Raw genomic sequence first — 72,089 nt, forward strand, 5'->3', positions numbered from 1 at the left:
ATTTTTGAACGTCAGTTCACATTTGTAGGTGGATTATTAGTTTTAGAGCTAAAATTAGCATATTTAAAGTGATTTTCATGCTTCCAGGGGCTCTAAACACAAGATTTGTGGAATGGTTAAAAGTGCATGAAAATGGCCAATTTGCTCACTCTGAGGTCTCAAAAAGTGTTTCTTAACCCCGGGAAGTGAATTAAATACCATTTGGAGGCATTTAATGTTCAAGCAAAAACGGCTGATTTTTGACAAAAGAGATAACACCCCCCATTACGTCATTCTTCAGAAAGGTGAAAAATTGTCTGTTTTCAAATGTTTTATTTTTGAATGTCAGTTCACATTTGTAGGTGCATTATTAGTTTTAGAGCTAAAATTAGCATATTTAAAGTGATTTTCATGCTTCCAGGGGCTCTAAACAAAAGATTTGTGGAATGGTTAAAAGTGCATGAAAATGGCCAATTTGCTCACTCTGAGGTCTCAAAAAGTGTTTCTTCACCCCGGGAAGTGAATTAAATACCATTTGGAGGCATTTAATGTTCAAGCAAAAACGGCTGATTTTTGACAAAAGAGATAACACCCCCCCCATTCCGTCATTCTTCAGAAAGGTGAAAAATGGTCCGTTTTCAAATGTTTTATTTTTGAACGTCAGTTCACATTTGTAGGTGGATTATTAGTTTTAGAGCTAAAATTAGCATGTTTAAAGTGATTTTCATGCTTCCAGGGGCTCTAAACACAAGATTTGTGGAATGGTTAAAAGTGCATGAAAATGGCCAATTTGCTCACTCTGAGGTCTCAAAAAGTGTTTCTTCACCCCGGGAAGTGAATTAAATACCATTTGGAGGCATTTAATGTTCAAGCAAAAACAGCTGATTTTTGATAAAAGAGATAACACCCCCCCATTACGTAATTCTTCAGAAAGGTGAAAAATGGTCCGTTTTCAAATGTTTTATTTTTGAACGTCAGTTCACATTTGTAGGTGGATTATTAGTTTTAGAGCTAAAATTAGCATGTTTAAAGTGATTTTCATGCTTCCAGGGGCCCGGGAAGTGAATTAAAAACCATTTGGAGACATTTAATGTTCAAGCAAAAACGGCTGATTTTTGACAAAAGAGATAACACCCCCCCATTACGTAATGCTTCAGAAAGGTGAAAAATTGTCCGTTTTCAAATGTTTTATTTTTGAATGTCAGTTCACATTTGTAGGTGAATTATTAGTTTTAGAGCTAAAATTAGCATGTTTAAAGTGATTTTCATGCTTCCTGTGGCCCTAAACACAAAGTTTGTGGAATGGTTAAAAGTGCATGAAAATGGCCAGTTTGCTCACTCTGAGGTCTCAAAAAGTGTTTCTTCACCCCGGGAAGTGAATTAAATACCATTTGGAGGCATTTAATGTTCAACCAAAAACAGCTGATTTTTGACAAAAGAGAAAACACCCCCCCATTACGTAATTCTTCAGAAAGGTGAAAAATGGTCCGTTTTCAAATGTTTTATTTTTGAACGTCAGTTCACATTTGTAGGTGGATTATTAGTTTTAGAGCTAAAATTAGCATGTTTAAAGTGATTTTCATGCTTCCAGGGGCCCGGGAAGTGAATTAAATACCATTTGGAGGCATTTAATGTTCAAGCAAAAACAGCTGATTTTTGACAAAAGAGATAACACCCCCCATTACGTCATTCTTCAGAAAGGTAAAAAATGGTCCGTTTTCAAATGTTTTATTTTTGAACGTCAGTTCACATTTGTAGGTGGATTATTAGTTTTAGAGCTAAAATTAGCATGTTTAAAGTGATTTTCATGCTTCCAGGGGCTCTAAACACAAGATTTGTGGAATGGTTAAAAGTGCATGAAAATGGCCAATTTGCTCACTCTGAGGTCTCAAAAAGTGTTTCTTCACCCCGGGAAGTGAATTAAATACAATTTGGAGGCATTTAATGTTCAAGCAAAAACTGCGGATTTTTGACAAAAGAGATAACACCCCCCCATTACGTGATGCTTCAGAAAGGTGAAAAATTGTCCGTTTTCAAATGTTTTATTTTTGAATGTTAGTTCACATTTGTAGGTAGATCATCAGTTTTAGAGCTAAAAAAAATAGCATGTTTAAAGTGATTTTCATGCTTCCATGGGCTCTAAACACAAGATTTGTGGAATGGTTAAAAGTGGATGAAAATGGCCAATTTGCTCACTCTGAGGTCTCAAAAAGTGTTTCTTCACCCCGGGAAGTGAATTAAATACCATTTGGAGGCATTTAATGTTCAAGCAAAAACGGCTGATTTTTGACAAAAGAGATAACACCCCCCATTACGTCATTCTTCAGAAAGGTGAAAAATGGTCCATTTTCAAATGTTTTATTTTTGAACGTCAGTTCACATTTGTAGGTGGATTATTAGTTTTAGAGCTAAAATTAGCATGTTTAAAGTGATTTTCATGCTTCCAGGGGCCCGGGAAGTGAATTAAATACCATTTGGAGGCATTTAATGTTCAAGCAAAAACAGCTGATTTTTGACAAAAGAGATAACACCCCCCATTACGTGATGCTTCAGAAAGGTGAAAAATTGTCCGTTTTCAAATGTTTTATTTTTGAATGTTAGTTCACATTTGTAGGTGGATCATCAGTTTTAGAGCTAAAAAAATTAGCATGTTTAAAGTGATTTTCATGCTTCCATGGGCTCTAAACACAAGATTTGTGGAATGGTTAAAAGTGCATGAAAATGGCCAATTTGCTCACTCTCAGGTCTCAAAAAGTGTTTCTTCACCCCGGGAAGTGAATTAAATACCATTTGGAGGCATTTAATGTTCAAGCAAAAACAGCTGATTTTTGACAAAAGTGATAACACCACCCATTACGTAATTCTTCAGAAAGGTGAAAAATTGTCTGTTTTCAAATGTTTTATTTTAGAAAGTCAGTTCACATTTGTAGGTGGATTATTAGTTTTAGAGCTAAAATTAGCATATTTAAAGTGATTTTCATGCTTCCAGGGGCTCTAAACAAAAGATTTGTGGAATGGTTAAAAGTGCATGAAAATGGCCAATTTGCTCACTCTGAGGTCTCAAAAAGTGTTTCTTCACCCCGGGAAGTGAATTAAATGCCATTTGGAGGCATTTAATGTTCAAGCAAAAACGGCTGATTTTTGACAAAAGAGATAACACCGCCCCATTACGTCATTCTTCAGAAAGGTGAAAAATGGTCCATTTTCAAATGTTTTATTTTTGAACGTCAGTTCACATTTGTAGGTGGATTATTAGTTTTAGAGCTAAAATTAGCATGTTTAAAATGATTTTCATGCTTCCAGGGGCTCTAAACACAAGATTTGTGGAATGGGTAAAAGTGCATGAAAATGGCCAATTTGCTCACTCTGAGGTCTCAAAAAGTGTTTCTTCACCCCGGGAAGTGAATTAAATACCATTTGGAGGCATTTAATGTTCAAGCAAAAACAGCTGATTTTTGATAAAAGAGATAACACCCCCCCATTACGTAATTCTTCAGAAAGGTGAAAAATGGTCCGTTTTCAAATGTTTTATTTTTGAACGTCAGTTCACATTTGTAGGTGGATTATTAGTTTTAGAGCTAAAATTAGCATGTTTAAAGTGATTTTCATGCTTCCAGGGGCCCGGGAAGTGAATTAAAAACCATTTGGAGGCATTTAATGTTCAAGCAAAAACGGCTGATTTTTGACAAAAGAGATAACACCCCCCCCATTACGTAATGCTTCAGAAAGGTGAAAAATTGTCCATTTTCAAATGTTTTATTTTTGAATGTCAGTTCACATTTGTAGGTGAATTATTAGTCTTAGAGCTAAAATTAGCATGTTTAAAGTGATTTTCATGCTTCCTGTGGCCCTAAACACAAAGTTTGTGGAATGGTTAAAAGTGCATGAAAATGGCCAGTTTGCTCACTCTGAGGTCTCAAAAAGTGTTTCTTCACCCCGGGAAGTGAATTAAATACCATTTGGAGGCATTTAATGTTCAAGCAAAAACAGCTGATTTTTGACAAAAGAGAAAACACCCCCCCATTACGTAATTCTTCAGAAAGGTGAAAAATGGTCCGTTTTCAAATGTTTTATTTTTGAACGTCAGTTCACATTTGTAGGTGGATTATTAGTTTTAGAGCTAAAATTAGCATATTTAAAGTGATTTTCATGCTTCCAGGGGCTCTAAACACAAGATTTGTGGAATGGTTAAAAGTGCATGAAAATGGCCAATTTGCTCACTCTGAGGTCTCAAAAAGTGTTTCTTCACCCCGGGAAGTGAATTAAATACCATTTGGAGGCATTTAATGTTCAAGCAAAAACGGCTGATTTTTGACAAAAGAGATAACACCCCCCATTACGTCATTCTTCAGAAAGGCTGAAAAATGGTCCGTTTTCAAATGTTTTATTTTTGAACGTCAGTTCACATTTGTAGGTGGATTATTAGTTTTAGAGCTAAAATTAGCATGTTTAAAGTGATTTTCATGCTTCCAGGGGCCCGGGAAGTGAATTAAATACCATTTGGAGGCATTAAATGTTCAAGCAAAAACGGCTGATTTTTGACAAAAGAGATAACACCCCCCATTACGTCATTCTTCAGAAAGGTAAAAAATGGTCCGTTTTCAAATGTTTTATTTTTGAACGTCAGTTCACATTTGTAGGTGGATTATTAGTTTTAGAGCTAAAATTAGCATGTTTAAAGTGATTTTCATGCTTCCAGGGGCTCTAAACACAAGATTTGTGGAATGGTTAAAAGTGCATGAAAATGGCCAATTTGCTCACTCTGAGGTCTCAAAAAGTGTTTCTTCACCCCGGGAAGTGAATTAAATACAATTTGGAGGCATTTAATGTTCGAGCAAAAACGGCAGATGTTTGACAAAAGAGATAACACCCCCCCATTACGTGATGCTTCAGAAAGGTGAAAAATTGTCAGTTTTCAAATGTTTTATTTTTGAATGTCAGTTCACATTTGTAGGTGGATCATCAGTTTTAGAGCTAAAAAAATTTGCATGTTTAAAGTGATTTTCATGCTTCCATGGGCTCTAAACACAAGATTTGTGGAATGGTTAAAAGTGCATGAAAATGGCCACTTTGCTCACTCTGAGGTCTCAAAAAGTGTTTCTTCACCCCGGGAAGTGAATTAAATACCATTTGGAGGCATTTAATGTTCAATCAAAAACAGCTGATTTTTGACAAAAAAGATAACACCTCCCATTACGTCATGCTTCAGAAAGGTGAAAAATTGTCCGTTTTCAAATGTTTTATTTTTGAATGTCAGTTCACATTTGTAGGTGGATTATTAGTTTTAGAGCTAAAATTAGCATGTTTAAAGTGATTTTCATGCTTCCTGTGGCCCTAAACACAAGGTTTGTGGAATGGTTAAAAGTGCATGAAAATGGCCAATTTGCTCACTCTGAGGTCTCAAAAAGTGTTTCTTCACCCCGGGAAGTGAATTAAATACCATTTGGAGGCATTTAATGTTCAAGCAAAAACAGCTGATTTTTGACAAAAGAGATAACACCTCCCATTACGTCATGCTTCAGAAAGGTGAAAAATTGTCCGTTTTCAAATGTTTTATTTTTGAATGTCAGTTCACATTTGTAGGTGGATTATTAGTTTTAGAGCTAAAATTAGCATGTTTAAAGTGATTTTCATGCTTCATGTGGCCCTAAACACAAGGTTTGTGGAATGGTTAAAAGTGCATGAAAATGGCCAATTTGCTCACTCTGAGGTCTCAAAAAGTGTTTCTTCACCCCGGGAAGTGAATTAAATACCATTTGGAGGCATTTAATGTTCAAGCAAAAACAGCTGATTTTTGACAAAAGAGATAACACCACCCATTACGTAATTCTTCAGAAAGGTGAAAAATTGTCTGTTTTCAAATGTTTTATTTTTGAATGTCAGTTCACATTTGTAGGTGGATTATTAGTTTTAGAGCTAAAATTAGCATATTTAAAGTGCTTTTCATGCTTCCAGGGGCTCTAAACAAAAGATTTGTGGAATGGTTAAAAGTGCATGAAAATGGCCAATTTGCTCACTCTGAGGTCTCAAAAAGTGTTTCTTCACCCCGGGAAGTGAATTAAATACCATTTGGAGGCATTTAATGTTCAAGCAAAAACGGCTGATTTTTGACAAAAGAGATAACACCCCCCCATTACGTAATGCTTCAGAAAGGTGAAAAATTGTCCGTTTTCAAATGTTTTATTTTTGAATGTCAGTTCACATTTGTAGGTGAATTATTAGTTTTAGAGCTAAAATTAGCATGTTTAAAGTGATTTTCATGCTTCCTGTGGCCCTAGACACAAAGTTTGTGGAATGGTTAAAAGTGCATGCAAATGGCCAGTTTGCTCACTCTGAGGTCTCAAAAAGTGTTTCTTCACCCCGGGAAGTGAATTAAATACCATTTGGAGGCATTTAATGTTCAAGCAAAAACAGCTGATTTTTGACAAAAGAGAAAACACCCCCCCATTACGTAATTCTTCAGAAAGGTGAAAAATGGTCCGTTTTCAAATGTTTTATTTTTGAACGTCAGTTCACATTTGTAGGTGGATTATTAGTTTTAGAGCTAAAATTCGCATATTTAAAGTGATTTTCATGCTTCCAGGGGCTCTAAACACAAGATTTGTGGAATGGTTAAAAGTGCATGAAAATGGCCAATTTGCTCACTCTGAGGTCTCAAAAAGTGTTTCTTCACCCCGGGAAGTGAATTAAATACCATTTGGAGGCATTTAATGTTCAAGCAAAAACGGCTGATTTTTGACAAAAGAGATAACACCCCCCATTACGTCATTCTTCAGAAAGGTGAAAAATGGTCCGTTTTCAAATGTTTTATTTTTGAACGTCAGTTCACATTTGTAGGTGGATTATTAGTTTTAGAGCTAAATTTAGCATGTTTAAAGTGATTTTCATGCTTCCAGGGGCCCGGGAAGTGAATTAAATACCATTTGGAGGCATTTAATGTTCAAGCAAAAACAGCTGATTTTTGACAAAAGAGATAACACCCCCCATTACGTCATTCTTCAGAAAGGTAAAAAATGGTCCGTTTTCAAATGTTTTATTTTTGAACGTCAGTTCACATTTGTAGGTCGATTATTAGTTTTAGAGCTAAAATTAGCATGTTTAAAGTGATTTTCATGCTTCCAGGGGCTCTAAACACAAGATTTGTGGAATGGTTAAAAGTGCATGAAAATGGCCAATTTGCTCACTCTGAGGTCTCAAAAAGTGTTTCTTCACCCCGGGAAGTGAATTAAATACAATTTGGAGGCATTTAATGTTCAAGCAAAAACGGCAGATTTTTGACAAAAGAGATAACACCCCCCCATTACGTGATGCTTCAGAAAGGTGAAAAATTGTCCGTTTTCAAATGTTTTATTTTTGAATGTTAGTTCACATTTGTAGGTAGATCATCAGTTTTAGAGCTAAAAAAAATAGCATGTTTAAAGTGATTTTCATGCTTCCATGGGCTCTAAACACAAGATTTGTGGAATGGTTAAAAGTGGATGAAAATGGCCAATTTGCTCACTCTGAGGTCTCAAAAAGTGTTTCTTCACCCCGGGAAGTGAATTAAATACCATTTGGAGGCATTTAATGTTCAAGCAAAAACGGCTGATTTTTGACAAAAGAGATAACACCCCCCATTACGTCATTCTTCAGAAAGGTGAAAAATGGTCCATTTTCAAATGTTTTATTTTTGTACGTCAGTTCACATTTGTAGGTGGATTATTAGTTTTAGAGCTAAAATTAGCATGTTTAAAGTGATTTTCATGCTTCCAGGGGCCCGGGAAGTGAATTAAATACCATTTGGAGGCATTTAATGTTCAAGCAAAAACAGCTGATTTTTGACAAAAGAGATAACACCCCCCATTACGTGATGCTTCAGAAAGGTGAAAAATTGTCCGTTTTCAAATGTTTTATTTTTGAATGTTAGTTCACATTTGTAGGTGGATCATCAGTTTTAGAGCTAAAAAAATTAGCATGTTTAAAGTGATTTTCATGCTTCCATGGGCTCTAAACACAAGATTTGTGGAATGGTTAAAAGTGCATGAAAATGGCCAATTTGCTCACTCTGAGGTCTCAAAAAGTGTTTCTTCACCCCGGGAAGTGAATTAAATACCATTTGGAGGCATTTAATGTTCAAGCAAAAACAGCTGATTTTTGACAAAAGAGATAACACCACCCATTACGTAATTCTTCAGAAAGGTGAAAAATTGTCTGTTTTCAAATGTTTTATTTTTTAATGTCAGTTCACATTTGTAGGTGGATTATTAGTTTTAGAGCTAAAATTAGCATATTTAAAGTGATTTTCATGCTTCCAGGGGCTCTAAACAAAAGATTTGTGGAATGGTTAAAAGTGCATGAAAATGGCCAATTTGCTCACTCTGAGGTCTCAAAAAGTGTTTCTTCACCCCGGGAAGTGAATCAAATACCATTTGGAGGCATTTAATGTTCAAGCAAAAACAGCTGATTTTTTATAAAAGAGATAACACCCCCCCATTACGTAATTCTTCAGAAAGGTGAAAAATGGTCAGTTTTCAAATGTTTTATTTTTGAACGTCAGTTCACATTTGTAGGTGGATTATTAGTTTTAGAGCTAAAATTAGCATGTTTAAAGTGATTTTTATGCTTCCAGGGGCTCAAAACACAAGATTTGTGGAATGGTTAAAAGTGCATGAAAATGGCCAATTTGCTCACTCTGAGGTCTGAAAAAGTGTTTCTTCACCCCGGGAAGTGAATTAAATACCATTTGGAGGCATTTAATTTTCAAGCAAAAACAGCTGATTTTTGACAAAAGGGATAACACCCCCCCATTACGTAATGCTTCAGAAAGGTGAAAAATGGTCCGTTTTCAAATGTTTTATTTTTGAAGGTCAGTTCACATTTGTAGGTGGATTATTAGTTTTAGAGCTAAAATTAGCATGTTTAAAGTGATTTTCATGCTTCCAGGGGCCCGGGAAGTGAATTAAATACCATTTGGAGGCATTTAATGTTCAAGCAAAAACGGCTGATTTTTGACAAAAGAGATAACACCCCCCCATTACGTCATGCTTCAGAAAGGTGAAAAATGCTCCGTTTTCAAATGTTTTATTTTTGAATGTCAATTCACATTTGTAGGTGGATTATTAGTTTTAGAGCTAAAATTAGCATGTTTAAAGTGATTTTCATGCTTCCAGGGGCCCGGGAAGTGAATTAAATACCATTTGGAGGCATTTAATGTTCAAGCAAAAACAGCTGATTTTTGACAAAAGAGATAACACCCCCCATTACGTCATTCTTCAGAAAGGTAAAAAATGGTCCGTTTTCAAATGTTTAATTTTTGAACGTCAGTTCACATTTGTAGGTGGATTATTAGTTTTAGAGCTAAAATTAGCATGTTTAAAGTGATTTTCATGCTTCCAGGGGCTCTAAACACAAGATTTGTGGAATGGTTAAAAGTGCATGAAAATGGCCAATTTGCTCACTCTGAGGTCTCAAAAAGTGTTTCTTCACCCCGGGAAGTGAATTAAATACCATTTGGAGGCATTTAATGTTCAAGCAAAAACAGCTGATTTTTGACAAAAGAGATAACACCCCCCATTACGTAATTCTTCAGAAAGGTGAAACATTTTCCGTTTCAAATGTTTTATTTTTGAATGTCAGTTCACATTTGTAGGTGGATTATTAGTTTTAGAGCTAAAATTAGCATATTTAAAGTGATTTTCATGCTTCCAGGGGCTCTAAACACAAGATTTGTGGAATGGTTAAAAGTGCATGAAAATGGCCAATTTGCTTACTCTGAGGTCTCAAAAAGTGTTTATTCACCCCGGGAAGTGAATTAAATACCATTTGGAGGCATTTAATGTTCAAGCAAAAACGGCTGATTTTTGACAAAAGAGATAACACCCCCCCATTACGTCATGCTTCAGAAAGGTGAAAAATGGTCAGTTTTCAAATGTTTTATTTTTGAATGTCAATTCACATTTGTAGGTGGATTATTAGTTTTAGAGCTAAAATTAGCATGTTTAAAGTGATTTTCATGCTTCCAGGGGCCCGGGAAGTGAATTAAATACCATTTGGAGGCATTTAATGTTCAAGCAAAAACAGCTGATTTTTGACAAAAGAGATAACACCCCCCCATTACGTCATTCTTCAGAAAGGTAAAAAATGGTCCGTTTTCAAATGTTTTATTTGTGAACGTCAGTTCACATTTGTAGGTGGATTATTAGTTTTAGAGCTAAAATTAGCATGTTTAAAGTGATTTTCATGCTTCCAGGGGCTCTAAACACAAGATTTGTGGAATGGTTAAAAGTGCATGAAAATGGCCAATTTGCTCACTCTGAGGTCTCAAAAAGTGTTTCTTCACCCCGGGAAGTGAATTAAATACAATTTGGAGGCATTTAATGTTCAAGCAAAAACGGCGAATTTTTGACAAAAGAGATAACACCCCCCCATTACGTGATGCTTCAGAAAGGTGAAAAATTGTCCGTTTTCAAATGTTTTATTTTTGAATGTCAGTTCACATTTGTAGGTGGATCATCAGTTTTAGAGCTAAAAAAATTAGCATGTTTAAAGTGATTTTCATGCTTCCAGGGGGTCTAAACACAAGATTTGTGGAATGGTTAAAAGTGCATGAAAATGGCCAATTTGCTCACTCTGAGGTCTCAAAAAGTGTTTCTTCACCCCGGGAAGTGAATTAAATACCATTTGGAGGCATTTAATGTTCAATCAAAAACAGCTGATTTTTGACAAAAGAGATAACACCTCCCATTACGTCATGCTTCAGAAAGGTGAAAAATTGTCCATTTTCAAATGTTTTATTTTTGAATGTCAGTTCACATTTGTAGGTGGATTATTAGTTTTAGAGCTAAAATTAGCATGTTTAAAGTGATTTTCATGCTTCCTGTGGCCCTAAACACAAGGTTTGTGGAATGGTTAAAAGTGCATGAAAATGGCCAATTTGCTCACTCTGAGGTCTCCAAAAGTGTTTCTTCACCCCGGGAAGTGAATTAAATACCATTTGGAGGCATTTAATGTTCAAGCAAAAACAGCTGATTTTTGACAAAAGAGATAACACCCCCCATTACGTAATTCTTCAGAAAGGTGAAAAATTGTCTGTTTTCAAATGTTTTATTTTTGAATGTCAGTTCACATTTGTAGGTGGATTCTTAGTTTTAGAGCTAAAATTAGCATATTTAAAGTGATTTTCATGCTTCCAGGGGCTCTAAACACAAGATTTGTGGAATGGTTAAAAGTGCATGAAAATGGCCAATTTGCTCACTCTGAGGTCTCAAAAAGTGTTTCTTCACCCCGGGAAGTGAATTAAATACCATTTGGAGGCATTTAATGTTCAAGCAAAAACGGCTGATTTTTGACAAAAGAGATAACACCCCCCCATTACGTCATTCTTCAGAAAGGTGAAAAATGGTCCGTTTTCAAATGTTTTATTTTTGAACGTCAGTTCACATTTGTAGGTGGATTATTAGTTTTAGAGCTAAAATTAGCATGTTTAAAGTGATTTTCATGCTTCCAGGGGCCCGGGAAGTGAATTAAATACCATTTGGAGGCATTTAATGTTCAAGCAAAAACAGCTGATTTTTGACAAAAGAGATAACACCCCCCATTATGTCATTCTTCAGAAAGGTAAAAAATGGTCCGTTTTCAAATGTTTTATTTTTGAACGTCAGTTCACATTTGTAGGTGGATTATTAGTTTTAGAGCTAAAATTAGCATGTTTAAAGTGATTTTCATGCTTCCAGGGGCTCTAAACACAAGATTTGTGGAATGGTTAAAAGTGCATGAAAATGGCCAATTTGCTCACTCTGAGGTCTCAAAAAGTGTTTCTTCACCCCGGGAAGTGAATTAAATACAATTTGGAGGCATTTAATGTTCAAGCAAAAACGGCGGATTTTTGACAAAAGAGATAACACCCCCCCATTACGTGATGCTTCAGAAAGGTGAAAAATTGTCCGTTTTCAAATGTTTTATTTTTGAATGTTAGTTCACATTTGTAGGTAGATCATCAGTTTTAGAGCTAAAAAAAATAGCATGTTTAAAGTGATTTTCATGCTTCCATGGGCTCTAAACACAAGATTTGTGGAATGGTTAAAAGTGGATGAAAATGGCCAATTTGCTCACTCTGAGGTCTCAAAAAGTGTTTCTTCACCCCGGGAAGTGAATTAAATACCATTTGGAGGCATTTAATGTTCAAGCAAAAACGGCTGATTTTTGACAAAAGAGATAACACCCCCATTACGTCATTCTTCAGAAAGGTGAAAAATGGTCCATTTTCAAATGTTTTATTTTTGAACGTCAGTTCACATTTGTAGGTGGATTATTAGTTTTAGAGCTAAAATTAGCATGTTTAAAGTGATTTTCATGCTTCCAGGGGCCCGGGAAGTGAATTAAATACCATTTGGAGGCATTTAATGTTCAAGCAAAAACAGCTGATTTTTGACAAAAGAGATAACACCCCCCATTACGTGATGCTTCAGAAAGGTGAAAAATTGTCCGTTTTCAAATGTTTTAGTTTTGAATGTTAGTTCACATTTGTAGGTGGATCATCAGTTTTAGAGCTAAAAAAATTAGCATGTTTAAAGTGATTTTCATGCTTCCATGGGCTCTAAACACAAGATTTGTGGAATGGTTAAAAGTGCATGAAAATGGCCAATTTGCTCACTCTGAGGTCTCAAAAAGTGTTTCTTCACCCCGGGAAGTGAATTAAATACCATTTGGAGGCATTTAATGTTCAATCAAAAACAGCTGATTTTTGACAAAAGAGATAACACCTCCCATTACGTCATGCTTCAGAAAGGTGAAAAATTGTCCGTTTTCAAATGTTTTATTTTTGAATGTCAGTTCACATTTGTAGGTGGATTATTAGTTTTAGAGCTAAAATTAGCATGTTTAAAGTGATTTTCATGCTTCCTGTGGCCCTAAACACAAGGTTTGTGGAATGGTTAAAAGTGCATGAAAATGGCCAATTTGCTCACTCTGAGGTCTCAAAAAGTGTTTCTTCACCCCGGGAAGTGAATTAAATACCATTTGGAGGCATTTAATGTTCAAGCAAAAACAGCTGATTTTTGACAAAAGAGATAACACCCCCCCATTACGTAATTCTTCAGAAAGGTGAAAAATTGTCTGTTTTCAAATGTTTTATTTTTGAATGTCAGTTCACTTTTGTAGGTGGATTATTAGTTTTAGAGCTAAAATTAGCATATTTAAAGTGATTTTCATGCTTTCAGGGGCTCTAAACACAAGATTTGTGGAATGGTTAAAAGTGCATGAAAATGGCCAATTTGCTCACTCTGAGGTCTCAAAAAGTGTTTCTTCACCCCGGGAAGTGAATTAAATACCATTTGGAGGCATTTAATGTTCAAGCAAAAACAGCTGATTTTTTACAAAAGAGATAACACCCCCCCCATTACGTAATTCTTCAGAAAGGTGAAAAATGGTCCGTTTTCAAATGTTTTATTTTTGAACGTCAGTTCACATTTGTAGGTGGATTATTAGTTTTAGAGCTAAAATTAGCATGTTTAAAGTGATTTTTATGCTTCCAGGGGCTCAAAACACAAGATTTGTGGAATGGTTAAAAGTGCATGAAAATGGCCAATTTGCTCACTCTGAGGTCTCAAAAAGTGTTTCTTCACCCCGGGAAGTGAATTAAATACCATTTGGAGGCATTTAATGTTCAAGCAAAAACAGCTGATTTTTGACAAAAGGGATAACACCCCCCCATTACGTAATGCTTCAGAAAGGTGAAAAATGGTCCGTTTTCAAATGTTTTATTTTTGAAGGTCAGTTCACATTTGTAGGTGGATTATTAGTTTTAGAGCTAAAATTAGCATGTTTAAAGTGATTTTCATGCTTCCAGGGGCCCGGGAAGTGAATTAAATACCATTAGGAGGCATTTAATGTTCAAGCAAAAACGGCTGATTTTTGACAAAAGAGATAACACCCCCCCATTACGTCATGCTTCAGAAAGGTGAAAAATGGTCCGTTTTCAAATGTTTTATTTTTGAATGTCAATTTACATTTGTAGGTGGATTATTAGTTTTAGAGCTAAAATTAGCATGTTTAAAGTGATTTTCATGCTTCCAGGGGCCCGGGAAGTGAATTAAATACCATTTGGAGGCATTTAATGTTCAAGCAAAAACAGCTGGTTTTTGACAAAAGAGATAACACCCCCCATTACGTCATTCTTCAGAAAGGTAAAAAATGGTCCGTTTTCAAATGTTTAATTTTTGAACGTCAGTTCACATTTGTAGGTGGATTATTAGTTTTAGAGCTAAAATTAGCATGTTTAAAGTGATTTTCATGCTTCCAGGGGCTCTAAACACAAGATTTGTGGAATGGTTAAAAGTGCATGAAAATGGCCAATTTGCTCACTCTGAGGTCTCAAAAAGTGTTTCTTCACCCCGGGAAGTGAATTAAATACCATTTGGAGGCATTTAATGTTCAAGCAAAAACAGCTGATTTTTGACAAAAGAGATAACACCCCCCCATTACGTAATTCTTCAGAAAGGTGAAACATTTTCCGTTTCAAATGTTTTATTTTTGAATGTCAGTTCACATTTGTAGGTGGATTATTAGTTTTAGAGCTAAAATTAGCATATTTAAAGTGATTTTCATGCTTCCAGGGGCTCTAAACACAAGATTTGTGGAATGGTTAAAAGTGCATGAAAATGGCCAATTTGCTTACTCTGAGGTCTCAAAAAGTGTTTATTCACCCCGGGAAGTGAATTAAATACCATTTGGAGGCATTTAATGTTCAAGCAAAAACGGCTGATTTTTGACAAAAGAGATAACACCCCCCCATTACGTCATGCTTCAGAAAGGTGAAAAATGGTCAGTTTTCAAATGTTTTATTTTTGAATGTCAATTCACATTTGTAGGTGGATTATTAGTTTTAGAGCTAAAATTGGCATGTTTAAAGTGATTTTCATGCTTCCAGGGGCCCGGGAAGTGAATTAAATACCATTTGGAGGCATTTAATGTTCAAGCAAAAACAGCTGATTTTTGACAAAAGAGATAACACCCCCCCCATTACGTCATTCTTCAGAAAGGTAAAAAATGGTCCGTTTTCAAATGTTTTATTTGTGAACGTCAGTTCACATTTGTAGGTGGATTATTAGTTTTAGAGCTAAAATTAGCATGTTTAAAGTGATTTTCATGCTTCCAGGGGCTCTAAACACAAGATTTGTGGAATGGTTAAAAGTGCATGAAAATGGCCAATTTGCTCACTCTGAGGTCTCAAAAAGTGTTTCTTCACCCCGGGAAGTGAATTAAATACAATTTGGAGGCATTTAATGTTCAAGCAAAAACGGCGGATTTTTGACAAAAGAGATAACACCCCCCCATTACGTGATGCTTCAGAAAGGTGAAAAATTGTCCGTTTTCAAATGTTTTATTTTTGAATGTCAGTTCACATTTGTAGGTGGATCATCAGTTTTAGAGCTAAAAAAATTAGCATGTTTAAAGTGGTTTTCATGCTTCCAGGGGGTCTAAACACAAGATTTGTGGAATGGTTAAAAGTGCATGAAAATGGCCAATTTGCTCACTCTGAGGTCTCAAAAAGTGTTTCTTCACCCCGGGAAGTGAATTAAATACCATTTGGAGGCATTTAATGTTCAATCAAAAACAGCTGATTTTTGACAAAAGAGATAACACCTCCCATTACGTCATGCTTCAGAAAGGTGAAAAATTGTCCATTTTCAAATGTTTTATTTTTGAATGTCAGTTCACATTTGTAGGTGGATTATTAGTTTTAGAGCTAAAATTAGCATGTTTAAAGTGATTTTCATGCTTCCTGTGGCCCTAAACACAAGGTTTGTGGAATGGTTAAAAGTGCATGAAAATGGCCAATTTGCTCACTCTGAGGTCTCAAAAAGTGTTTCTTCACCCCGGGAAGTGAATTAAATACCATTTGGAGGCATTTAATGTTCAAGCAAAAACAGCTGATTTTTGACAAAAGAGATAACACCCCCCCATTACGTAATTCTTCAGAAAGGTGAAAAATTGTCTGTTTTCAAATGTTTTATTTTTGAATGTCAGTTCACATTTGTAGGTGGATTCTTAGTTTTAGAGCTAAAATTAGCATATTTAAAGTGATTTTCATGCTTCCAGGGGCTCTAAACACAAGATTTGTGGAATGGTTAAAAGTGCATGAAAATGGCCAATTTGCTCACTCTGAGGTCTCAAAAAGTGTTTCTTCACCCCGGGAAGTGAATTAAATACCATTTGGAGGCATTTAATGTTCAAGCAAAAACGGCTGATTTTTGACAAAAGAGATAACACCCCCCCATTACGTCATTCTTCAGAAAGGTGAAAAATGGTCCGTTTTCAAATGTTTTATTTTTGAACGTCAGTTCACATTTGTAGGTGGATTATTAGTTTTAGAGCTAAAATTAGCATGTTTAAAGTGATTTTCATGCTTCCAGGGGCCCGGGAAGTGAATTAAATACCATTTGGAGGCATTTAATGTTCAAGCAAAAACAGCTGATTTTTGACAAAAGAGATAACACCCCCCATTACGTCATTCTTCAGAAAGGTAAAAAATGGTCCGTTTTCAAATGTTTTATTTTTGAACGTCAGTTCACATTTGTAGGTGGATTATTAGTTTTAGAGCTAAAATTAGCATGTTTAAAGTGATTTTCATGCTTCCAGGGGCTCTAAACACAAGATTTGTGGAATGGTTAAAAGTGCATGAAAATGGCCAATTTGCTCACTCTGAGGTCTCAAAAAGTGTTTCTTCACCCCGGGAAGTGAATTAAATACAATTTGGAGGCATTTAATGTTCAAGCAAAAACGGCGGATTTTTGACAAAAGAGATAACACCCCCCCATTACGTGATGCTTCAGAAAGGTGAAAAATTGTCCGTTTTCAAATGTTTTATTTTTGAATGTTAGTTCACATTTGTAGGTAGATCATCAGTTTTAGAGCTAAAAAAAATAGCATGTTTAAAGTGATTTTCATGCTTCCATGGGCTCTAAACACAAGATTTGTGGAATGGTTAAAAGTGGATGAAAATGGCCAATTTGCTCACTCTGAGGTCTCAAAAAGTGTTTCTTCACCCCGGGAAGTGAATTAAATACCATTTGGAGGCATTTAATGTTCAAGCAAAAACGGCTGATTTTTGACAAAAGAGATAACACCCCCCATTACGTCATTCTTCAGAAAGGTGAAAAATGGTCCATTTTCAAATGTTTTATTTTTGAACGTCAGTTCACATTTGTAGGTGGATTATTAGTTTTAGAGCTAAAATTAGCATGTTTAAAGTGATTTTCATGCTTCCAGGGGCCCGGGAAGTGAATTAAATACCATTTGGAGGCATTTAATGTTCAAGCAAAAACAGCTGATTTTTGACAAAAGAGATAACACCCCCCATTACGTGATGCTTCAGAAAGGTGAAAAATTGTCCGTTTTCAAATGTTTTATTTTTGAATGTTAGTTCACATTTGTAGGTGGATCATCAGTTTTAGAGCTAAAAAAATTAGCATGTTTAAAGTGATTTTCATGCTTCCATGGGCTCTAAACACAAGATTTGTGGAATGGTTAAAAGTGCATGAAAATGGCCAATTTGCTCACTCTGAGGTCTCAAAAAGTGTTTCTTCACCCCGGGAAGTGAATTAAATACCATTTGGAGGCATTTAATGTTCAATCAAAAACAGCTGATTTTTTACAAAAGAGATAACACCTCCCATTACGTCATGCTTCAGAAAGGTGAAAAATTGTCCGTTTTCAAATGTTTTATTTTTGAATGTCAGTTCACATTTGTAGGTGGATTATTAGTTTTAGAGCTAAAATTAGCATGTTTAAAGTGATTTTCATGCTTCCTGTGGCCCTAAACAGAAGGTTTGTGGCATGGTTAAAAGTGCATGAAAATGGCCAATTTGCTCACTCTGAGGTCTCAAAAAGTGTTTCTTCACCCCGGGAAGTGAATTAAATACCATTTGGAGGCATTTAATGTTCAAGCAAAAACAGCTGATTTTTGACAAAAGAGATAACACCCCCCCATTACGTAATTCTTCAGAAAGGTGAAAAATTGTCTGTTTTCAAATGTTTTATTTTTGAATGTCAGTTCACCTTTGTAGGTGGATTATTAGTTTTAGAGCTAAAATTAGCATATTTAAAGTGATTTTCATGCTTTCAGGGGCTCTAAACACAAGATTTGTGGAATGGTTAAAAGTGCATGAAAATGGCCAATTTGCTCACTCTGAGGTCTCAAAAAGTGTTTCTTCACCCCGGGAAGTGAATTAAATACCATTTGGAGGCATTTAATGTTCAAGCAAAAACAGCTGATTTTTTACAAAAGAGATAACACCCCCCCCATTACGTAATTCTTCAGAAAGGTGAAAAATGGTCCGTTTTCAAATGTTTTATTTTTGAACGTCAGTTCACATTTGTAGGTGGATTATTAGTTTTAGAGCTAAAATTAGCATGTTTAAAGTGATTTTTATGCTTCCAGGGGCTCAAAACACAAGATTTGTGGAATGGTTAAAAGTGCATGAAAATGGCCAATTTGCTCACTCTGAGGTCTCAAAAAGTGTTTCTTCACCCCGGGAAGTGAATTAAATACCATTTGGAGGCATTTAATGTTCAAGCAAAAACAGCTGATTTTTGACAAAAGGGATAACACCCCCCATTACGTAATGCTTCAGAAAGGTGAAAAATGGTCCGTTTTCAAATGTTTTATTTTTGAAGGTCAGTTCACATTTGTAGGTGGATTATTAGTTTTAGAGCTAAAATTAGCATGTTTAAAGTGATTTTCATGCTTCCAGGGGCCCGGGAAGTGAATTAAATACCATTTGGAGGCATTTAATGTTCAAGCAAAAACGGCTGATTTTTGACAAAAGAGATAACACCCCCCCATTACGTCATGCTTCAGAAAGGTGAAAAATGGTCCGTTTTCAAATGTTTTATTTTTGAATGTCAATTCACATTTGTAGGTGGATTATTAGTTTTAGAGCTAAAATTAGCATGTTTAAAGTGATTTTCATGCTTCCAGGGGCCCGGGAAGTGAATTAAATACCATTTGGAGGCATTTAATGTTCAAGCAAAAACAGCAGATTTTTGACAAAAGAGATAACACCCCCCATTACGTCATTCTTCAGAAAGGTAAAAAATGGTCCGTTTTCAAATGTTTAATTTTTGAACGTCAGTTCACATTTGTAGGTGGATTATTAGTTTTAGAGCTAAAATTAGCATGTTTAAAGTGATTTTCATGCTTCCAGGGGCTCTAAACACAAGATTTGTGGAATGGTTAAAAGTGCATGAAAATGGCCAATTTGCTCACTCTGAGGTCTCAAAAAGTGTTTCTTCACCCCGGGAAGTGAATTAAATACCATTTGGAGGCATTTAATGTTCAAGCAAAAACAGCTGATTTTTGACAAAAGAGATAACACCCCCCCATTACGTAATTCTTCAGAAAGGTGAAACATTTTCCGTTTCAAATGTTTTATTTTTGAATGTCAGTTCACATTTGTAGGTGGATTATTAGTTTTAGAGCTAAAATTAGCATATTTAAAGTGATTTTCATGCTTCCAGGGGCTCTAAACACAAGATTTGTGGAATGGTTAAAAGTGCATGAAAATGGCCAATTTGCTTACTCTGAGGTCTCTAAAAGTGTTTATTCACCCCGGGAAGTGAATTAAATACCATTTGGAGGCATTTAATGTTCAAGCAAAAACGGCTGATTTTTGACAAAAGAGATAACACCCCCCCATTACGTCATGCTTCAGAAAGGTGAAAAATGGTCAGTTTTCAAATGTTTTATTTTTGAATGTCAATTCACATTTGTAGGTGGATTATTAGTTTTAGAGCTAAAATTAGCATGTTTAAAGTGATTTTCATGCGTCCAGGGGCCCGGGAAGTGAATTAAATACCATTTGGAGGCATTTAATGTTCAAGCAAAAACAGCTGATTTTTGACAAAAGAGATAACACCCCCCATTACGTCATTCTTCAGAAAGGTAAAAAATGGTCCGTTTTCAAATGTTTTATTTGTGAACGTCAGTTCACATTTGTAGGTGGATTATTAGTTTTAGAGCTAAAATTAGCATGTTTAAAGTGATTTTCATGCTTCCAGGGGCTCTAAACACAAGATTTGTGGAATGGTTAAAAGTGCATGAAAATGGCCAATTTGCTCACTCTGAGGTCTCAAAAAGTGTTTCTTCACCCCGGGAAGTGAATTAAATACAATTTGGAGGCATTTAATGTTCAAGCAAAAACGGCGGATTTTTGACAAAAGAGATAACACCTCCCATTACGTCATGCTTCAGAAAGGTGAAAAATTGTCCATTTTCAAATGTTTTATTTTTGAATGTCAGTTCACATTTGTAGGTGGATTATTAGTTTTAGAGCTAAAATTAGCATGTTTAAAGTGATTTTCATGCTTCCTGTGGCCCTAAACACAAGGTTTGTGGAATGGTTAAAAGTGCATGAAAATGGCCAATTTGCTCACTCTGAGGTCTCAAAAAGTGTTTCTTCACCCCGGGAAGTGAATTAAATACCATTTGGAGGCATTTAATGTTCAAGCAAAAACAGCTGATTTTTGACAAAAGAGATAACACCCCCCCATTACGTCATTCTTCAGAAAGGTGAAAAATGGTCCGTTTTCAAATGTTTTATTTTTGAACGTCAGTTCACATTTGTAGGTGGATTATTTGTTTTAGAGCTAAAATTAGCATGTTTAAAGTGATTTTCATGCTTCCAGGGGCCCGGGAAGTGAATTAAATACCATTTGGAGGCATTTAATGTTCAAGCAAAAACAGCTGATTTTTGACAAAAGAGATAACACCCCCCATTACGTCATTCTTCAGAAAGGTAAAAAATGGTCCGTTTTCAAATGTTTTATTTGTGAACGTCAGTTCACATTTGTAGGTGGATTATTAGTTTTAGAGCTAAAATTAGCATGTTTAAAGTGATTTTCATGCTTCCAGGGGCTCTAAACACAAGATTTGTGGAATGGTTAAAAGTGCATGAAAATGGCCAATTTGCTCACTCTGAGGTCTCAAAAAGTGTTTCTTCACCCCGGGAAGTGAATTAAATACAATTTGGAGGCATTTAATGTTCAAGCAAAAACGGCGGATTTTTGACAAAAGAGATAACACCCCCCCATTACGTGATGCTTCAGAAAGGTGAAAAATTGTCCGTTTTCAAATGTTTTATTTTTGAATGTCAGTTCACATTTGTAGGTGGATCATCAGTTTTAGAGCTAAAGAAATTAGCATGTTTAAAGTGATTTTCATGCTTCCAGGGGGTCTAAACACAAGATTTGTGGAATGGTTAAAAGTGCATGAAAATGGCCAATTTGCTCACTCTGAGGTCTCAAAAAGTGTTTCTTCACCCCGGGAAGTGAATTAAATACCATTTGGAGGCATTTAATGTTCAATCAAAAACAGCTGATTTTTGACAAAAGAGATAACACCTCCCATTACGTCATGCTTCAGAAAGGTGAAAAATTGTCCATTTTCAAATGTTTTATTTTTGAATGTCAGTTCACATTTGTAGGTGGATTATTAGTTTTAGAGCTAAAATTAGCATGTTTAAAGTGATTTTCATGCTTCCTGTGGCCCTAAACACAAGGTTTGTGGAATGGTTAAAAGTGCATGAAAATGGCCAATTTGCTCACTCTGAGGTCTCAAAAAGTGTTTCTTCACCCCGGGAAGTGAATTAAATACCATTTGGAGGCATTTAATGTTCAAGCAAAAACAGCTGATTTTTGACAAAAGAGATAACACCCCCCCATTACGTAATTCTTCAGAAAGGTGAAAAATTGTCTGTTTTCAAATGTTTTATTTTTGAATGTCAGTTCACATTTGTAGGTGGATTCTTAGTTTTAGAGCTAAAATTAGCATATTTAAAGTGATTTTCATGCTTCCAGGGGCTCTAAACACAAGATTTGTGGAATGGTTAAAAGTGCATGAAAATGGCCAATTTGCTCACTCTGAGGTCTCAAAAAGTGTTTCTTCACCCCGGGAAGTGAATTAAATACCATTTGGAGGCATTTAATGTTCAAGCAAAAACGGCTGATTTTTGACAAAAGAGATAACACCCCCCCATTACGTCATTCTTCAGAAAGGTGAAAAATGGTCCGTTTTCAAATGTTTTATTTTTGAACGTCAGTTCACATTTGTAGGTGGATTATTAGTTTTAGAGCTAAAATTAGCATGTTTAAAGTGATTTTCATGCTTCCAGGGGCCCGGGAAGTGAATTAAATACCATTTGGAGGCATTTAATGTTCAAGCAAAAACAGCTGATTTTTGACAAAAGAGATAACACCCCCCATTACGTCATTCTTCAGAAAGGTAAAAAATGGTCCGTTTTCAAATGTTTTATTTTTGAACGTCAGTTCACATTTGTAGGTGGATTATTAGTTTTAGAGCTAAAATTAGCATGTTTAAAGTGATTTTCATGCTTCCAGGGGCTCTAAACACAAGATGTGTGGAATGGTTAAAAGTGCATGAAAATGGCCAATTTGCTCACTCTGAGGTCTCAAAAAGTGTTTCTTCACCCCGGGAAGTGAATTAAATACAATTTGGAGGCATTTAATGTTCAAGCAAAAACGGCGGATTTTTGACAAAAGAGATAACACCCCCCCATTACGTGATGCTTCAGAAAGGTGAAAAATTGTCCGTTTTCAAATGTTTTATTTTTGAATGTTAGTTCACATTTGTAGGTAGATCATCAGTTTTAGAGCTAAAAAAAATAGCATGTTTAAAGTGATTTTCATGCTTCCATGGGCTCTAAACACAAGATTTGTGGAATGGTTAAAAGTGGATGAAAATGGCCAATTTGCTCACTCTGAGGTCTCAAAAAGTGTTTCTTCACCCCGGGAAGTGAATTAAATACCATTTGGAGGCATTTAATGTTCAAGCAAAAACGGCTGATTTTTGACAAAAGAGATAACACCCCCCATTACGTCATTCTTCAGAAAGGTGAAAAATGGTCAATTTTCAAATGTTTTATTTTTGAACGTCAGTTCACATTTGTAGGTGGATTATTAGTTTTAGAGCTAAAATTAGCATGTTTAAAGTGATTTTCATGCTTCCAGGGGCCCGGGAAGTGAATTAAATACCATTTGGAGGCATTTAATGTTCAAGCAAAAACAGCTGATTTTTGACAAAAGAGATAACACCCCCCATTACGTGATGCTTCAGAAAGGTGAAAATTTGTCCGTTTTCAAATGTTTTATTTTTGAATGTTAGTTCACATTTGTAGGTGGATCATCAGTTTTAGAGCTAAAAAAATTAGCATGTTTAAAGTGATTTTCATGCTTCCATGGGCTCTAAACACAAGATTTGTGGAATGGTTAAAAGTGCATGAAAATGGCCAATTTGCTCACTCTGAGGTCTCAAAAAGTGTTTCTTCACCCCGGGAAGTGAATTAAATACCATTTGGAGGCATTTAATGTTCAATCAAAAACAGCTGATTTTTGACAAAAGAGATAACACCTCCCATTACGTCATGCTTCAGAAAGGTGAAAAATTGTCCGTTTTCAAATGTTTTATTTTTGAATGTCAGTTCACATTTGTAGGTGGATTATTAGTTTTAGAGCTAAAATTAGCATGTTTAAAGTGATTTTCATGCTTCCTGTGGCCCTAAACAGAAGGTTTGTGGAATGGTTAAAAGTGCATGAAAATGGCCAATTTGCTCACTCTGAGGTCTCAAAAAGTGTTTCTTCACCCCGGGAAGTGAATTAAATACCATTTGGAGGCATTTAATGTTCAAGCAAAAACAGCTGATTTTTGACAAAAGAGATAACACCCCCCCATTACGTAATTCTTCAGAAAGGTGAAAAATTGTCTGTTTTCAAATGTTTTATTTTTGAATGTCAGTTCACCTTTGTAGGTGGATTATTAGTTTTAGAGCTAAAATTAGCATATTTAAAGTGATTTTCATGCTTTCAGGGGCTCTAAACACAAGATTTGTGGAATGGTTAAAAGTGCATGAAAATGGCCAATTTGCTCACTCTGAGGTCTCAAAAAGTGTTTCTTCACCCCGGGAAGTGAATTAAATACCATTTGGAGGCATTTAATGTTCAAGCAAAAACAGCTGATTTTTTACAAAAGAGATAACACCCCCCCCCATTACGTAATTCTTCAGAAAGGTGAAAAATGGTCCGTTTTCAAATGTTTTATTTTTGAACGTCAGTTCACATTTGTAGGTGGATTATTAGTTTTAGAGCTAAAATTAGCATGTTTAAAGTGATTTTTAAGCTTCCAGGGGCTCAAAACACAAGATTTGTGGAATGGTTAAAAGTGCATGAAAATGGCCAATTTGCTCACTCTGAGGTCTCAAAAAGTGTTTCTTCACCCCGGGAAGTGAATTAAATACCATTTGGAGGCATTTAATGTTCAAGCAAAAACAGCTGATTTTTGACAAAAGGGATAACACCCCCCCATTACGTAATGCTTCAGAAAGGTGAAAAATGGTCCGTTTTCAAATGTTTTATTTTTGAAGGTCAGTTCACATTTGTAGGTGGATTATTAGTTTTAGAGCTAAAATTAGCATGTTTAAAGTGATTTTCATGCTTCCAGGGGCCCGGGAAGTGAATTAAATACCATTTGGAGGCATTTAATGTTCAAGCAAAAACGGCTGATTTTTGACAAAAGAGATAACACCCCCCCCATTACGTCATGCTTCAGAAAGGTGAAAAATGGTCAGTTTTCAAATGTTTTATTTTTGAATGTCAATTCACATTTGTAGGTGGATTATTAGTTTTAGAGCTAAAATTAGCATGTTTAAAGTGATTTTCATGCTTCCAGGGGCCCGGGAAGTGAATTAAATACCATTTGGAGGCATTTAATGTTCAAGCAAAAACAGCTGATTTTTGACAAAAGAGATAACACCCCCCATTACGTCATTCTTCAGAAAGGTAAAAAATGGTCCGTTTTCAAATGTTTTATTTGTGAACGTCAGTTCACATTTGTAGGTGGATTATTAGTTTTAGAGCTAAAATTAGCATGTTTAAAGTGATTTTCATGCTTCCAGGGGCTCTAAACACAAGATTTGTGGAATGGTTAAAAGTGCATGAAAATGGCCAATTTGCTCACTCTGAGGTCTCAAAAAGTGTTTCTTCACCCCGGGAAGTGAATTAAATACAATTTGGAGGCATTTAATGTTCAAGCAAAAACGGCGGATTTTTGACAAAAGAGATAACACCCCCCCATTACGTGATGCTTCAGAAAGGTGAAAAATTGTCCGTTTTCAAATGTTTTATTTTTGAATGTCAGTTCACATTTGTAGGTGGATCATCAGTTTTAGAGCTAAAAAAATTAGCATGTTTAAAGTGATTTTCATGCTTCCAGGGGGTCTAAACACAAGATTTGTGGAATGGTTAAAAGTGCATGAAAATGGCCAATTTGCTCACTCTGAGGTCTCAAAAAGTGTTTCTTCACCCCGGGAAGTGAATTAAATACCATTTGGAGGCATTTAATGTTCAATCAAAAACAGCTGATTTTTGACAAAAGAGATAACACCTCCCATTACGTCATGCTTCAGAAAGGTGAAAAATTGTCCATTTTCAAATGTTTTATTTTTGAATGTCAGTTCACATTTGTAGGTGGATTATTAGTTTTAGAGCTAAAATTAGCATGTTTAAAGTGATTTTCATGCTTCCTGTGGCCCTAAACACAAGGTTTGTGGAATGGTTAAAAGTGCATGAAAATGGCCAATTTGCTCACTCTGAGGTCTCAAAAAGTGTTTCTTCACCCCGGGAAGTGAATTAAATACCATTTGGAGGCATTTAATGTTCAAGCAAAAACAGCTGATTTTTGACAAAAGAGATAACACCCCCCCATTACGTAATTCTTCAGAAAGGTGAAAAATTGTCTGTTTTCAAATGTTTTATTTTTGAATGTCAGTTCACATTTGTAGGTGGATTCTTAGTTTTAGAGCTAAAATTAGCATATTTAAAGTGATTTTCATGCTTCCAGGGGCTCTAAACACAAGATTTGTGGAATGGTTAAAAGTGCATGAAAATGGCCAATTTGCTCACTCTGAGGTCTCAAAAAGTGTTTCTTCACCCCGGGAAGTGAATTAAATACCATTTGGAGGCATTTAATGTTCAAGCAAAAACGGCTGATTTTTGACAAAAGAGATAACACCCCCCCATTACGTCATTCTTCAGAAAGGTGAAAAATGGTCCGTTTTCAAATGTTTTATTTTTGAACGTCAGTTCACATTTGTAGGTGGATTATTAGTTTTAGAGCTAAAATTAGCATGTTTAAAGTGATTTTCATGCTTCCAGGGGCTCTAAACACAAGATTTGTGGAATGGTTAAAAGTGCATGAAAATGGCCAATTTGCTCACTCTGAGGTCTCAAAAAGTGTTTCTTCACCCCGGGAAGTGAATTAAATACCATTTGTAGGCATTTAATGTTCAATCAAAAACAGCTGATTTTTGACAAAAGAGATAACACCCCCCCATTACGTAATTCTTCAGAAAGGTGAAAAATGGTCCGTTTTCAAATGTTTTATTTTTGAACGTCAGTTCACATTTGTAGGTGGATTATTAGTTTTAGAGCTAAAATTAGCATGTTTAAAGTGATTTTCATGCTTCCTGTGGCCCTAAACACAAGGTTTGTGGAATAGTTAAAAGTGGATGAAAATGGCCAATTTGCTCACTCTGAGGTCTCAAAAAGTGTTTCTTCACCCCGGGAAGTGAATTAAATACCATTTGGAGGCATTTAATGTTCAAGCAAAAACAGCTGATTTTTGACAAAAGGGATAACACCCCCCCATTACGTAATGCTTCAGAAAGGTGAAAAATGGTCCGTTTTCAAATGTTTTATTTTTGAAGGTCAGTTCACATTTGTAGGTGGATTATTAGTTTTAGAGCTAAAATTAGCATGTTTAAAGTGATTTTCATGCTTCCAGGGGCCCGGGAAGTGAATTAAATACCATTAGGAGGCATTTAATGTTCAAGCAAAAACGGCTGATTTTTGACAAAAGAGATAACACCCCCCCATTACGTCATGCTTCAGAAAGGTGAAAAATGGTCCGTTTTCAAATGTTTTATTTTTGAATGTCAATTCACATTTGTAGGTGGATTATTAGTTTTAGAGCTAAAATTAGCATGTTTAAAGTGATTTTCATGCTTCCAGGGGCCCGGGAAGTGAATTAAATACCATTTGGAGGCATTTAATGTTCAAGCAAAAACAGCTGGTTTTTGACAAAAGAGATAACACCCCCCATTACGTCATTCTTCAGAAAGGTAAAAAATGGTCCGTTTTCAAATGTTTAATTTTTGAACGTCAGTTCACATTTGTAGGTGGATTATTAGTTTTAGAGCTAAAATTAGCATGTTTAAAGTGATTTTCATGCTTCCAGGGGCTCTAAACACAAGATTTGTGGAATGGTTAAAAGTGCATGAAAATGGCCAATTTGCTCACTCTGAGGTCTCAAAAAGTGTTTCTTCACCCCGGGAAGTGAATTAAATACCATTTGGAGGCATTTAATGTTCAAGCAAAAACAGCTGATTTTTGACAAAAGAGATAACACCCCCCCATTACGTAATTCTTCAGAAAGGTGAAACATTTTCCGTTTCAAATGTTTTATTTTTGAATGTCAGTTCACATTTGTAGGTGGATTATTAGTTTTAGAGCTAAAATTAGCATATTTAAAGTGATTTTCATGCTTCCAGGGGCTCTAAACACAAGATTTGTGGAATGGTTAAAAGTGCATGAAAATGGCCAATTTGCTTACTCTGAGGTCTCAAAAAGTGTTTATTCACCCCGGGAAGTGAATTAAATACCATTTGGAGGCATTTAATGTTCAAGCAAAAACGGCTGATTTTTGACAAAAGAGATAACACCCCCCCATTACGTCATGCTTCAGAAAGGTGAAAAATGGTCAGTTTTCAAATGTTTTATTTTTGAATGTCAATTCACATTTGTAGGTGGATTATTAGTTTTAGAGCTAAAATTGGCATGTTTAAAGTGATTTTCATGCTTCCAGGGGCCCGGGAAGTGAATTAAATACCATTTGGAGGCATTTAATGTTCAAGCAAAAACAGCTGATTTTTGACAAAAGAGATAACACCCCCCCCATTACGTCATTCTTCAGAAAGGTAAAAAATGGTCCGTTTTCAAATGTTTTATTTGTGAACGTCAGTTCACATTTGTAGGTGGATTATTAGTTTTAGAGCTAAAATTAGCATGTTTAAAGTGATTTTCATGCTTCCAGGGGCTCTAAACACAAGATTTGTGGAATGGTTAAAAGTGCATGAAAATGGCCAATTTGCTCACTCGGAGGTCTCAAAAAGTGTTTCTTCACCCCGGGAAGTGAATTAAATACAATTTGGAGGCATTTAATGTTCAAGCAAAAACGGCGGATTTTTGACAAAAGAGATAACACCCCCCCATTACGTGATGCTTCAGAAAGGTGAAAAATTGTCCGTTTTCAAATGTTTTATTTTTGAATGTCAGTTCACATTTGTAGGTGGATCATCAGTTTTAGAGCTAAAAAAATTAGCATGTTTAAAGTGGTTTTCATGCTTCCAGGGGGTCTAAACACAAGATTTGTGGAATGGTTAAAAGTGCATGAAAATGGCCAATTTGCTCACTCTGAGGTCTCAAAAAGTGTTTCTTCACCCCGGGAAGTGAATTAAATACCATTTGGAGGCATTTAATGTTCAATCAAAAACAGCTGATTTTTGACAAAAGAGATAACACCTCCCATTACGTCATGCTTCAGAAAGGTGAAAAATTGTCCATTTTCAAATGTTTTATTTTTGAATGTCAGTTCACATTTGTAGGTGGATTATTAGTTTTAGAGCTAAAATTAGCATGTTTAAAGTGATTTTCATGCTTCCTGTGGCCCTAAACACAAGGTTTGTGGAATGGTTAAAAGTGCATGAAAATGGCCAATTTGCTCACTCTGAGGTCTCAAAAAGTGTTTCTTCACCCCGGGAAGTGAATTAAATACCATTTAGAGGCATTTAATGTTCAAGCAAAAACAGCTGATTTTTGACAAAAGAGATAACAGCCCCCCATTACGTAATTCTTCAGAAAGGTGAAAAATTGTCTGTTTTCAAATGTTTTATTTTTGAATGTCAGTTCACATTTGTAGGTGGATTCTTAGTTTTAGAGCTAAAATTAGCATATTTAAAGTGATTTTCATGCTTCCAGGGGCTCTAAACACAAGATTTGTGGAATGGTTAAAAGTGCATGAAAATGGCCAATTTGCTCACTCTGAGGTCTCAAAAAGTGTTTCTTCACCCCGGGAAGTGAATTAAATACCATTTGGAGGCATTTAATGTTCAAGCAAAAACGGCTGATTTTTGACAAAAGAGATAACACCCCCCCATTACGTCATTCTTCAGAAAGGTGAAAAATGGTCCGTTTTCAAATGTTTTATTTTTGAACGTCAGTTCACATTTGTAGGTGGATTATTAGTTTTAGAGCTAAAATTAGCATGTTTAAAGTGATTTTCATGCTTCCAGGGGCCCGGGAAGTGAATTAAATACCATTTGGAGGCATTTAATGTTCAAGCAAAAACAGCTGATTTTTGACAAAAGAGATAACACCCCCCATTACGTCATTCTTCAGAAAGGTAAAAAATGGTCCGTTTTCAAATGTTTTATTTTTGAACGTCAGTTCACATTTGTAGGTGGATTATTAGTTTTAGAGCTAAAATTAGCATGTTTAAAGTGATTTTCATGCTTCCAGGGGCTCTAAACACAAGATTTGTGGAATGGTTAAAAGTGCATGAAAATGGCCAATTTGCTCACTCTGAGGTCTCAAAAAGTGTTTCTTCACCCCGGGAAGTGAATTAAATACAATTTGGAGGCATTTAATGTTCAAGCAAAAACGGCGGATTTTTGACAAAAGAGATAACACCCCCCCATTACGTGATGCTTCAGAAAGGTGAAAAATTGTCCGTTTTCAAATGTTTTATTTTTGAATGTTAGTTCACATTTGTAGGTAGATCATCAGTTTTAGAGCTAAAAAAAATAGCATGTTTAAAGTGATTTTCATGCTTCCATGGGCTCTAAACACAAGATTTGTGGAATGGTTAAAAGTGGATGAAAATGGCCAATTTGCTCACTCTGAGGTCTCAAAAAGTGTTTCTTCACCCCGGGAAGTGAATTAAATACCATTTGGAGGCATTTAATGTTCAAGCAAAAACGGCTGATTTTTGACAAAAGAGATAACACCCCCCATTACGTCATTCTTCAGAAAGGTGAAAAATGGTCCATTTTCAAATGTTTTATTTTTGAACGTCAGTTCACATTTGTAGGTGGATTATTAGTTTTAGAGCTAAAATTAGCATGTTTAAAGTGATTTTCATGCTTCCAGGGGCCCGGGAAGTGAATTAAATACCATTTGGAGGCATTTAATGTTCAAGCAAAAACAGCTGATTTTTGACAAAAGAGATAACACCCCCCATTACGTGATGCTTCAGAAAGGTGAAAAATTGTCCGTTTTCAAATGTTTTATTTTTGAATGTTAGTTCACATTTGTAGGTGGATCATCAGTTTTAGAGCTAAAAAAATTAGCATGTTTAAAGTGATTTTCATGCTTCCATGGGCTCTAAACACAAGATTTGTGGAATGGTTAAAAGTGCATGAAAATGGCCAATTTGCTCACTCTGAGGTCTCAAAAAGTGTTTCTTCACCCCGGGAAGTGAATTAAATACCATTTGGAGGCATTTAATGTTCAATCAAAAACAGCTGATTTTTTACAAAAGAGATAACACCTCCCATTACGTCATGCTTCAGAAAGGTGAAAAATTGTCCGTTTTCAAATGTTTTATTTTTGAATGTCAGTTCACATTTGTAGGTGGATTATTAGTTTTAGAGCTAAAATTAGCATGTTTAAAGTGATTTTCATGCTTCCTGTGGCCCTAAACAGAAGGTTTGTGGCATGGTTAAAAGTGCATGAAAATGGCCAATTTGCTCACTCTGAGGTCTCAAAAAGTGTTTCTTCACCCCGGGAAGTGAATTAAATACCATTTGGAGGCATTTAATGTTCAAGCAAAAACAGCTGATTTTTGACAAAAGAGATAACACCCCCCCATTACGTAATTCTTCAGAAAGGTGAAAAATTGTCTGTTTTCAAATGTTTTATTTTTGAATGTCAGTTCACCTTTGTAGGTGGATTATTAGTTTTAGAGCTAAAATTAGCATATTTAAAGTGATTTTCATGCTTTCAGGGGCTCTAAACACAAGATTTGTGGAATGGTTAAAAGTGCATGAAAATGGCCAATTTGCTCACTCTGAGGTCTCAAAAAGTGTTTCTTCACCCCGGGAAGTGAATTAAATACCATTTGGAGGCATTTAATGTTCAAGCAAAAACAGCTGATTTTTTACAAAAGAGATAACACCCCCCCCATTACGTAATTCTTCAGAAAGGTGAAAAATGGTCCGTTTTCAAATGTTTTATTTTTGAACGTCAGTTCACATTTGTAGGTGGATTATTAGTTTTAGAGCTAAAATTAGCATGTTTAAAGTGATTTTTATGCTTCCAGGGGCTCAAAACACAAGATTTGTGGAATGGTTAAAAGTGCATGAAAATGGCCAATTTGCTCACTCTGAGGTCTCAAAAAGTGTTTCTTCACCCCGGGAAGTGAATTAAATACCATTTGGAGGCATTTAATGTTCAAGCAAAAACAGCTGATTTTTGACAAAAGGGATAACACCCCCCATTACGTAATGCTTCAGAAAGGTGAAAAATGGTCCGTTTTCAAATGTTTTATTTTTGAAGGTCAGTTCACATTTGTAGGTGGATTATTAGTTTTAGAGCTAAAATTAGCATGTTTAAAGTGATTTTCATGCTTCCAGGGGCCCGGGAAGTGAATTAAATACCATTTGGAGGCATTTAATGTTCAAGCAAAAACGGCTGATTTTTGACAAAAGAGATAACACCCCCCCATTACGTCATGCTTCAGAAAGGTGAAAAATGGTCCGTTTTCAAATGTTTTATTTTTGAATGTCAATTCACATTTGTAGGTGGATTATAGTTTTAGAGCTAAAATTAGCATGTTTAAAGTGATTTTCATGCTTCCAGGGGCCCGGGAAGTGAATTAAATACCATTTGGAGGCATTTAATGTTCAAGCAAAAACAGCAGATTTTTGACAAAAGAGATAACACCCCCCATTACGTCATTCTTCAGAAAGGTAAAAAATGGTCCGTTTTCAAATGTTTAATTTTTGAACGTCAGTTCACATTTGTAGGTGGATTATTAGTTTTAGAGCTAAAATTAGCATGTTTAAAGTGATTTTCATGCTTCCAGGGGCTCTAAACACAAGATTTGTGGAATGGTTAAAAGTGCATGAAAATGGCCAATTTGCTCACTCTGAGGTCTCAAAAAGTGTTTCTTCACCCCGGGAAGTGAATTAAATACCATTTGGAGGCATTTAATGTTCAAGCAAAAACAGCTGATTTTTGACAAAAGAGATAACACCCCCCCATTACGTAATTCTTCAGAAAGGTGAAACATTTTCCGTTTCAAATGTTTTATTTTTGAATGTCAGTTCACATTTGTAGGTGGATTATTAGTTTTAGAGCTAAAATTAGCATATTTAAAGTGATTTTCATGCTTCCAGGGGCTCTAAACACAAGATTTGTGGAATGGTTAAAAGTGCATGAAAATGGCCAATTTGCTTACTCTGAGGTCTCTAAAAGTGTTTATTCACCCCGGGAAGTGAATTAAATACCATTTGGAGGCATTTAATGTTCAAGCAAAAACGGCTGATTTTTGACAAAAGAGATAACACCCCCCCATTACGTCATGCTTCAGAAAGGTGAAAAATGGTCAGTTTTCAAATGTTTTATTTTTGAATGTCAATTCACATTTGTAGGTGGATTATTAGTTTTAGAGCTAAAATTAGCATGTTTAAAGTGATTTTCATGCGTCCAGGGGCCCGGGAAGTGAATTAAATACCATTTGGAGGCATTTAATGTTCAAGCAAAAACAGCTGATTTTTGACAAAAGAGATAACACCCCCCATTACGTCATTCTTCAGAAAGGTAAAAAATGGTCCGTTTTCAAATGTTTTATTTGTGAACGTCAGTTCACATTTGTAGGTGGATTATTAGTTTTAGAGCTAAAATTAGCATGTTTAAAGTGATTTTCATGCTTCCAGGGGCTCTAAACACAAGATTTGTGGAATGGTTAAAAGTGCATGAAAATGGCCAATTTGCTCACTCTGAGGTCTCAAAAAGTGTTTCTTCACCCCGGGAAGTGAATTAAATACAATTTGGAGGCATTTAATGTTCAAGCAAAAACGGCGGATTTTTGACAAAAGAGATAACACCTCCCATTACGTCATGCTTCAGAAAGGTGAAAAATTGTCCATTTTCAAATGTTTTATTTTTGAATGTCAGTTCACATTTGTAGGTGGATTATTAGTTTTAGAGCTAAAATTAGCATGTTTAAAGTGATTTTCATGCTTCCTGTGGCCCTAAACACAAGGTTTGTGGAATGGTTAAAAGTGCATGAAAATGGCCAATTTGCTCACTCTGAGGTCTCAAAAAGTGTTTCTTCACCCCGGGAAGTGAATTAAATACCATTTGGAGGCATTTAATGTTCAAGCAAAAACAGCTGATTTTTGACAAAAGAGATAACACCCCCCCATTACGTCATTCTTCAGAAAGGTGAAAAATGGTCCGTTTTCAAATGTTTTATTTTTGAACGTCAGTTCACATTTGTAGGTGGATTATTTGTTTTAGAGCTAAAATTAGCATGTTTAAAGTGATTTTCATGCTTCCAGGGGCTCTAAACACAAGATTTGTGGAATGGTTAAAAGTGCATGAAAATGGCCAATTTGCTCACTCTGAGGTCTCAAAAAGTGTTTCTTCACCCCGGGAAGTGAATTAAATACCATTTGTAGGCATTTAATGTTCAATCAAAAACAGCTGATTTTTGACAAAAGAGATAACACCCCCCCATTACGTCATTCTTCAGAAAGGTGAAAAATGGTCCGTTTTCAAATGTTTTATTTTTGAATGTCAATTCACATTTGTAGGTGGATTATTTGTTTTAGAGCTAAAATTAGCATGTTTAAAGTGATTTTCATGCTTCCAGGGGCTCTAAACACAAGATTTGTGGAATGGTTAAAAGTGCATGAAAATGGCCAATTTGCTCACTCTGAGGTCTCAAAAAGTGTTTCTTCACCCCGGGAAGTGAATTAAATACCATTTGTAGGCATTTAATGTTCAATCAAAAACAGCTGATTTTTGACAAAAGAGATAACACCCCCCCATTACGTCATTCTTCAGAAAGGTGAAAAATGGTCCGTTTTCAAATGTTTTATTTTTGAATGTCAATTCACATTTATAGGTGGATTATTAGTTTTAGAGCTAAAATTAGCATGTTTAAAGTGATTTTCATGCTTCCAGGGGCCCGGGAAGTGAATTAAATACCATTTGGAGGCATTTAATGTTCAAGCAAAAACAGCTGATTTTTGACAAAAGAGATAACACCCCCCATTACGTCATTCTTCAGAAAGGTAAAAAATGGTCCGTTTTCAAATGTTTTATTTGTGAACGTCAGTTCACATTTGTAGGTGGATTATTAGTTTTAGAGCTAAAATTAGCATGTTTAAAGTGATTTTCATGCTTCCAGGGGCTCTAAACACAAGATTTGTGGAATGGTTAAAAGTGCATGAAAATGGCCAATTTGCTCACTCTGAGGTCTCAAAAAGTGTTTCTTCACCCCGGGAAGTGAATTAAATACAATTTGGAGGCATTTAATGTTCAAGCAAAAACGGCGGATTTTTGACAAAAGAGATAACACCCCCCCATTACGTGATGCTTCAGAAAGGTGAAAAATTGTCCGTTTTCAAATGTTTTATTTTTGAATGTCAGTTCACATTTGTAGGTGGATCATCAGTTTTAGAGCTAAAGAAATTAGCATGTTTAAAGTGATTTTCATGCTTCCAGGGGGTCTAAACACAAGATTTGTGGAATGGTTAAAAGTGCATGAAAATGGCCAATTTGCTCACTCTGAGGTCTCAAAAAGTGTTTCTTCACCCCGGGAAGTGAATTAAATACCATTTGGAGGCATTTAATGTTCAATCAAAAACAGCTGATTTTTGACAAAAGAGATAACACCTCCCATTACGTCATGCTTCAGAAAGGTGAAAAATTGTCCATTTTCAAATGTTTTATTTTTGAATGTCAGTTCACATTTGTAGGTGGATTATTAGTTTTAGAGCTAAAATTAGCATGTTTAAAGTGATTTTCATGCTTCCTGTAGCCCTAAACACAAGGTTTGTGGAATGGTTAAAAGTGCATGAAAATGGCCAATTTGCTCACTCTGAGGTCTCAAAAAGTGTTTCTTCACCCCGGGAAGTGAATTAAATACCATTTGGAGGCATTTAATGTTCAAGCAAAAACAGCTGATTTTTGACAAAAGAGATAACACCCCCCCATTACGTAATTCTTCAGAAAGGTGAAAAATTGTCTGTTTTCAAATGTTTTATTTTTGAATGTCAGTTCACATTTGTAGGTGGATTCTTAGTTTTAGAGCTAAAATTAGCATATTTAAAGTGATTTTCATGCTTCCAGGGGCTCTAAACACAAGATTTGTGGAATGGTTAAAAGTGCATGAAAATGGCCAATTTGCTCACTCTGAGGTCTCAAAAAGTGTTTCTTCACCCCGGGAAGTGAATTAAATACCATTTGGAGGCATTTAATGTTCAAGCAAAAACGGCTGATTTTTGACAAAAGAGATAACACCCCCCCATTACGTCATTCTTCAGAAAGGTGAAAAATGGTCCGTTTTCAAATGTTTTATTTTTGAACGTCAGTTCACATTTGTAGGTGGATTATTAGTTTTAGAGCTAAAATTAGCATGTTTAAAGTGATTTTCATGCTTCCAGGGGCCCGGGAAGTGAATTAAATACCATTTGGAGGCATTTAATGTTCAAGCAAAAACAGCTGATTTTTGACAAAAGAGATAACACCCCCCATTACGTCATTCTTCAGAAAGGTAAAAAATGGTCCGTTTTCAAATGTTTTATTTTTGAACGTCAGTTCACATTTGTAGGTGGATTATTAGTTTTAGAGCTAAAATTAGCATGTTTAAAGTGATTTTCATGCTTCCAGGGGCTCTAAACACAAGATGTGTGGAATGGTTAAAAGTGCATGAAAATGGCCAATTTGCTCACTCTGAGGTCTCAAAAAGTGTTTCTTCACCCCGGGAAGTGAATTAAATACAATTTGGAGGCATTTAATGTTCAAGCAAAAACGGCGGATTTTTGACAAAAGAGATAACACCCCCCCATTACGTGATGCTTCAGAAAGGTGAAAAATTGTCCGTTTTCAAATGTTTTATTTTTGAATGTTAGTTCACATTTGTAGGTAGATCATCAGTTTTAGAGCTAAAAAAAATAGCATGTTTAAAGTGATTTTCATGCTTCCATGGGCTCTAAACACAAGATTTGTGGAATGGTTAAAAGTGGATGAAAATGGCCAATTTGCTCACTCTGAGGTCTCAAAAAGTGTTTCTTCACCCCGGGAAGTGAATTAAATACCATTTGGAGGCATTTAATGTTCAAGCAAAAACGGCTGATTTTTGACAAAAGAGATAACACCCCCCATTACGTCATTCTTCAGAAAGGTGAAAAATGGTCCATTTTCAAATGTTTTATTTTTGAACGTCAGTTCACATTTGTAGGTGGATTATTAGTTTTAGAGCTAAAATTAGCATGTTTAAAGTGATTTTCATGCTTCCAGGGGCCCGGGAAGTGAATTAAATACCATTTGGAGGCATTTAATGTTCAAGCAAAAACAGCTGATTTTTGACAAAAGAGATAACACCCCCCATTACGTGATGCTTCAGAAAGGTGAAAATTTGTCCGTTTTCAAATGTTTTATTTTTGAATGTTAGTTCACATTTGTAGGTGGATCATCAGTTTTAGAGCTAAAAAAATTAGCATGTTTAAAGTGATTTTCATGCTTCCATGGGCTCTAAACACAAGATTTGTGGAATGGTTAAAAGTGCATGAAAATGGCCAATTTGCTCACTCTGAGGTCTCAAAAAGTGTTTCTTCACCCCGGGAAGTGAATTAAATACCATTTGGAGGCATTTAATGTTCAATCAAAAACAGCTGATTTTTGACAAAAGAGATAACACCTCCCATTACGTCATGCTTCAGAAAGGTGAAAAATTGTCCGTTTTCAAATGTTTTATTTTTGAATGTCAGTTCACATTTGTAGGTGGATTATTAGTTTTAGAGCTAAAATTAGCATGTTTAAAGTGATTTTCATGCTTCCTGTGGCCCTAAACAGAAGGTTTGTGGAATGGTTAAAAGTGCATGAAAATGGCCAATTTGCTCACTCTGAGGTCTCAAAAAGTGTTTCTTCACCCCGGGAAGTGAATTAAATACCATTTGGAGGCATTTAATGTTCAAGCAAAAACAGCTGATTTTTGACAAAAGAGATAACACCCCCCCATTACGTAATTCTTCAGAAAGGTGAAAAATTGTCTGTTTTCAAATGTTTTATTTTTGAATGTCAGTTCACCTTTGTAGGTGGATTATTAGTTTTAGAGCTAAAATTAGCATATTTAAAGTGATTTTCATGCTTTCAGGGGCTCTAAACACAAGATTTGTGGAATGGTTAAAAGTGCATGAAAATGGCCAATTTGCTCACTCTGAGGTCTCAAAAAGTGTTTCTTCACCCCGGGAAGTGAATTAAATACCATTTGGAGGCATTTAATGTTCAAGCAAAAACAGCTGATTTTTTACAAAAGAGATAACACCCCCCCCCATTACGTAATTCTTCAGAAAGGTGAAAAATGGTCCGTTTTCAAATGTTTTATTTTTGAACGTCAGTTCACATTTGTAGGTGGATTATTAGTTTTAGAGCTAAAATTAGCATGTTTAAAGTGATTTTTATGCTTCCAGGGGCTCAAAACACAAGATTTGTGGAATGGTTAAAAGTGCATGAAAATGGCCAATTTGCTCACTCTGAGGTCTCAAAAAGTGTTTCTTCACCCCGGGAAGTGAATTAAATACCATTTGGAGGCATTTAATGTTCAAGCAAAAACAGCTGATTTTTGACAAAAGGGATAACACCCCCCCATTACGTAATGCTTCAGAAAGGTGAAAAATGGTCCGTTTTCAAATGTTTTATTTTTGAAGGTCAGTTCACATTTGTAGGTGGATTATTAGTTTTAGAGCTAAAATTAGCATGTTTAAAGTGATTTTCATGCTTCCAGGGGCCCGGGAAGTGAATTAAATACCATTTGGAGGCATTTAATGTTCAAGCAAAAACGGCTGATTTTTGACAAAAGAGATAACACCCCCCCCATTACGTCATGCTTCAGAAAGGTGAAAAATGGTCAGTTTTCAAATGTTTTATTTTTGAATGTCAATTCACATTTGTAGGTGGATTATTAGTTTTAGAGCTAAAATTAGCATGTTTAAAGTGATTTTCATGCTTCCAGGGGCCCGGGAAGTGAATTAAATACCATTTGGAGGCATTTAATGTTCAAGCAAAAACAGCTGATTTTTGACAAAAGAGATAACACCCCCCATTACGTCATTCTTCAGAAAGGTAAAAAATGGTCCGTTTTCAAATGTTTTATTTGTGAACGTCAGTTCACATTTGTAGGTGGATTATTAGTTTTAGAGCTAAAATTAGCATGTTTAAAGTGATTTTCATGCTTCCAGGGGCCCGGGAAGTGAATTAAATACCATTTGGAGGCATTTAATGTTCAAGCAAAAACAGCTGATTTTTGACAAAAGAGATAACACCCCCCATTACGTCATTCTTCAGAAAGGTAAAAAATGGTCCGTTTTCAAATGTTTTATTTTTGAACGTCAGTTCACATTTGTAGGTGGATTATTAGTTTTAGAGCTAAAATTAGCATGTTTAAAGTGATTTTCATGCTTCCAGGGGCTCTAAACACAAGATGTGTGGAATGGTTAAAAGTGCATGAAAATGGCCAATTTGCTCACTCTGAGGTCTCAAAAAGTGTTTCTTCACCCCGGGAAGTGAATTAAATACAATTTGGAGGCATTTAATGTTCAAGCAAAAACGGCGGATTTTTGACAAAAGAGATAACACCCCCCCATTACGTGATGCTTCAGAAAGGTGAAAAATTGTCCGTTTTCAAATGTTTTATTTTTGAATGTTAGTTCACATTTGTAGGTAGATCATCAGTTTTAGAGCTAAAAAAAATAGCATGTTTAAAGTGATTTTCATGCTTCCATGGGCTCTAAACACAAGATTTGTGGAATGGTTAAAAGTGGATGAAAATGGCCAATTTGCTCACTCTGAGGTCTCAAAAAGTGTTTCTTCACCCCGGGAAGTGAATTAAATACCATTTGGAGGCATTTAATGTTCAAGCAAAAACGGCTGATTTTTGACAAAAGAGATAACACCCCCCATTACGTCATTCTTCAGAAAGGTGAAAAATGGTCCATTTTCAAATGTTTTATTTTTGAACGTCAGTTCACATTTGTAGGTGGATTATTAGTTTTAGAGCTAAAATTAGCATGTTTAAAGTGATTTTCATGCTTCCAGGGGCCCGGGAAGTGAATTAAATACCATTTGGAGGCATTTAATGTTCAAGCAAAAACAGCTGATTTTTGACAAAAGAGATAACACCCCCCATTACGTGATGCTTCAGAAAGGTGAAAATTTGTCCGTTTTCAAATGTTTTATTTTTGAATGTTAGTTCACATTTGTAGGTGGATCATCAGTTTTAGAGCTAAAAAAATTAGCATGTTTAAAGTGATTTTCATGCTTCCATGGGCTCTAAACACAAGATTTGTGGAATGGTTAAAAGTGCATGAAAATGGCCAATTTGCTCACTCTGAGGTCTCAAAAAGTGTTTCTTCACCCCGGGAAGTGAATTAAATACCATTTGGAGGCATTTAATGTTCAATCAAAAACAGCTGATTTTTGACAAAAGAGATAACACCTCCCATTACGTCATGCTTCAGAAAGGTGAAAAATTGTCCGTTTTCAAATGTTTTATTTTTGAATGTCAGTTCACATTTGTAGGTGGATTATTAGTTTTAGAGCTAAAATTAGCATGTTTAAAGTGATTTTCATGCTTCCTGTGGCCCTAAACAGAAGGTTTGTGGAATGGTTAAAAGTGCATGAAAATGGCCAATTTGCTCACTCTGAGGTCTCAAAAAGTGTTTCTTCACCCCGGGAAGTGAATTAAATACCATTTGGAGGCATTTAATGTTCAAGCAAAAACAGCTGATTTTTGACAAAAGAGATAACACCCCCCCATTACGTAATTCTTCAGAAAGGTGAAAAATTGTCTGTTTTCAAATGTTTTATTTTTGAATGTCAGTTCACCTTTGTAGGTGGATTATTAGTTTTAGAGCTAAAATTAGCATATTTAAAGTGATTTTCATGCTTTCAGGGGCTCTAAACACAAGATTTGTGGAATGGTTAAAAGTGCATGAAAATGGCCAATTTGCTCACTCTGAGGTCTCAAAAAGTGTTTCTTCACCCCGGGAAGTGAATTAAATACCATTTGGAGGCATTTAATGTTCAAGCAAAAACAGCTGATTTTTTACAAAAGAGATAACACCCCCCCCCATTACGTAATTCTTCAGAAAGGTGAAAAATGGTCCGTTTTCAAATGTTTTATTTTTGAACGTCAGTTCACATTTGTAGGTGGATTATTAGTTTTAGAGCTAAAATTAGCATGTTTAAAGTGATTTTTATGCTTCCAGGGGCTCAAAACACAAGATTTGTGGAATGGTTAAAAGTGCATGAAAATGGCCAATTTGCTCACTCTGAGGTCTCAAAAAGTGTTTCTTCACCCCGGGAAGTGAATTAAATACCATTTGGAGGCATTTAATGTTCAAGCAAAAACAGCTGATTTTTGACAAAAGGGATAACACCCCCCCATTACGTAATGCTTCAGAAAGGTGAAAAATGGTCCGTTTTCAAATGTTTTATTTTTGAAGGTCAGTTCACATTTGTAGGTGGATTATTAGTTTTAGAGCTAAAATTAGCATGTTTAAAGTGATTTTCATGCTTCCAGGGGCCCGGGAAGTGAATTAAATACCATTTGGAGGCATTTAATGTTCAAGCAAAAACGGCTGATTTTTGACAAAAGAGATAACACCCCCCCCATTACGTCATGCTTCAGAAAGGTGAAAAATGGTCAGTTTTCAAATGTTTTATTTTTGAATGTCAATTCACATTTGTAGGTGGATTATTAGTTTTAGAGCTAAAATTAGCATGTTTAAAGTGATTTTCATGCTTCCAGGGGCCCGGGAAGTGAATTAAATACCATTTGGAGGCATTTAATGTTCAAGCAAAAACAGCTGATTTTTGACAAAAGAGATAACACCCCCCATTACGTCATTCTTCAGAAAGGTAAAAAATGGTCCGTTTTCAAATGTTTTATTTGTGAACGTCAGTTCACATTTGTAGGTGGATTATTAGTTTTAGAGCTAAAATTAGCATGTTTAAAGTGATTTTCATGCTTCCAGGGGCTCTAAACACAAGATTTGTGGAATGGTTAAAAGTGCATGAAAATGGCCAATTTGCTCACTCTGAGGTCTCAAAAAGTGTTTCTTCACCCCGGGAAGTGAATTAAATACAATTTGGAGGCATTTAATGTTCAAGCAAAAACGGCGGATTTTTGACAAAAGAGATAACACCCCCCCATTACGTGATGCTTCAGAAAGGTGAAAAATTGTCCGTTTTCAAATGTTTTATTTTTGAATGTCAGTTCACATTTGTAGGTGGATCATCAGTTTTAGAGCTAAAAAAATTAGCATGTTTAAAGTGATTTTCATTCTTCCAGGGGGTCTAAACACAAGATTTGTGGAATGGTTAAAAGTGCATGAAAATGGCCAATTTGCTCACTCTGAGGTCTCAAAAAGTGTTTCTTCACCCCGGGAAGTGAATTAAATACCATTTGGAGGCATTTAATGTTCAATCAAAAACAGCTGATTTTTGACAAAAGAGATAACACCTCCCATTACGTCATGCTTCAGAAAGGTGAAAAATTGTCCATTTTCAAATGTTTTATTTTTGAATGTCAGTTCACATTTGTAGGTGGATTATTAGTTTTAGAGCTAAAATTAGCATGTTTAAAGTGATTTTCATGCTTCCTGTGGCCCTAAACACAAGGTTTGTGGAATGGTTAAAAGTGCATGAAAATGGCCAATTTGCTCACTCTGAGGTCTCAAAAAGTGTTTCTTCACCCCGGGAAGTGAATTAAATACCATTTGGAGGCATTTAATGTTCAAGCAAAAACAGCTGATTTTTGACAAAAGAGATAACACCCCCCCATTACGTAATTCTTCAGAAAGGTGAAAAATTGTCTGTTTTCAAATGTTTTATTTTTGAATGTCAGTTCACATTTGTAGGTGGATTCTTAGTTTTAGAGCTAAAATTAGCATATTTAAAGTGATTTTCATGCTTCCAGGGGCTCTAAACACAAGATTTGTGGAATGGTTAAAAGTGCATGAAAATGGCCAATTTGCTCACTCTGAGGTCTCAAAAAGTGTTTCTTCACCCCGGGAAGTGAATTAAATACCATTTGGAGGCATTTAATGTTCAAGCAAAAACGGCTGATTTTTGACAAAAGAGATAACACCCCCCCATTACGTCATTCTTCAGAAAGGTGAAAAATGGTCCGTTTTCAAATGTTTTATTTTTGAACGTCAGTTCACATTTGTAGGTGGATTATTAGTTTTAGAGCTAAAATTAGCATGTTTAAAGTGATTTTCATGCTTCCAGGGGCTCTAAACACAAGATTTGTGGAATGGTTAAAAGTGCATGAAAATGGCCAATTTGCTCACTCTGAGGTCTCAAAAAGTGTTTCTTCACCCCGGGAAGTGAATTAAATACCATTTGTAGGCATTTAATGTTCAATCAAAAACAGCTGATTTTTGACAAAAGAGATAACACCCCCCCATTACGTCATTCTTCAGAAAGGTGAAAAATGGTCCGTTTTCAAATGTTTTATTTTTGAACGTCAGTTCAATTTGTAGGTGGATTATTAGTTTTAGAGCTAAAATTAGCATGTTTAAAGTGATTTTCATGCTTCCAGGGGCTCTAAACACAAGATTTGTGGAATGGTTAAAAGTGCATGAAAATGGCCAATTTGCTCACTCTGAGGTCTCAAAAAGTGTTTCTTCACCCCGGGAAGTGAATTAAATACCATTTGGAGGCATTTAATGTTCAAGCAAAAACAGCTGATTTTTGACAAAAGAGATAACACCCCCCCATTACGTAATTCTTCAGAAAGGTGAAAAATGGTCCGTTTTCAAATGTTTTATTTTTGAACGTCAGTTCACATTTGTAGGTGGATTATTAGTTTTAGAGCTAAAATTAGCATGTTTAAAGTGATTTTCATGCTTCCTGTGGCCCTAAACACAAGGTTTGTGGAATAGTTAAAAGTGGATGAAAATGGCCAATTTGCTCACTCTGAGGTCTCAAAAAGTGTTTCTTCACCCCGGGAAGTGAATTAAATACCATTTGGAGGCATTTAATGTTCAAGCAAAAACAGCTGATTTTTGACAAAAGAGATAACACCCCCCCATTACGTAATTCTTCAGAAAGGTGAAAAATTGTCCGTTTTCAAATGTTTTATTTTTGAATGTCAGTTCACATTTGTAGGCGGATTATTAGTTTTAGAGCTAAAATTAGCATGTTTAAAGTGATTTTCATGCTTCCAGGGGCTCTAAACACAAGATTTGTGGAATGGTTAAAAGTGCATGAAAATGGCCAATTTGCTCACTCTGAGGTCTCAAAACGTGTTTCTTCACCCCGGGAAGTGAATTAAATACAATTTGGAGGCATTTAATGTTCAAGCAAAAACGGCGGATTTTTGACAAAAGAGATAACACCCCCCCATTACGTGATGCTTCAGAAAGGTGAAAAATTGTCCGTTTTCAAATGTTTTATTTTTGAATGTCAGTTCACATTTGTAGGTGGATCATCAGTTTTAGAGCTAAAAAAAATTAGCATGTTTAAAGTGATTTTCATGCTTCCAGGGGCTCTAAACACAAGATTTGTGGAATGGTTAAAAGTGCATGAAAATGGCCAATTTGCTCACTCTGAGGTCTCAAAAAGTGTTTCTTCACCCCGGGAAGTGAATTAAATACCATTTGGAGGCATTTCATGTTCAATCAAAAACAGCTGATTTTTGAAAAAAGAGATAACACCTCCCATTACGTCATGCTTCAGAAAGGTGAAACATTGTCCGTTTTCAAATGTTTTATTTTTGAATGTCAGTTCACATTTGTAGGTGGATTATTAGTTTTAGAGCTAAAATTAGCATGTTTAAAGTGATTTTCATGCTTCCTGTGGCCCTAAACACAAGGTTTGTGGAATGGTTAAAAGTGCATGAAAATGGCCAATTTGCTCACTCTGAGGTCTCAAAAAGTGTTTCTTCACCCCGGGAAGTGAATTAAATACCATTTGGAGGCATTTAATGTTCAAGCAAAAACGGCTGATTTTTGACAAAAGAGATAACACCCCCCCATTACGTCATTCTTCAGAAAGGTGAAAAATGGTCCGTTTTCAAATGTTTTATTTTTGAACGTCAGTTCACATTTGTAGGTGGATTATTAGTTTTAGAGCTAAAATTAGCATGTTTAAAGTGATTTTCATGCTTCCAGGGGCTCTAAACACAAGATTTTTGGAATGGTTAAAAGTGCATGAAAATGGCCAATTTGCTCACTCTGAGGTCTCAAAAAGTGTTTCTTCACCCCGGGAAGTGAATTAAATACCATTTGTAGGCATTTAATGTTCAATCAAAAACAGCTGATTTTTGACAAAAGAGATAACACCCCCCCATTACGTCATTCTTCAGAAAGGTGAAAAATGGTCCGTTTTCAAATGTTTTATTTTTGAATGTCAATTCACATTTGTAGGTGGATTATTAGTTTTAGAGCTAAAATTAGCATGTTTAAAGTGATTTTCATGCTTCCAGGGGCCCGGGAAGTGAATTAAATAACATTTGGAGGCATTTAATGTTCAAGCAAAAACAGCTGATTTTTGACAAAAGAGATAACACCCCCCATTACGTCATTCTTCAGAAAGGTAAAAAATGGTCCGTTTTCAAATATTTTATTTTTGAACGTCAGTTCACATTTGTAGGTGGATTATTAGTTTTAGAGCTAAAATTAGCATGTTTAAAGTGATTTTCATGCTTCCAGGGGCTCTAAACACAAGATTTGTGAAATGGTTAAAAGTGCATGAAAATGGCCAATTTGCTCACTCTGAGGTCTCAAAAAGTGTTTCTTCACCCCGTGAAGTGAATTAAATACAATTTGGAGGCATTTAATGTTCAAGCAAAAACGGCGGATTTTTGACAAAAGAGATAACACCCCCCATTACGTGATGCTACAGAAAGGTGAAAAATTGTCCGTTTTCAAATGTTTTATTTTTGAATGTCAGTTCACATTTGTATGTGGATCATCAGTTTTAGAGCTAAAAAAATTAGCATGTTTAAAGTGATTTTCATGCTTCCAGGGGCTCTAAACACAAGGTTTGTGGAATAGTTAAAAGTGCATGAAAATGGCCAATTTGCTCACTCTGAGGTCTCAAAAAGTGTTTCTTCACCCCGTGAAGTGAATTAAATACAATTTGGAGGCATTTAATGTTCAAGCAAAAACAGCTGATTTTTGACAAAAGAGATAACACCCCCCCATTACGTAATTCTTCAGAAAGGTGAAAAATGGTCCGTTTTCAAATGTTTTATTTTTGAACGTCAGTTCACATTTGTAGGTGGATTATTAGTTTTAGAGCTAAAATTAGCATGTTTAAAGTGATTTTCATGCTTCCTGTGGCCCTAAACACAAGGTTTGTGGAATAGTTAAAAGTGGATGAAAATGGCCAATTTGCTCACTCTGAGGTCTCAAAAAGTGTTTCTTCACCCCGGGAAGTGAATTAAATACCATTTGGAGGCATTTAATGTTCAAGCAAAAACAGCTGATTTTTGACAAAAGAGATAACACCCCCCCATTACGTAATTCTTCAGAAAGGTGAAAAATTGTCCGTTTTCAAATGTTTTATTTTTGAATGTCAGTTCACATTTGTAGGCGGATTATTAGTTTTAGAGCTAAAATTAGCATGTTTAAAGTGATTTTCATGCTTCCAGGGGCTCTAAACACAAGATTTGTGGAATGGTTAAAAGTGCATGAAAATGGCCAATTTGCTCACTCTGAGGTCTCAAAACGTGTTTCTTCACCCCGGGAAGTGAATTAAATACAATTTGGAGGCATTTAATGTTCAAGCAAAAACGGCGGATTTTTGACAAAAGAGATAACACCCCCCCATTACGTGATGCTTCAGAAAGGTGAAAAATTGTCCGTTTTCAAATGTTTTATTTTTGAATGTCAGTTCACATTTGTAGGTGGATCATCAGTTTTAGAGCTAAAAAAAATTAGCATGTTTAAAGTGATTTTCATGCTTCCAGGGGCTCTAAACACAAGATTTGTGGAATGGTTAAAAGTGCATGAAAATGGCCAATTTGCTCACTCTGAGGTCTCAAAAAGTGTTTCTTCACCCCGGGAAGTGAATTAAATACCATTTGGAGGCATTTCATGTTCAATCAAAAACAGCTGATTTTTGAAAAAAGAGATAACACCTCCCATTACGTCATGCTTCAGAAAGGTGAAACATTGTCCGTTTTCAAATGTTTTATTTTTGAATGTCAGTTCACATTTGTAGGTGGATTATTAGTTTTAGAGCTAAAATTAGCATGTTTAAAGTGATTTTCATGCTTCCTGTGGCCCTAAACACAAGGTTTGTGGAATGGTTAAAAGTGCATGAAAATGGCCAATTTGCTCACTCTGAGGTCTCAAAAAGTGTTTCTTCACCCCGGGAAGTGAATTAAATACCATTTGGAGGCATTTAATGTTCAAGCAAAAACGGCTGATTTTTGACAAAAGAGATAACACCCCCCCATTACGTCATTCTTCAGAAAGGTGAAAAATGGTCCGTTTTCAAATGTTTTATTTTTGAACGTCAGTTCACATTTGTAGGTGGATTATTAGTTTTAGAGCTAAAATTAGCATGTTTAAAGTGATTTTCATGCTTCCAGGGGCTCTAAACACAAGATTTTTGGAATGGTTAAAAGTGCATGAAAATGGCCAATTTGCTCACTCTGAGGTCTCAAAAAGTGTTTCTTCACCCCGGGAAGTGAATTAAATACCATTTGTAGGCATTTAATGTTCAATCAAAAACAGCTGATTTTTGACAAAAGAGATAACACCCCCCCATTACGTCATTCTTCAGAAAGGTGAAAAATGGTCCGTTTTCAAATGTTTTATTTTTGAATGTCAATTCACATTTGTAGGTGGATTATTAGTTTTAGAGCTAAAATTAGCATGTTTAAAGTGATTTTCATGCTTCCAGGGGCCCGGGAAGTGAATTAAATACCATTTGGAGGCATTTAATGTTCAAGCAAAAACAGCTGATTTTTGACAAAAGAGATAACACCCCCCATTACGTCATTCTTCAGAAAGGTAAAAAATGGTCCGTTTTCAAATATTTTATTTTTGAACGTCAGTTCACATTTGTAGGTGGATTATTAGTTTTAGAGCTAAAATTAGCATGTTTAAAGTGATTTTCATGCTTCCAGGGGCTCTAAACACAAGATTTGTGAAATGGTTAAAAGTGCATGAAAATGGCCAATTTGCTCACTCTGAGGTCTCAAAAAGTGTTTCTTCACCCCGTGAAGTGAATTAAATACAATTTGGAGGCATTTAATGTTCAAGCAAAAACGGCGGATTTTTGACAAAAGAGATAACACCCCCCATTACGTGATGCTACAGAAAGGTGAAAAATTGTCCGTTTCCAAATGTTTTATTTTTGAATGTCAGTTCACATTTGTATGTGGATCATCAGTTTTAGAGCTAAAAAAATTAGCATGTTTAAAGTGATTTTCATGCTTCCAGGGGCTCTAAACACAAGATTTGTGGAATGGTTAAAAGTGCATGAAAATGGCCAATTTGCTCACTCTGAGGTCTCAAAAAGTGGTTCTTCACCCCGGGAAATGAATTAAATACCATTTGGAGGCATTTAATGTTCAATCAAAAACAGCTGATTTTTGACAAAAGAGATAACCCCTCCCATTACGTCATGCTTCAGAAAGGTGAAAAATTGTCCGTTTTCAAATGTTTTATTTTTGAATGTCAGTTCACATTTGTAGGTGGATTATTAGTTTTAGAGCTAAAATTAGCATGTTTAAAGTGATTTTCATGCTTCCTGTGGCCCTAAACACAAGATTTGTGGAATGGTTAAAAGTGCATGAAAATGGCCAATATGCTCACTCTGAGGTCTCAAAAAGTGTTTCTTCACCCCGGGAAGTGAATTAAATACCATTTGGAGGCATTTAATGTTCAAGCAAAAACAGCTGATTTTTGACAAAAGAGATAACACCCCCCATTACGTAATTCTTCAGAAAGGTGAAAAATTGTCTGTTTTCAAATGTTTTATTTTTGAATGTCAGTTCACATTTGTAGGTGGATTATTAGTTTTAGAGCTAAAATTAGCATATTTAAAGTGATTTTCATGCTTCCAGGGGCTCTAAACACAAGATTTGTGGAATGGTTAAAAGTGCATGAAAATGGCCAATTTGCTAACTCTGAGGTCTCAAAAAGTGTTTCTTCACCCCGGGAAGTGAATTAAATACCATTTGGAGGCATTTAATGTTCAAGCAAAAACAGCTGATTTTTGACAAAAGAGATAACACCCCCCCATTACGTAATTCTTCAGAAAGGTGAAAAATTGTCTGTTTTCAAATGTTTTATTTTTGAATGTCAGTTCACATTTGTAGGTGGATTCTTAGTTTTAGAGCTAAAATTAGCATATTTAAAGTGATTTTCATGCTTCCAGGGGCTCTAAACACAAGATTTGTGGAATGGTTAAAAGTGCATGAAAATGGCCAATTTGCTCACTCTGAGGTCTCAAAAAGTGTTTCTTCACCCCGGGAAGTGAATTAAATACCATTTGGAGGCATTTAATGTTCAAGCAAAAACGGCTGATTTTTGACAAAAGAGATAACACCCCCCATTACGTGATGCTACAGAAAGGTGAAAAATTGTCCGTTTTCAAATGTTTTATTTTTGAATGTCAGTTCACATTTGTATGTGGATCATCAGTTTTAGAGCTAAAAAAATTAGCATGTTTAAAGTGATTTTCATGCTTCCAGGGGCTCTAAACACAAGATTTGTGGAATGGTTAAAAGTGCATGAAAATGGCCAATTTGCTCACTCTGAGGTCTCAAAAAGTGTTTCTTCACCCCGGGAAATGAATTAAATACCATTTGGAGGCATTTAATGTTCAATCAAAAACAGCTGATTTTTGACAAAAGAGATAACCCCTCCCATTACGTCATGCTTCAGAAAGGTGAAAAATTGTCCGTTTTCAAATGTTTTATTTTTGAATGTCAGTTCACATTTGTAGGTGGATTATTAGTTTTAGAGCTAAAATTAGCATGTTTAAAGTGATTTTCATGCTTCCTGTGGCCCTAAACACAAGATTTGTGGAATGGTTAAAAGTGCATGAAAATGGCCAATATGCTCACTCTGAGGTCTCAAAAAGTGTTTCTTCACCCCGGGAAGTGAATTAAATACCATTTGGAGGCATTTAATGTTCAAGCAAAAACAGCTGATTTTTGACAAAAGAGATAACACCCCCCATTACGTAATTCTTCAGAAAGGTGAAAAATTGTCTGTTTTCAAATGTTTTATTTTTGAATGTCAGTTCACATTTGTAGGTGGATTATTAGTTTTAGAGCTAAAATTAGCATATTTAAAGTGATTTTCATGCTTCCAGGGGCTCTAAACACAAGATTTGTGGAATGGTTAAAAGTGCATGAAAATGGCCAATTTGCTAACTCTGAGGTCTCAAAAAGTGTTTCTTCACCCCGGGAAGTGAATTAAATACCATTTGGAGGCATTTAATGTTCAAGCAAAAACAGCTGATTTTTGACAAAAGAGATAACACCCCCCCATTACGTAATTCTTCAGAAAGGTGAAAAATTGTCTGTTTTCAAATGTTTTATTTTTGAATGTCAGTTCACATTTGTAGGTGGATTCTTAGTTTTAGAGCTAAAATTAGCATATTTAAAGTGATTTTCATGCTTCCAGGGGCTCTAAACACAAGATTTGTGGAATGGTTAAAAGTGCATGAAAATGGCCAATTTGCTCACTCTGAGGTCTCAAAAAGTGTTTCTTCACCCCGGGAAGTGAATTAAATACCATTTGGAGGCATTTAATGTTCAAGCAAAAACGGCTGATTTTTGACAAAAGAGATAACACCCCCCATTACGTGATGCTACAGAAAGGTGAAAAATTGTCCGTTTTCAAATGTTTTATTTTTGAATGTCAGTTCACATTTGTATGTGGATCATCAGTTTTAGAGCTAAAAAAATTAGCATGTTTAAAGTGATTTTCATGCTTCCAGGGGCTCTAAACACAAGATTTGTGGAATGGTTAAAAGTGCATGAAAATGGCCAATTTGCTCACTCTGAGGTCTCAAAAAGTGTTTCTTCACCCCGGGAAATGAATTAAATACCATTTGGAGGCATTTAATGTTCAATCAAAAACAGCTGATTTTTGACAAAAGAGATAACCCCTCCCATTACGTCATGCTTCAGAAAGGTGAAAAATTGTCCGTTTTCAAATGTTTTATTTTTGAATGTCAGTTCACATTTGTAGGTGGATTATTAGTTTTAGAGCTAAAATTAGCATGTTTAAAGTGATTTTCATGCTTCCTGTGGCCCTAAACACAAGATTTGTGGAATGGTTAAAAGTGCATGAAAATGGCCAATTTGCTCACTCTGAGGTCTCAAAAAGTGTTTCTTCACCCCGGGAAGTGAATTAAATACCATTTGGAGGCATTTAATGTTCAAGCAAAAACAGCTGATTTTTGACAAAAGAGATAACACCCCCCATTACGTAATTCTTCAGAAAGGTGAAAAATTGTCTGTTTTCAAATGTTTTATTTTTGAATGTCAGTTCACATTTGTAGGTGGATTATTAGTTTTAGAGCTAAAATTAGCATATTTAAAGTGATTTTCATGCTTCCAGGGGCTCTAAACACAAGATTTGTGGAATGGTTAAAAGTGCATGAAAATGGCCAATTTGCTAACTCTGAGGTCTCAAAAAGTGTTTCTTCACCCCGGGAAGTGAATTAAATACCATTTGGAGGCATTTAATGTTCAAGCAAAAACAGCTGATTTTTGACAAAAGAGATAACACCCCCCCATTACGTAATTCTTCAGAAAGGTGAAAAATTGTCTGTTTTCAAATGTTTTATTTTTGAATGTCAGTTCACATTTGTAGGTGGATTCTTAGTTTTAGAGCTAAAATTAGCATGTTTAAAGTGATTTTCATGCTTCCAGGGGCTCTAAACACAAGATTTGTGGAATGGTTAAAAGTGCATGAAAATGGCCAATTTGCTCACTCTGAGGTCTCAAAAAGTGTTTCTTCACCCCGGGAAGTGAATTGAATACCATTTGGAGGCATTTAATGTTCAAGCAAAAACAGCTGATTTTTGACAAAAGAGATAACACCCCCCCATTACGTAATTCTTCAGAAAGGTGAAAAATGGTCCGTTTTCAAATGTTTTATTTTTGAACGTCAGTTCACATTTGTAGGTGGATTATTAGTTTTAGAGCTAAAATTAGCATGTTTAAAGTGATTTTCATGCTTCCTGTGGCCCTAAACACAAGGTTTGTGGAATAGTTAAAAGTGGATGAAAATGGCCAATTTGCTCACTCTGAGGTCTCAAAAAGTGTTTCTTCACCCCGGGAAGTGAATTAAATACCATTTGGAGGCATTTAATGTTCAAGCAAAAACAGCTGATTTTTGACAAAAGAGATAACACCCCCCATTACGTAATTCTTCAGAAAGGTGAAAAATTGTCCGTTTTCAAATGTTTTATTTTTGAATGTCAGTTCACATTTGTAGGCGGATTATTAGTTTTAGAGCTAAAATTAGCATGTTTAAAGTGATTTTCATGCTTCCAGGGGCTCTAAACACAAGATTTGTGGAATGGTTAAAAGTGCATGAAAATGGCCAATTTGCTCACTCTGAGGTCTCAAAACGTGTTTCTTCACCCCAGGAAGTGAATTAAATACAATTTGGAGGCATTTAATGTTCAAGCAAAAACGGCGGATTTTTGACAAAAGAGATAACACCCCCCCATTACATGATGCTTCAGAAAGGTGAAAAATTGTCCGTTTTCAAATGTTTTATTTTTGAATGTCAGTTCACATTTGTAGGTGGATCATCAGTTTTAGAGCTAAAAAAAATTAGCATGTTTAAAGTGATTTTCATGCTTCCAGGGGCTCTAAACACAAGATTTGTGGAATGGTTAAAAGTGCATGAAAATGGCCAATTTGCTCACTCTGAGGTCTCAAAAAGTGTTTCTTCACCCCGGGAAGTGAATTAAATACCATTTGTAGGCATTTAATGTTCAATCAAAAACAGCTGATTTTTGACAAAAGAGATAACACCCCCCCATTACGTCATTCTTCAGAAAGGTGAAAAATGGTCCGTTTTCAAATGTTTTACTTTTGAACGTCAGTTCAATTTGTAGGTGGATTATTAGTTTTAGAGCTAAAATTAGCATGTTTAAAGTGATTTTCATGCTTCCAGGGGCTCTAAACACAAGATTTGTGGAATGGTTAAAAGTGCATGAAAATGGCCAATTTGCTCACTCTGAGGTCTCAAAAAGTGTTTCTTCACCCCGGGAAGTGAATTAAATACCATTTGGAGGCATTTAATGTTCAAGCAAAAACAGCTGATTTTTGACAAAAGAGATAACCCCCCCCCATTACGTAATTCTTCAGAAAGGTGAAAAATGGTCCGTTTTCAAATGTTTTCTTTTTGAACGTCAGTTCACATTTGTAGGTGGATTATTAGTTTTAGAGCTAAAATTAGCATGTTTAAAGTGATTTTCATGCTTCCTGTGGCCCTAAACACAAGGTTTGTGGAATAGTTAAAAGTGGATGAAAATGGCCAATTTGCTCACTCTGAGGTCTCAAAAAGTGTTTCTTCACCCCGGGAAGTGAATTAAATACCATTTGGAGGCATTTAATGTTCAAGCAAAAACAGCTGATTTTTGACAAAAGAGATAACACCCCCCCATTACGTAATTCTTCAGAAAGGTGAAAAATTGTCCGTTTTCAAATGTTTTATTTTTGAATGTCAGTTCACATTTGTAGGCGGATTATTAGTTTTAGAGCTAAAATTAGCATGTTTAAAGTGATTTTCATGCTTCCAGGGGCTCTAAACACAAGATTTGTGGAATGGTTAAAAGTGCATGAAAATGGCCAATTTGCTCACTCTGAGGTCTCAAAACGTGTTTCTTCACCCCGGGAAGTGAATTAAATACAATTTGGAGGCATTTAATGTTCAAGCAAAAACGGCGGATTTTTGACAAAAGAGATAACACCCCCCCATTACGTGATGCTTCAGAAAGGTGAAAAATTGTCCGTTTTCAAATGTTTTATTTTTGAATGTCAGTTCACATTTGTAGGTGGATCATCAGTTTTAGAGCTAAAAAAAATTAGCATGTTTAAAGTGATTTTCATGCTTCCAGGGGCTCTAAACACAAGATTTGTGGAATGGTTAAAAGTGCATGAAAATGGCCAATTTGCTCACTCTGAGGTCTCAAAAAGTGTTTCTTCACCCCGGGAAGTGAATTAAATACCATTTGGAGGCATTTCATGTTCAATCAAAAACAGCTGATTTTTGAAAAAAGAGATAACACCTCCCATTACGTCATGCTTCAGAAAGGTGAAACATTGTCCGTTTTCAAATGTTTTATTTTTGAATGTCAGTTCACATTTGTAGGTGGATTATTAGTTTTAGAGCTAAAATTAGCATGTTTAAAGTGATTTTCATGCTTCCAGGGGCTCTAAACACAAGATTTGTGGAATGGTTAAAAGTGAATGAAAATGGCCAATTTGCTCACTCTGAGGTCTCAAAAAGTGTTTCTTCACCCCGTAAAAAGTGAATTAAATACAATTTGGAGGCATTTAATGTTCAAGCAAAAACGGCGGATTTTTGACAAAAGAGATAACACCCCCCATTACGTGATGCTACAGAAAGGTGAAAAATTGTCCGTTTTCAAATGTTTTATTTTTGAATGTCAGTTCACATTTGAATGTGGATCATCAGTTTTAGAGCTAAAAAAATTAGCATGTTTAAAGTGATTTTCATGCTTCCAGGGGCTCTAAACACAAGATTTGTGGAATGGTTAAAAGTGCATGAAAATGGCCAATTTGCTCACTCTGAGGTCTCAAAAAGTGTTTCTTCACCCCGGGAAATGAATTAAATACCATTTGGAGGCATTTAATGTTCAATCAAAAACAGCTGATTTTTGACAAAAGAGATAACCCCTCCCATTACGTCATGCTTCAGAAAGGTGAAAAATTGTCCGTTTTCAAATGTTTTATTTTTGAATGTCAGTTCACATTTGTAGGTGGATTATTAGTTTTAGAGCTAAAATTAGCATGTTTAAAGTGATTTTCATGCTTCCTGTGGCCCTAAACACAAGGTTTGTGGAATGGTTAAAAGTGCATGAAAATGGCCAATTTGCTCACTCTGAGGTCTCAAAAAGTGTTTCTTCACCCCGGGAAGTGAATTAAATACCATTTGGAGGCATTTAATGTTCAAGCAAAAACAGCTGATTTTTGACAAAAGAGATAACACCCCCCATTACGTAATTCTTCAGAAAGGTGAAAAATTGTCTGTTTTCAAATGTTTTATTTTTGAATGTCAGTTCACATTTGTAGGTGGATTATTAGTTTTAGAGCTAAAATTAGCATATTTAAAGTGATTTTCATGCTTCCAGGGGCTCTAAACACAAGATTTGTGGAATGGTTAAAAGTGCATGAAAATGGCCAATTTCCTAACTCTGAGGTCTCAAAAAGTGTTTCTTCACCCCGGGAAGTGAATTAAATACCATTTGGAGGCATTTAATGTTCAAGCAAAAACGGCAGATTTTTGGCAAAAGAGATAACACCCCCCCATTACGTCATTCTTCAGAAAGGTGAAAAATGGTCCGTTTTCAAATGTTTTATTTTTGAACGTCAGTTCACATTTGTAGGTGGATTATTAGTTTTAGAGCTAAAATTAGCATGTTTAAAGTGATTTTCATGCTTCCAGGGGCTCTAAACACAAGATTTGTGGAATGGTTAAAAGTGCATGAAAATGGCCAATTTGCTCACTCTGAGGTCTCAAAAAGTGTTTCTTCACCCCGGGAAGTGAATTAAATACCATTTGGAGGCATTTAATGTTCAAGCAAAAACGGCTGATTTTTGACAAAAGAGATAACACCCCCCATTACGTGATGCTACAGAAAGGTGAAAAATTGTCCGTTTTCAAATGTTTTATTTTTGAATGTCAGTTCACATTTGTATGTGGATCATCAGTTTTAGAGCTAAAAAAATTAGCATGTTTAAAGTGATTTTCATGCTTCCAGGGGCTCTAAACACAAGATTTGTGGAATGGTTAAAAGTGCATGAAAATGGCCAATTTGCTCACTCTGAGGTCTCAAAAAGTGTTTCTTCACCCCGGGAAATGAATTAAATACCATTTGGAGGCATTTAATGTTCAATCAAAAACAGCTGATTTTTGACAAAAGAGATAACCCCTCCCATTACGTCATGCTTCAGAAAGGTGAAAAATTGTCCGTTTTCAAATGTTTTATTTTTGAATGTCAGTTCACATTTGTAGGTGGATTATTAGTTTTAGAGCTAAAATTAGCATGTTTAAAGTGATTTTCATGCTTCCTGTGGCCCTAAACACAAGATTTGTGGAATGGTTAAAAGTGCATGAAAATGGCCAATATGCTCACTCTGAGGTCTCAAAAAGTGTTTCTTCACCCCGGGAAGTGAATTAAATACCATTTGGAGGCATTTAATGTTCAAGCAAAAACAGCTGATTTTTGACAAAAGAGATAACACCCCCCATTACGTAATTCTTCAGAAAGGTGAAAAATTGTCTGTTTTCAAATGTTTTATTTTTGAATGTCAGTTCACATTTGTAGGTGGATTATTAGTTTTAGAGCTAAAATTAGCATATTTAAAGTGATTTTCATGCTTCCAGGGGCTCTAAACACAAGATTTGTGGAATGGTTAAAAGTGCATGAAAATGGCCAATTTGCTAACTCTGAGGTCTCAAAAAGTGTTTCTTCACCCCGGGAAGTGAATTAAATACCATTTGGAGGCATTTAATGTTCAAGCAAAAACAGCTGATTTTTGACAAAAGAGATAACACCCCCCCATTACGTAATTCTTCAGAAAGGTGAAAAATTGTCTGTTTTCAAATGTTTTATTTTTGAATGTCAGTTCACATTTGTAGGTGGATTCTTAGTTTTAGAGCTAAAATTAGCATATTTAAAGTGATTTTCATGCTTCCAGGGGCTCTAAACACAAGATTTGTGGAATGGTTAAAAGTGCATGAAAATGGCCAATTTGCTCACTCTGAGGTCTCAAAAAGTGTTTCTTCACCCCGGGAAGTGAATTAAATACCATTTGGAGGCATTTAATGTTCAAGCAAAAACGGCTGATTTTTGACAAAAGAGATAACACCCCCCATTACGTGATGCTACAGAAAGGTGAAAAATTGTCCGTTTTCAAATGTTTTATTTTTGAATGTCAGTTCACATTTGTATGTGGATCATCAGTTTTAGAGCTAAAAAAATTAGCATGTTTAAAGTGATTTTCATGCTTCCAGGGGCTCTAAACACAAGATTTGTGGAATGGTTAAAAGTGCATGAAAATGGCCAATTTGCTCACTCTGAGGTCTCAAAAAGTGTTTCTTCACCCCGGGAAATGAATTAAATACCATTTGGAGGCATTTAATGTTCAATCAAAAACAGCTGATTTTTGACAAAAGAGATAACCCCTCCCATTACGTCATGCTTCAGAAAGGTGAAAAATTGTCCGTTTTCAAATGTTTTATTTTTGAATGTCAGTTCACATTTGTAGGTGGATTATTAGTTTTAGAGCTAAAATTAGCATGTTTAAAGTGATTTTCATGCTTCCTGTGGCCCTAAACACAAGATTTGTGGAATGGTTAAAAGTGCATGAAAATGGCCAATTTGCTCACTCTGAGGTCTCAAAAAGTGTTTCTTCACCCCGGGAAGTGAATTAAATACCATTTGGAGGCATTTAATGTTCAAGCAAAAACAGCTGATTTTTGACAAAAGAGATAACACCCCCCATTACGTAATTCTTCAGAAAGGTGAAAAATTGTCTGTTTTCAAATGTTTTATTTTTGAATGTCAGTTCACATTTGTAGGTGGATTATTAGTTTTAGAGCTAAAATTAGCATATTTAAAGTGATTTTCATGCTTCCAGGGGCTCTAAACACAAGATTTGTGGAATGGTTAAAAGTGCATGAAAATGGCCAATTTGCTAACTCTGAGGTCTCAAAAAGTGTTTCTTCACCCCGGGAAGTGAATTAAATACCATTTGGAGGCATTTAATGTTCAAGCAAAAACAGCTGATTTTTGACAAAAGAGATAACACCCCCCCATTACGTAATTCTTCAGAAAGGTGAAAAATTGTCTGTTTTCAAATGTTTTATTTTTGAATGTCAGTTCACATTTGTAGGTGGATTCTTAGTTTTAGAGCTAAAATTAGCATGTTTAAAGTGATTTTCATGCTTCCAGGGGCTCTAAACACAAGATTTGTGGAATGGTTAAAAGTGCATGAAAATGGCCAATTTGCTCACTCTGAGGTCTCAAAAAGTGTTTCTTCACCCCGGGAAGTGAATTGAATACCATTTGGAGGCATTTAATGTTCAAGCAAAAACAGCTGATTTTTGACAAAAGAGATAACACCCCCCCATTACGTAATTCTTCAGAAAGGTGAAAAATGGTCCGTTTTCAAATGTTTTATTTTTGAACGTCAGTTCACATTTGTAGGTGGATTATTAGTTTTAGAGCTAAAATTAGCATGTTTAAAGTGATTTTCATGCTTCCTGTGGCCCTAAACACAAGGTTTGTGGAATAGTTAAAAGTGGATGAAAATGGCCAATTTGCTCACTCTGAGGTCTCAAAAAGTGTTTCTTCACCCCGGGAAGTGAATTAAATACCATTTGGAGGCATTTAATGTTCAAGCAAAAACAGCTGATTTTTGACAAAAGAGATAACACCCCCCATTACGTAATTCTTCAGAAAGGTGAAAAATTGTCCGTTTTCAAATGTTTTATTTTTGAATGTCAGTTCACATTTGTAGGCGGATTATTAGTTTTAGAGCTAAAATTAGCATGTTTAAAGTGATTTTCATGCTTCCAGGGGCTCTAAACACAAGATTTGTGGAATGGTTAAAAGTGCATGAAAATGGCCAATTTGCTCACTCTGAGGTCTCAAAACGTGTTTCTTCACCCCAGGAAGTGAATTAAATACAATTTGGAGGCATTTAATGTTCAAGCAAAAACGGCGGATTTTTGACAAAAGAGATAACACCCCCCCATTACATGATGCTTCAGAAAGGTGAAAAATTGTCCGTTTTCAAATGTTTTATTTTTGAATGTCAGTTCACATTTGTAGGTGGATCATCAGTTTTAGAGCTAAAAAAAATTAGCATGTTTAAAGTGATTTTCATGCTTCCAGGGGCTCTAAACACAAGATTTGTGGAATGGTTAAAAGTGCATGAAAATGGCCAATTTGCTCACTCTGAGGTCTCAAAAAGTGTTTCTTCACCCCGGGAAGTGAATTAAATACCATTTGTAGGCATTTAATGTTCAATCAAAAACAGCTGATTTTTGACAAAAGAGATAACACCCCCCCATTACGTCATTCTTCAGAAAGGTGAAAAATGGTCCGTTTTCAAATGTTTTACTTTTGAACGTCAGTTCAATTTGTAGGTGGATTATTAGTTTTAGAGCTAAAATTAGCATGTTTAAAGTGATTTTCATGCTTCCAGGGGCTCTAAACACAAGATTTGTGGAATGGTTAAAAGTGCATGAAAATGGCCAATTTGCTCACTCTGAGGTCTCAAAAAGTGTTTCTTCACCCCGGGAAGTGAATTAAATACCATTTGGAGGCATTTAATGTTCAAGCAAAAACAGCTGATTTTTGACAAAAGAGATAACCCCCCCCCATTACGTAATTCTTCAGAAAGGTGAAAAATGGTCCGTTTTCAAATGTTTTCTTTTTGAACGTCAGTTCACATTTGTAGGTGGATTATTAGTTTTAGAGCTAAAATTAGCATGTTTAAAGTGATTTTCATGCTTCCTGTGGCCCTAAACACAAGGTTTGTGGAATAGTTAAAAGTGGATGAAAATGGCCAATTTGCTCACTCTGAGGTCTCAAAAAGTGTTTCTTCACCCCGGGAAGTGAATTAAATACCATTTGGAGGCATTTAATGTTCAAGCAAAAACAGCTGATTTTTGACAAAAGAGATAACACCCCCCCATTACGTAATTCTTCAGAAAGGTGAAAAATTGTCCGTTTTCAAATGTTTTATTTTTGAATGTCAGTTCACATTTGTAGGCGGATTATTAGTTTTAGAGCTAAAATTAGCATGTTTAAAGTGATTTTCATGCTTCCAGGGGCTCTAAACACAAGATTTGTGGAATGGTTAAAAGTGCATGAAAATGGCCAATTTGCTCACTCTGAGGTCTCAAAACGTGTTTCTTCACCCCGGGAAGTGAATTAAATACAATTTGGAGGCATTTAATGTTCAAGCAAAAACGGCGGATTTTTGACAAAAGAGATAACACCCCCCCATTACGTGATGCTTCAGAAAGGTGAAAAATTGTCCGTTTTCAAATGTTTTATTTTTGAATGTCAGTTCACATTTGTAGGTGGATCATCAGTTTTAGAGCTAAAAAAAATTAGCATGTTTAAAGTGATTTTCATGCTTCCAGGGGCTCTAAACACAAGATTTGTGGAATGGTTAAAAGTGCATGAAAATGGCCAATTTGCTCACTCTGAGGTCTCAAAAAGTGTTTCTTCACCCCGGGAAGTGAATTAAATACCATTTGGAGGCATTTCATGTTCAATCAAAAACAGCTGATTTTTGAAAAAAGAGATAACACCTCCCATTACGTCATGCTTCAGAAAGGTGAAACATTGTCCGTTTTCAAATGTTTTATTTTTGAATGTCAGTTCACATTTGTAGGTGGATTATTAGTTTTAGAGCTAAAATTAGCATGTTTAAAGTGATTTTCATGCTTCCAGGGGCTCTAAACACAAGATTTGTGGAATGGTTAAAAGTGAATGAAAATGGCCAATTTGCTCACTCTGAGGTCTCAAAAAGTGTTTCTTCACCCCGTAAAAAGTGAATTAAATACAATTTGGAGGCATTTAATGTTCAAGCAAAAACGGCGGATTTTTGACAAAAGAGATAACACCCCCCATTACGTGATGCTACAGAAAGGTGAAAAATTGTCCGTTTTCAAATGTTTTATTTTTGAATGTCAGTTCACATTTGAATGTGGATCATCAGTTTTAGAGCTAAAAAAATTAGCATGTTTAAAGTGATTTTCATGCTTCCAGGGGCTCTAAACACAAGATTTGTGGAATGGTTAAAAGTGCATGAAAATGGCCAATTTGCTCACTCTGAGGTCTCAAAAAGTGTTTCTTCACCCCGGGAAATGAATTAAATACCATTTGGAGGCATTTAATGTTCAATCAAAAACAGCTGATTTTTGACAAAAGAGATAACCCCTCCCATTACGTCATGCTTCAGAAAGGTGAAAAATTGTCCGTTTTCAAATGTTTTATTTTTGAATGTCAGTTCACATTTGTAGGTGGATTATTAGTTTTAGAGCTAAAATTAGCATGTTTAAAGTGATTTTCATGCTTCCTGTGGCCCTAAACACAAGGTTTGTGGAATGGTTAAAAGTGCATGAAAATGGCCAATTTGCTCACTCTGAGGTCTCAAAAAGTGTTTCTTCACCCCGGGAAGTGAATTAAATACCATTTGGAGGCATTTAATGTTCAAGCAAAAACAGCTGATTTTTGACAAAAGAGATAACACCCCCCATTACGTAATTCTTCAGAAAGGTGAAAAATTGTCTGTTTTCAAATGTTTTATTTTTGAATGTCAGTTCACATTTGTAGGTGGATTATTAGTTTTAGAGCTAAAATTAGCATATTTAAAGTGATTTTCATGCTTCCAGGGGCTCTAAACACAAGATTTGTGGAATGGTTAAAAGTGCATGAAAATGGCCAATTTCCTAACTCTGAGGTCTCAAAAAGTGTTTCTTCACCCCGGGAAGTGAATTAAATACCATTTGGAGGCATTTAATGTTCAAGCAAAAACGGCAGATTTTTGGCAAAAGAGATAACACCCCCCCATTACGTCATTCTTCAGAAAGGTGAAAAATGGTCCGTTTTCAAATGTTTTATTTTTGAACGTCAGTTCACATTTGTAGGTGGATTATTAGTTTTAGAGCTAAAATTAGCATGTTTAAAGTGATTTTCATGCTTCCAGGGGCTCTAAACACAAGATTTGTGGAATGGTTAAAAGTGCATGAAAATGGCCAATTTGCTCACTCTGAGGTCTCAAAAAGTGTTTCTTCACCCCGGGAAGTGAATTAAATACCATTTGTAGGCATTTAATGTTCAAGCAAAACCAGCTGATTTTTGACAAAAGAGATAACACCCCCCCATTACGTAATTCTTCAGAAAGGTGAAAAATGGTCCGTTTTCAAATGTTTTATTTTTGAACGTCAGTTCACATTTGTAGGTGGATTATTAGTTTTAGAGCTAAAATTAGCATGTTTAAAGTGATTTTCATGCTTCCTGTGTCCCTAAACACAAGGTTTGTGGAATAGTTAAAAGTGCATGAAAATGGCCAATTTGCTCACTCTGAGGTCTCAAAAAGTGTTTCTTCGCCCCGGGAAGTGAATTAAATACCATTTGGAGGCATTTAATGTTCAAGCAAAAACAGCTGATTTTTGACAAAAGAGATAACACCCCCCCATTACGTAATTCTTCAGAAAGGTGAAAAATTGTCCGTTTTCAAATGTTTTATTTTTGAATGTCAGTTCACATTTGTAGGTGGATTATTAGTTTTAGAGCTAAAATTAGCATGTTTAAAGTGATTCTCATGCTTCCTGTGGCCCTAAACACAAGGTTTGTGGAATGGTTAAAAGTGCATGAAAATGGCCAATTTGCTCACTCTGAGGTCTCAAAAAGTGTTTCTTCACCCCGGGAAGTGAATTAAATACCATTTGGAGGCATTTAATGTTCAAGCAAAAACAGCTGATTTTTGACAAAAGAGATAACACCCCCCCATTACGTAATTCTTCAGAAAGGTGAAAAATTGTCTGTTTTCAAATGTTTTATTTTTGAATGTCAGTTCACATTTGTAGGTGGATTATTAATTTTAGAGCTAAAATTAGCATATTTAAAGTGATTTTCATGCTTCCAGGGGCTCTAAACACAAGATTTGTGGAATGGTTAAAAGTACATGAAAATGGCCAATTTGCTCACTCTGAGGTCTCAAAAAGTGTTTCTTCACCCCAGGAAGTGAATTAAATACCATTTGGAGGCATTTAATGTTCAAGCAAAAACGGCTGATTTTTGACAAAAGAGATAACACCCCCCCATTACGTCATTCTTCAGAAAGGTGAAAAATGGTCCGTTTTCAAATGTTTTATTTTTGAACGTCAGTTCACATTTGTAGGTGGATTATTAGTTTTAGAGCTAAAATTAGCATGTTTAAAGTGATTTTCATGCTTCCAGGGGCTCTAAACACAAGATTTTTGGAATGGTTAAAAGTGCATGAAAATGGCCAATTTGCTCACTCTGAGGTCTCAAAAAGTGTTTCTTCACCCCGGGAAGTGAATTAAATACCATTTGTAGGCATTTAATGTTCAATCAAAAACAGCTGATTTTTGACAAAAGAGATAACACCCCCCCATTACGTCATTCTTCAGAAAGGTGAAAAATGGTCCGTTTTCAAATGTTTTATTTTTGAATGTCAATTCACATTTGTAGGTGGATTATTAGTTTTAGAGCTAAAATTAGCATGTTTAAAGTGATTTTCATGCTTCCAGGGGCCCGGGAAGTGAATTAAATACCATTTGGAGGCATTTAATGTTCAAGCAAAAACAGCTGATTTTTGACAAAAGAGATAACACCCCCATTACGTCATTCTTCAGAAAGGTAAAAAATGGTCCGTTTTCAAATATTTTATTTTTGAACGTCAGTTCACATTTGTAGGTGGATTATTAGTTTTAGAGCTAAAATTAGCATGTTTAAAGTGATTTTCATGCTTCCAGGGGCTCTAAACACAAGATTTGTGGAATGGTTAAAAGTGCATGAAAATGGCCAATTTGCTCACTCTGAGATCTCAAAAAGTGTTTCTTCACCCCGTGAAGTGAATTAAATACAATTTGGAGGCATTTAATGTTCAAGCAAAAACGGCGGATTTTTGACAAAAGAGATAACACCCCCCATTACGTGATGCTACAGAAAGGTGAAAAATTGTCCGTTTTCAAATGTTTTATTTTTGAATGTCAGTTCACATTTGAATGTGGATCATCAGTTTTAGAGCTAAAAAAATTAGCATGTTTAAAGTGATTTTCATGCTTCCAGGGGCTCTAAACACAAGATTTGTGGAATGGTTAAAAGTGCATGAAAATGGCCAATTTGCTCACTCTGAGGTCTCAAAAAGTGTTTCTTCACCCCGGGAAATGAATTAAATACCATTTGGAGGCATTTAATGTTCAATCAAAAACAGCTGATTTTTGACAAAAGAGATAACCCCTCCCATTACGTCATGCTTCAGAAAGGTGAAAAATTGTCCGTTTTCAAATGTTTTATTTTTGAATGTCAGTTCACATTTGTAGGTGGATTATTAGTTTTAGAGCTAAAATTAGCATGTTTAAAGTGATTTTCATGCTTCCTGTGGCCCTAAACACAAGGTTTGTGGAATGGTTAAAAGTGCATGAAAATGGCCAATTTGCTCACTCTGAGGTCTCAAAAAGTGTTTCTTCACCCCGGGAAGTGAATTAAATACCATTTGGAGGCATTTAATGTTCAAGCAAAAACAGCTGATTTTTGACAAAAGAGATAACACCCCCCATTACGTAATTCTTCAGAAAGGTGAAAAATTGTCTGTTTTCAAATGTTTTATTTTTGAATGTCAGTTCACATTTGTAGGTGGATTATTAGTTTTAGAGCTAAAATTAGCATATTTAAAGTGATTTTCATGCTTCCAGGGGCTCTAAACACAAGATTTGTGGAATGGTTAAAAGTGCATGAAAATGGCCAATTTCCTAACTCTGAGGTCTCAAAAAGTGTTTCTTCACCCCGGGAAGTGAATTAAATACCATTTGGAGGCATTTAATGTTCAAGCAAAAACGGCAGATTTTTGGCAAAAGAGATAACACCCCCCCATTACGTCATTCTTCAGAAAGGTGAAAAATGGTCCGTTTTCAAATGTTTTATTTTTGAACGTCAGTTCACATTTGTAGGTGGATTATTAGTTTTAGAGCTAAAATTAGCATGTTTAAAGTGATTTTCATGCTTCCAGGGGCTCTAAACACAAGATTTGTGGAATGGTTAAAAGTGCATGAAAATGGCCAATTTGCTCACTCTGAGGTCTCAAAAAGTGTTTCTTCACCCCGGGAAGTGAATTAAATACCATTTGTAGGCATTTAATGTTCAAGCAAAACCAGCTGATTTTTGACAAAAGAGATAACACCCCCCCATTACGTAATTCTTCAGAAAGGTGAAAAATGGTCCGTTTTCAAATGTTTTATTTTTGAACGTCAGTTCACATTTGTAGGTGGATTATTAGTTTTAGAGCTAAAATTAGCATGTTTAAAGTGATTTTCATGCTTCCTGTGTCCCTAAACACAAGGTTTGTGGAATAGTTAAAAGTGCATGAAAATGGCCAATTTGCTCACTCTGAGGTCTCAAAAAGTGTTTCTTCGCCCCGGGAAGTGAATTAAATACCATTTGGAGGCATTTAATGTTCAAGCAAAAACAGCTGATTTTTGACAAAAGAGATAACACCCCCCCATTACGTAATTCTTCAGAAAGGTGAAAAATTGTCCGTTTTCAAATGTTTTATTTTTGAATGTCAGTTCACATTTGTAGGTGGATTATTAGTTTTAGAGCTAAAATTAGCATATTTAAATTGATTTTCATGCTTCCAGGGGCTCTAAACACAAGATTTGTGGAATGGTTAAAAGTGCATGAAAATGGCCAATTTGCTCACTCTGAGGTCTCAAAAAGTGTTTCTTCACCCCGGGAAGTGAATTAAATACCATTTGGAGGCATTTAATGTTCAAGCAAAAACGGCTGAATTTTTGACGAAAGAGATAACACCCCCCCATTACGTCATGCTTCAGAAAGGTGAAAAATGGTCCGTTTTCAAATGTTTTATTTTTGAATGTCAATTCACATTTGTAGGTGGATTATTAGTTTTAGAGCTAAAATTAGCATGTTTAAAGTGATTTTCATGCTTCCAGGGGCCCGGGAAGTGAATTAAATACCATTTGGAGGCATTTAATGTTCAAGCAAAAACAGCTGATTTTTGACAAAAGAGATAACACCCCCCATTACGTCATTCTTCAGAAAGGTAAAAAATGGTCCGTTTTCAAATGTTTTATTTTTGAACGTCAGTTCACATTTGTAGGTGGATTATTAGTTTTAGAGCTAAAATTAGCATGTTTAAAGTGATTTTCATGCTTCCAGGGGCTCTAAACACAAGATTTGTGGAATGGTTAAAAGTGCATGAAAATGGCCAATTTGCTCACTCTGAGGTCTCAAAAAGTGTTTCTTCACCCCGGGAAGTGAATTAAATACAATTTGGAGGCATTTAATGTTCAAGCAAAAACGGCGGATTTTTGACAAAAGAGATAACACCCCCCCATTACGTGATGCTTCAGAAAGGTGAAAAATTGTCCGTTTTCAAATGTTTTATTTTTGAATGTCAGTTCACATTTGTAGGTGGATCATCAGTTTTAGAGCTAAAAAAATTAGCATGTTTAAAGTGATTTTCATGCTTCCAGGGGCTCTAAACACAAGATTTGTGGAATGGTTAAAAGTGCATGAAAATGGCCAATTTGCTCACTCTGAGGTCTCAAAAAGTGTTTCTTCACCCCGGGAAGTGAATTAAATACCATTTGTAGGCATTTAATGTTCAATCAAAAACAGCTGATTTTTGACAAAAAAGATAACACCCCCCCATTACGTCATTCTTCAGAAAGGTGAAAAATGGTCCGTTTTCAAATGTTTTATTTTTGAATGTCAATTCACATTTGTAGGTGGATTATTAGTTTTAGAGCTAAAATTAGCATGTTTAAAATGATTTTCATGCTTCCAGGGGCCCGGGAAGTGAATTAAATACCATTTGGAGGCATTTAATGTTCAAGCAAAAACAGCTGATTTTTGACAAAAGAGATAACACCCCCATTACGTCATTCTTCAGAAAGGTAAAAAAAGGTCCGTTTTCAAATGTTTTATTTTTGAACGTCAGTTCACATTTGTAGGTGGATTATTAGTTTTAGAGCTAAAATTAGCATGTTTAAAGTGATTTTCATGCTTCCAGGGGCTCTAAACACAAGATTTGTGGAATGGTTAAAAGTGCATGAAAATGGCCAATTTGCTCACTCTGAGGTCTCAAAAAGTGTTTCTTCACCCCGTGAAGTGAATTAAATACAATTTGGAGGCATTTAATGTTCAAGCAAAAACGGCAGATTTTTGACAAAAGAGATAACACCCCCCATTACGTGATGCTTCAGAAAGGTGAAAAATTGTCCGTTTTCAAATGTTTTATTTTTGAATGTCAGTTCACATTTGTAGGTGGATCATCAGTTGTAGAGCTAAAAAAATTAGCATGTTTAAAGTGATTTTCATGCTTCCAGGGGCTCTAAACACAAGATTTGTGGAATGGTTAAAAGTGCATAAAAATGGCCAATTTGCTCACTCTGAGGTCTCAAAAAGTGTTTCTTCACCCCGGGAAGTGAATTAAATACCATTTGGAGGCATTTAATGTTCAAGCAAAAACGGCTGATTTTTGACAAAAGAGATAACACCCCCCCATTACGTCATGCTTCAGAAAGGTGAAAAATGGTCAGTTTTCAAATGTTTTATTTTTGAATGTCAATTCACATTTGTAGGTGGATTATTAGTTTTAGAGCTAAAATTAGCATGTTTAAAGTGATTTTCATGCTTCCAGGGGCCCGGGAAGTGAATTAAATGCCATTTGGAGGCATTTAATGTTCAAGCAAAAACAGCTGATTTTTGACAAAAGAGATAACACCCCCCATTACGTCATTCTTCAGAAAGGTAAAAAATGGTCCGTTTTCAAATGTTTTATTTGTGAACGTCAGTTCACATTTGTAGGTGGATTATTAGTTTTAGAGCTAAAATTAGCATGTTTAAAGTGATTTTCATGCTTCCAGGGGCTCTAAACACAAGATTTGTGGAATGGTTAAAAGTGCATGAAAATGGCCAATTTGCTCACTCTGAGGTCTCAAAAAGTGTTTCTTCACCCCGGGAAGTGAATTAAATACAATTTGGAGGCATTTAATGTTCAAGCAAAAACGGCGGATTTTTGACAAAAGAGATAACACCCCCCCATTACGTGATGCTTCAGAAAGGTGAAAAATTGTCCGTTTTCAAATGTTTTATTTTTGAATGTCAGTTCACATTTGTAGGTGGATCATCAGTTTTAGAGCAAAAAAAATTAGCATGTTTAAAGTGATTTTCATGCTTCCAGGGGGTCTAAACACAAGATTTGTGGAATGGTTAAAAGTGCATGAAAATGGCCAATTTGCTCACTCTGAGGTCTCAAAAAGTGTTTCTTCACCCCGGGAAGTGAATTAAATACCATTTGGAGGCATTTAATGTTCAAGCAAAAACAGCTGATTTTTGACAAAAGAGATAACACCCCCCCATTACGTCATGCTTCAGAAAGGTAAAAAATGGTCCGTTTTCAAATGTTTTATTTTTGAACGTCAGTTCACATTTGTAGGTGGATTATTAGTTTTAGAGCTAAAATTAGCATGTTTAAAGTGATTTTCATGCTTCCAGGGGCTCTAAACACAAGATTTGTGGAATGGTTAAAAGTGCATGAAAATGGCCAATTTGCTCACTCTGAGGTCTCAAAAAGTGTTTCTTCACCCCGTGAAGTGAATTAAATACAATTTGGAGGCATTTAATGTTCAAGCAAAAACGGCAGATTTTTGACAAAAGAGATAACACCCCCCATTACGTGATGCTTCAGAAAGATGAAAAATTGTCCGTTTTCAAATGTTTTATTTTTGAATGTCAGTTCACATTTGTAGGTGGATCATCAGTTGTAGAGCTAAAAAAATTAGCATGTTTAAAGTGATTTTCATGCTTCCAGGGGCTCTAAACACAAGATTTGTGGAATGGTTAAAAGTGCATGAAAATGGCCAATTTGCTCACTCTGAGGTCTCAAAAAGTGTTTCTTGACCCCGGGAAGTGAATTAAATACCATTTGGAGGCATTTAATGTTCAAGCAAAAACGGCTGATTTTTGACAAAAGAGATAACACCCCCCCATTACGTCATGCTTCAGAAAGGTGAAAAATGGTCAGTTTTCAAATGTTTTATTTTTGAATGTCAATTCACATTTGTAGGTGGATTTTTAGTTTTAGAGCTAAAATTAGCATGTTTAAAGTGATTTTCATGCTTCCAGGGGCCCGGGAAGTGAATTAAATACCATTTGGAGGCATTTAATGTTCAAGCAAAAACAGCTGATTTTTGACAAAAGAGATAACACCCCCCATTACGTCATTCTTCAGAAAGGTAAAAAATGGTCCGTTTTCAAATGTTTTATTTGTGAACGTCAGTTCACATTTGTAGGTGGATTATTAGTTTTAGAGCTAAAATTAGCATGTTTAAAGTGATTTTCATGCTTCCAGGGGCTCTAAACACAAGATTTGTGGAATGGTTAAAAGTGCATGAAAATAGCCAATTTGCTCACTCTGAGGTCTCAAAAAGTGTTTCTTCACCCCGGGAAGTGAATTAAATACAATTTGGAGGCATTTAATGTTCAAGCAAAAACGGCGGATTTTTGACAAAAGAGATAACACCCCCCCATTACGTGATGCTTCAGAAAGGTGAAAAATTGTCCGTTTTCAAATGTTTTATTTTTGAATGTCAGTTCACATTTGTAGGTGGATCATCAGTTTTAGAGCAAAAAAAATTAGCATGTTTAAAGTGATTTTCATGCTTCCAGGGGGTCTAAACACAAGATTTGTGGAATGGTTAAAAGTGCATGAAAATGGCCAATTTGCTCACTCTGAGGTCTCAAAAAGTGTTTCTTCACCCCGGGAAGTGAATTAAATACCATTTGGAGGCATTTAATGTTCAATCAAAAACAGCTGATTTTTGACAAAAGAGATAACACCTCCCATTACGTCATGCTTCAGAAAGGTGAAAAATTGTCCATTTTCAAATGTTTTATTTTTGAATGTCAGTTCACATTTGTAGGTGGATTATTAGTTTTAGAGCTAAAATTAGCATGTTTAAAGTGATTTTCATGCTTCCTGTGGCCCTAAACACAAGGTTTGTGGAATGGTTAAAAGTGCATGAGAATGGCCAATTTGCTCACTCTGAGGTCTCAAAAAGTGTTTCTTCACCCCGGGAAGTGAATTAAATACCATTTGGAGGCATTTAATGTTCAAGCAAAAACAGCTGATTTTTGACAAAAGAGATAACACCCCCCATTACGTAATTCTTCAGAAAGGTGAAAAATTGTCTGTTTTCAAATGTTTTATTTTTGAATGTCAGTTCACATTTGTAGGTGGATTCTTAGTTTTAGAGCTAAAATTAGCATATTTAAAGTGATTTTCATGCTTCCAGGGGCTCTAAACACAAGATTTGTGGAATGGTTAAAAGTGCATGAAAATGGCCAATTTGCTCACTCTGAGGTCTCAAAAAGTGTTTCTTCACCCCGGGAAGTGAATTAAATACCATTTGGAGGCATTTAATGTTCAAGCAAAAACGGCTGATTTTTGACAAAAGAGATAACACCCCTCCCATTACGTCATTCTTCAGAAAGGTGAAAAATGGTCCGTTTTCAAATGTTTTATTTTTGAACGTCAGTTCACATTTGTAGGTGGATTATTAGTTTTAGAGCTAAAATTAGCATGTTTAAAGTGATTTTCATGCTTCCAGGGGCTCTAAACACAAGATTTGTGGAATGGTTAAAAGTGCATGAAAATGGCCAATTTGCTCACTCTGAGGTCTCAAAAAGTGTTTCTTCACCCCGGGAAGTGAATTAAATACCATTTGTAGGCATTTAATGTTCAATCAAAAACAGCTGATTTTTGACAAAAGAGATAACACCCCCCCATTACGTCATTCTTCAGAAAGGTGAAAAATGGTCCGTTTTCAAATGTTTTATTTTTGAACGTCAGTTCAATTTGTAGGTGGATTATTAGTTTTAGAGCTAAAATTAGCATGTTTAAAGTGATTTTCATGCTTCCAGGGGCTCTAAACACAAGATTTGTGGAATGGTTAAAAGTGCATGAAAATGGCCAATTTGCTCACTCTGAGGTCTCAAAAAGTGTTTCTTCACCCCGGGAAGTGAATTAAATACCATTTGGAGGCATTTAATGTTCAAGCAAAAACAGCTGATTTTTGACAAAAGAGATAACACCCCCCATTACGTAATTCTTCAGAAAGGTGAAAAATGGTCCGTTTTCAAATGTTTTATTTTTGAACGTCAGTTCACATTTGTAGGTGGATTATTAGTTTTAGAGCTAAAATTAGCATGTTTAAAGTGATTTTCATGCTTCCTGTGGCCCTAAACACAAGGTTTGTGGAATAGTTAAAAGTGGATGAAAATGGCCAATTTGCTCACTCTGAGGTCTCAAAAAGTGTTTCTTCACCCCGGGAAGTGAATTAAATACCATTTGGAGGCATTTAATGTTCAAGCAAAAACAGCTGATTTTTGACAAAAGAGATAACACCCCCCCATTACGTAATTCTTCAGAAAGGTGAAAAATTGTCCGTTTTCAAATGTTTTATTTTTGAATGTCAGTTCACATTTGTAGGCGGATTATTAGTTTTAGAGCTAAAATTAGCATGTTTAAAGTGATTTTCATGCTTCCAGGGGCTCTAAACACAAGATTTGTGGAATGGTTAAAAGTGCATGAAAATGGCCAATTTGCTCACTCTGAGGTCTCAAAACGTGTTTCTTCACCCCGGGAAGTGAATTAAATACAATTTGGAGGCATTTAATGTTCAAGCAAAAACGGCGGATTTTTGACAAAAGAGATAACACCCCCCCATTACGTGATGCTTCAGAAAGGTGAAAAATTGTCCGTTTTCAAATGTTTTATTTTTGAATGTCAGTTCACATTTGTAGGTGGATCATCAGTTTTAGAGCTAAAAAAAATGTGCATGTTTAAAGTGATTTTCATGCTTCCAGGGGCTCTAAACACAAGATTTGTGGAATGGTTAAAAGTGCATGAAAATGGCCAATGTGCTCACTCTGAGGTCTCAAAAAGTGTTTCTTCACCCCGGGAAGTGAATTAAATACCATTTGGAGGCATTTCATGTTCAATCAAAAACAGCTGATTTTTTAAAAAAGAGATAACACCTCCCATTACGTCATGCTTCAGAAAGGTGAAACATTGTCCGTTTTCAAATGTTTTATTTTTGAATGTCAGTTCACATTTGTAGGTGGATTATTAGTTTTAGAGCTAAAATTAGCATGTTTAAAGTGATTTTCATGCTTCCTGTGGCCCTAAACACAAGGTTTGTGGAATGGTTAAAAGTGCATGAAAATGGCCAATTTGCTCACTCTGAGGTCTCAAAAAGTGTTTCTTCACCCCGGGAAGTGAATTAAATACCATTTGGAGGCATTTAATGTTCAAGCAAAAACAGCTGATTTTTGACAAAAGAGATAACACCCCCCCATTACGTAATTCTTCAGAAAGGTGAAAAATTGTCTGTTTTCAAATGTTTTATTTTTGAATGTCAGTTCACATTTGTAGGTGGATTATTAATTTTAGAGCTAAAATTAGCATATTTAAAGTGATTTTCATGCTTCCAGGGGCTCTAAACACAAGATTTGTGGAATGGTTAAAAGTACATGAAAATGGCCAATTTGCTCACTCTGAGGTCTCAAAAAGTGTTTCTTCACCCCGGGAAGTGAATTAAATACCATTTGGAGGCATTTAATGTTCAAGCAAAAACGGCTGATTTTTGACAAAAGAGATAACACCCCCCCATTACGTCATTCTTCAGAAAGGTGAAAAATGGTCCGTTTTCAAATGTTTTATTTTT

This window comes from Lissotriton helveticus (assembly GCF_964261635.1).
Source record: "Lissotriton helveticus chromosome 3_1 unlocalized genomic scaffold, aLisHel1.1 SUPER_3_unloc_1, whole genome shotgun sequence".
In the NCBI taxonomy this organism is placed as follows: Eukaryota; Metazoa; Chordata; class Amphibia; order Caudata; family Salamandridae; genus Lissotriton; species Lissotriton helveticus.